The 72,089-nt window shown below is 31.6% G+C and overlaps 2 protein-coding genes and 1 pseudogene across 2 annotated transcripts; all 3 read left to right on the top strand.

Moving 5' to 3' along the window:
• The first annotated feature begins 12,714 nt into the window (after nt 1-12,714).
• LOC149576219 (F-box/kelch-repeat protein At1g80440-like) lies at nt 12,715-13,752 on the top strand (annotated as a pseudogene).
• Nucleotides 13,753-14,023: 271 nt separating this feature from the next.
• On the top strand, nt 14,024-14,584 carry LOC149576218 (F-box/kelch-repeat protein At2g44130-like). The gene has a single exon (XM_089794063.1). It carries the CDS (start codon nt 14,024-14,026, stop codon nt 14,582-14,584), a length of 561 nt encoding a protein of 186 aa, XP_089650189.1.
• A 29,183-nt stretch (nt 14,585-43,767) lies between these two features.
• LOC149576217 (F-box/kelch-repeat protein At1g15670-like) lies at nt 43,768-44,472 on the top strand. Its single transcript, XM_089794062.1, has one exon. The coding sequence runs from the start codon at nt 43,768-43,770 to the stop codon at nt 44,470-44,472; it is 705 nt and encodes a 234-aa protein (XP_089650188.1).
• Nucleotides 44,473-72,089: the final 27,617 nt, after the last annotated feature.

Raw genomic sequence — 72,089 nt, 5'->3', positions numbered from 1 at the left:
TAGTGAGTCGATTAAAAATAATTTGAATATCCAACTATTTTATTTTATATTTAAATTCTAAATTCAAAGTAGAAAAAATCTTCTCTATTATCATTATATTTACTATTTTATGATGTTTGAAGTTCTATATAAGTATTAATTTTAAATATTTAAACTAACATAGATCTCTTAAATAAATCTATCTAAAGAAATTCCCATAGATATCCACTACAAAATAATTATAATTCAATTTATTACATTTAAAATTATTTAGATTTCCTTTATCTCTATTTATTTACTTTTTAACTAGATCTCCTAGATCTCCTTCCCCCCTAATCAGTTTGGTAATATTGTTTAGGTCACTACCACTACTCTTTCTGACCACCACCCTATTTTCACCAGGGTCAATTTTATCAAGGCCCCCTTGCATAATAAGGTCTCCTCTCATAAGTTTATATTGAATTCTAGCCTTCTCAAGGATGAAGATGTGCTTGCAACCATTCAGATCATTAGAGGCATCAATAAAGTTAATCTTCATCATTTATCTAGTATCGATATATGGAACCTTAACTTCCCTGCTTGGAAGTGCTTCCTTCAGACTATTGGCTAGAAGAGGGCAAAAGACTATAGATTTGTTGAGAAGCAGCTGAGCATTGAGGTTTAGAAGGCTGAGAGCAGTATCTAAGAGAACTCCTCAAACTTTGATCTCTTATCTCAAGTCATGGCGGCTAAGGATGTTCTTAGGAAAGATCAACAAGTTAAAATTTGGGGAGCTAAAATTAGATCTAGAGCCCATTGGCTCCAATTTGGGGACCGGGGTTCTAAATGTTTTTTCAATCTTCTTAAACATAAGTGCTAAAAAGAATACATTGATAAGCTCTCTATTGATAATCAAGATATTTTTTATCCTAAGATTATCACTCAAGCTTTTGCCGATTACTATACGACCCTTTTCACCTTTGAGGATTCTAAGGAAGCAGAAGATAACAGGAACAAGTGTAAACCGTTGATTCATTTTAAGTTGAATGTTAATGATGTCTCAATTTTATCTAAATCTATCTCTCTTGAGGAGATTGAGCCTGCTATTAAGGCTCTTAGTAATGAGAAGGCCCTTGGCCTGGATGGGTTTCCTATTGAGTTCTATAAAGCCAACATAAGCTAGATATGTAAAGATCTTCATGACATTTATGTTGAAGCTATCTCCAATGGTACTTTGGGTCCTGAAATTAATAGATGCATTATTAAACTCCTCCCTAAGGTTGGTGATAAGGCTCTCATAAAAAAAATGGAGGCCTATTACTCTTCTCAACGTCTCTTATAAGATTCTCGCCAAAGTCATGGCTCTTAGGTTAGTTGATATTCTCCCTAAATTTGTTTGTGACACCTAGAAAGGCTTCATCAAGGGTAGGTACATCCTTGAGAACCTTATTACAAGCTGTGAAGCCATGGAATGGGCTAAATGTTCTTACCAGGATTCTGCCATGCTTCTTCTTGATTTTGAAAAAGCATATGATAGGATTGAATGGAAGTTCATTATTATGATGCTGGAAGCATTTGGATTCCCTCCATATTTTTGTAGTGTTGTCTAGGCTCTTCTTAAAGATGCCTCAACCTAGATTGAGGTCAATGGTTCCTTGTCGACCCCCTTCCATCTTGATCACTCCATTAGGCAGGGTTTCCCATTAGCCCTTTCCCTCTTCGTCATTTCCTTAGAAGCTCTTTTCTATATTCGAAGGGATAATTCTCTATCCCCTAAGGTTAGAGGTCTATATCTCCCTAATGATGATAATCTTATTAATTGTCAGTTTAAACTTTCTGAAAATAATTTTAAGATCCTTCAAGGAAAGCTTGAATTATTTTTCTCTATTTCTGGTGCTTGCATCTCCCAATCTAAATCCATCTATTTAGATTGGAATGACCAACCTCCTGACTGGTTTTCCCATTATAGTTTCCAATGGGGTGGTCCTAATAAGATTGTTAAGTACCTGGGCATCCCTTTTTCTATTGAACCTACTCTCAAGGACACGTGGTCCTGGATTATGGATAAAATACACAAGAAGCTTAATAAATGACATAATAGAGCCCTCTCTATGGCTAGTAGAATTCAAGCTTGTCAAAAGATTCTATCTTCATATAATTTATATTACTCTTTTGCTTGGTTATTCAATGACTATCAGATTTTGGAAATCCATAAAAACTATTAGACAATTTCTTTGGTCTGATGGTAAAGGTAACAAAAAGTTGCATGCTATTAAATGGGAGTGGTGCCATGTTGACAAGATCCTTGGGGGATTGGGGCTTAAGGACCTCAGAATCCAAGGAATTGCCCTTTCTTGGAGGGTAATAGTCCTTGGAAGGTGCTTATTAGACATAACAATGAAAGACGTTGTCCTAAGAAAGCTAGGTCTTGGAATAATCTCCCTATTTGTGATCTCCTTGTTGGATGTTTCCCTATCATCATCCAAGGCTCTGTGGGGTTCAAATCTATTTGGAAGGCCTTAGACCATGTTAGGGAATTTATCACCAACAAGGACTATTATAGTAAAAAATTTATCCATGGTGAAAGATCCATTTGGTGGAATCTCCACCTTAATGGAAAACCCCTAGCCCTATCCCAAGGATGCTCTGCTAGGTCTTGGGCCAAGAAAGGTTTAAATCAATTTTCTGATCTCTTTGAGCAAGATTGCCTCACTCCGTGGGATGAGATCAAAAGGAAGTATGACATTCTTGATTCGCAAAAGAAAACTCACGATATGATTATTCAAGCCTCTAAGGGTCTGCCTAATATTTTTTTTGTTGATTTTGATAGACATCTTAAATGTAAATGGCTAGATGAAGTTGTTATGGCTAACCTTAAAGCTAAGAATATTTACAGAATTATTGATGAGAATAAAGATATTATTGAGCATGTTAATAATGTTTAGTACTCTTCTTTTGAAGCTAGTGTTTGGAAAATTTATTTTGATTACTTATGGAAATCTCCTATTGAACAAAAAATTAAATGTTTTAAATGACTTATTATGTTGGATAGGCTTCCTGTTAAAAGAGTTCATGATGATTCTAATATATGTAGCCTTTGCAGGCTTCCTGATACTGGTAGACACATTTTATTTGATTGTATTTTTGCTAAAGAGATTTGGAAAATGTTTGGTACTATTTATCCTATTAATATTACTATTATTGACATTGTTACTGGTCATATCTCTAGTCTTCATAAGGATTCAAATCTTTTTTGGAATATGTTGTCCTCTAACATCCTTTGGCAGATCTAGAAATACAGGAACAAGGAGAGGTACCAAGGTAAGCCGAGGGTTCTTACTGAGTGTTTTCATAAACTTACACATTTTTAAATTTTCTTGCAAGTTCAGGCCACTATGTTGATTGAGAAAGACAAGTTGAAGAGATTCTTGGAAGATGGTCACGTCACCTTCCTCGACCATCAGCTGAAACATGGAAAAGAACATTGAATAACCTACATGCTTTTGATTAGGCGTGTAAAAGATGGAATAGGGAGATTAGGAAGAATATTAGTGCTAGAAAAGAGGACCTACTCATATTAATTCAATTTCAAGAGTGCAAAAACATTAATTAGATATTATTAAATTCAAAGATCTATTATTATTATCTAGGGAAACCAAAGTTTGATCGGATACCAATCATAAAGTGGTGGAAGACCAAAGCTCATTTTTCTTCAATCAAATTCTATATTGGGCGTTAATCAATGAGAACACACTTTGTCTGTATAGTAAATGAATAAAGAAATGGATTTTAATAGCTGTTAGAGCCTGTGAATCAAATAAATAAATTAAACATGATCTCCAAGATTCTTTTGATTGCAATATTACTAAGATGAATTAACTTCCAATTTTAGCCTAGGAAATGGCAATTTTAATAGCATAAGGATATGAGATATTAAGATCCAATAACATTGATGGATGGAATACATAATTTCTACATTATTTGGCACTGAAATATGAAAATATAAATTTCATTCTCTAGATTTGGTGACCAAACAATCTCCTGGCTAGTTTTGACCAAGTTAGATTATAATCTTTTATGCCCATTTGGAAGTCTCTCTAACCTTTTTAGTTCTTGATGTTAACAACATCCTATGGAGTAAACCAAATTTTGGGATACATGAGTATCCCTTAAAAATCCATGAAATAAATTTCATTCTTCGACATCTCATGAGGCAAAACAAAACTCTTTCCAACATTGGTTTACAATACTTTACCATTCACATGGTCTGATTGCTATACCCGAGTACATTCATCATAAATTTCAGTCGTGAAATTTTATTTCAAAACCATTTGTATGATTTGTTTCAAATTAGGAATACTAAAACATATCCAAATTTGAGCCAAAAATAATCAATCCATTACACACTATAGCCTCTGCATGTAGACCCATTTTCTTTGTCATAAATCAGAAGTAAAACCAATAACCCTTCCTTGGGCATCTAATAACTTTCTCAAAATGACTCCAAATAAAAAAAGACCAATTTTTAATCAACCCCACATGAGTCTAGTTTTTGTATATATAAGCCATTAAATTTTTCAATTCATAAATTGTTCTACAAGCTCCAATCATTGCCTATAACTTCAAAACAAATCCTTAAAACCCAGTCTTCATTAAAATGAACATAACTAACACATATCTGAATGAAAATGACTCAAAAAAATTGGAAATCAAATCCAGTTCATATATCTTTCCAATGAATACAACTAGAGTTTATGTTTCATCAAAATATGTCCGTACCAAACATTCAAATCTATCTGTAGCTGGGCATCCTCAAATCTGCAAATAACCACCTTTAGAAAAACTAGCATAACTTCTTCAAAACTTAACAAAAATTTTCTAAACCAAAAAGAGAAAGAATATTATTCATCCTAATCTTCAAATTTATAGAAAATACAAGGTTTCTAGGTTTTACATGGTCGTACAAGACCTAGAACCAACACTAAAATAGTTAAAACCAATCAAAATGGCAAGTTCTTGAGAAACCAATTGTTTCAAAAATGATCTATTCTTCTTCTCATTCACCCCTTTCTTTTTGGAATGACCAATACAATGATTTTAAAGTGGTTTTGGTGGTTTAAAACTTTCCAACCACCTCTTTAACCAACCCAAAACATTCTTTTAACCCTTGTACATTTTTCAATGCTTCTTTAAGCACTCCCATTATAATGTAAATGTATTTTTTTTTCTACTTTTTAATACATCACAATGCAAAGTTCAGAATTTTAACCATTTATTCAAAATGGTTATAGGGAAATCTAAATGACTTAAATATTACAATATTATGAAATTCATCATAATGTTTGAAGGGTCAAGATGCTCCTGCATCAGTTCTCCTCCACATTTGGCGCAATTGCTTTAGCTATGCATTAAATCTTCCTATTACGCTCTGGAATTATTTTTATCCCAGCCAAATATTGCCATATTTTCAAGCCTCTACTTAGTTTAGAGGGAGATTCCTGAAAAGATCATGTACATATTCTATTAGTATTATATTCAACACATGTTTAGCCAAATCTAGTATACCTTGATCAATAGCAAAAGACCACAAGAAAGATCCTTTTAAATTAAATCCTAATTATCTCCATGTTCACTAATAACATTTTTTATAATCTAAAAAAGTAAGCAATAGTTTAAAATAAATAAAATTATTAGCTGATAGGCTATTAACGATGGGTATTTCAGCCAAACCTATCCATTTGTTCAAACCTGATACCATTGGTTGTTTACCAAGTTGAAAACTACTTTCAATGAGAAATCAATGTGAATCTCAAATCAATCTTATTGACCAACCATATTTATTATGATATTTCAGATCCTAGATCATTATATTTCTCAATAGATCTTTTAATGATATGTGAGATCTGTATATTGATTTCAACATATCTCTTAAAGATATGTGAGATCTATATATTGATTTCATGTTTTTGACTGCCTGGCTTCTATAAGAAACCTTCATGAATGATGTAAAGTGAACAATGTAAATATTATCCATTTTCAATATCATCTGGAATCTTGAATAGCATTTTTTTTGGGATTCTTGGCCTGACAGTGGATCCCAAGTTATTATTTTGCTCTCAAAGTCCAAACTGTTGGCGTATTGATACCTACAATACCCATCTGGCAGCTAGAGACTTTGGAAACATGAAGCATTTATCTCCAATAGCTATGTTGTATCCTGGGTGTGTGAGAGACATATAGAATCTCATGGAGTGGGTGTATGGATTGAGCCCAAATTATAAGCTAATGGTTGCTACAAAAGGGCATGGCCATTCAATACATGAGCAAGATCAAGTAGAAAATGGTGTGGTGATTGACATGGGATCTGTAAGAGGCATCAATGTGCACAAACATGAGTTGTATGCAGATGTCAGTGGAGGAGAGCTCTGGATCGATGTCTTTCATGCCACTCTAAAGGAAGGTGTGGCTCCAAGGTCCTTCATGGACTATTTGTATTTATCAATTGGAGGAACTCTCTCTAATGCTGGAATAAATAGTCAGGCCTTTTAGCATGGCCCCCAGATCAGCAATGTTCTCTAGCTCAAAGTTGTCACAGGTAATTAATTGATTATTCAGGATTGTGTATCAATGTTTCAAATCATATTCTATGGCTCATCATCAGAATAGTGAATTAGAGAAGAGACATTGAAACCATTATCATCAAGTTGTAGATGGGTGAGATTGATGAGTTTGGCAAGAGAAAGGAGAACAACTCCTTGCAGATGATGGGCACGTAATCAAAGACGGGTGCAAGAATACATAGTGGAGAGGATGCTATCCAACTCATGATTGCTATTGACACCTAACATATTCACTTAGTCAAGGATAAGCTCCCTCAAATCTATCATGTTTCCCATCCACGTCCACATGTCTACCATTCTCATATAGCTTGAGGAAAGATCCAGGTACTAGCAAAGTAGACATTTTCCCCAACTTTTTGAGAATATCTCCACTCAACCTAGCAAATGAAAAGACCATGTAGCACAGACTCTCGAGTCTACCCAATCCACGAGGGATGGAAATCCCTTTAAAGTAATTGAGGCTAAGATCGAGGTGCTCCAGGTGTTGGAGATTGAACAATGTGGAAAGATCATCCCCAATTACATTGCTCAGAGACATACCATTGATGCCTCCATTTATGTAGGGTTTCCTAGTTTTATATTAACTATTTGTTTAAGTTAATAGTTTAACATTCTTTGGAATTGGGTTGTATCAATTTTTTTATATATTCTAATGCATGAATTAGATGCATATAGCCGCCATTCAAAACCAAGTATTGACCCAATATTCTTATGTTAATTTTAACATTTTATACACCATTGATGATTTTGATTTTGTGATGATGCATTTGAGTTTATGATAGATTCTTCAGTTGTCTATTGCAAAATCTTAATTTTTAAGATTTATCCTATATTTTATTGTGAGTTGTTCAACATTTTGTGGTTGTTATTTGGTTAACATATATAGTTTTTAATAATTTTGTTAGGTTATATAAGAGAATATGAGATGTGTGTGATATTAGAGCAAAAAATCACTACCATCACTTTACCTTATCATATCATACAAAAACTGAGATGTGTTGAATCACCTATTCGAAAACCCACATTCTAAAAATGCTCAAGAAGTACAAAGAGAACCATTACAAGCATCATGATAAAAGAATCCAAGAAAATTAATTTAAAAACCTAAGTCCAATCAAAGAATTACCCATTCAAATGCAATGTTATGAATATTGAAGATTATCATGATACCATGAAAGATGTAGCTAATATTAAAAAATCCCAATATTAATTATAATGCAAATTCTTTTTTTTGCATCCCAAATCCATTATGTTCTCATGATTGTAGGAGAGGACTTAGTATTTGAGCACCCTAACTGTGTGCTTGTCAAAATCCTATATGATTTTTTTAATTTTAAATCACTCCTATTTATTTATAGCAGTTTCCTGACAAGTCCTTTGTTGATAGCAAATGCTTCAAGGGTACATCATCAAATATGATGACATATCAACATGCTTTTTGCCAAGGTGTCCAAAAAGACTCCCTTAAAAAATGAGATCCATACTTGTGCATTAAGTCATCTTTTGTTCCATTGATGTTGTATTGCATGATAGGTTGCTTTTCTTTGACTCCCTCAAGGAGATGCAAATTATAGGGTTTGGAGTATGGGACAAAGCAGAGTCCATGTTAGCTCTGGAAAAGAACCAACACAACAATTAAGTGAATGGCATATTGGAAAGATGTGGCAGCGAAGGAGGTGAAGTACTATGTATGCCAAATTGTGTACGTCACCTCCTCAAGGCTTGCCCCAAATGCAAGAGTTGGCTTTCAAATATATATAGCCTAGATAGACTAGTCCATGCAATTTTTTTTCTTAGGAACTCTCACATATTTTATAGCAGTGTTGTAAGATACAACCAAATTTAGATTGTTTCTAATTTGAATGGGAAATTGAATGAAACTTATACGTTATTTTATTGAACTTTGTGCTCTACTATCATTTTCAAGATCGACACATATTGTCTATCAAGCATGTCAGATGTACCTTTTTTGGCTAAAGAAATACGGTGAAATACGAGACCTATACCAGATGCCATGGCCTATCTACTTGATGTCATCCATCATACTATCATCATGCCTACTTGTCACCTAGCGTTCTAGCATACAGTTCACTTGCTCTCACATGGTTATTTTTAACATGTCTTTAATATATTTTTTAACAGTGAATATCTTAATGTCTTATTTATATTATAGTAATTTATTTATTTTAGAATTATATCAAATTCAAATTGATTTAGTATTTGAATTAAATTGTTTAAATAATTTGAGATATAATAATGAAATTTTTTAATTTAGAATTACAAATACCTATTCTGTTTTAAAAATTGTCATAATTATGTATATTTAGTGTTATAATTTGTATTTTGTTTTTTAGTTTGAATGATATCACAAAAATAATTTATGTTTTAAAGAATCATTTTTCTTTTTCTTTTTTCAATTGATTAATATTATATAAGATAATTTTATAAATTAATTTTTTTCATTCTATCTTATAGAAGTCAAAATTGTATAAATCATAAAATAAAATAAATTTTTATTTTTATTATTATATAAATATAAAAGATAAGGTATAATAATTTATATGATTGTACAATTTATTTATTTTCACAATTTCTATAATTATAGAAGTCAAATTAGAATTAAAATTATTTTTATAACTGAGAATACTAAAATTTGGTTTAATTATGTTTGGTTTCTATATTTTTGATTTTTTACAATGGTTTTCTAATATCAATTTCCTAATTTTTAAACATTAAAAAAAAATGAAAACTAAAGAAAACAAAAATGTATTAATGATTAGAAACAAATTCTATATATTTGAAGTAAAATTAAAATAGTAAAAAATTATTGTTGCTTGGTAAATTATTTAGAAAGATAATAAAGAAAATAATAAAAGTGATAAAATGATAAAAGTTACATAGACATCAAATAAATTCACTAAAATATAATTATTGACAACATAATCCAAATGGTTTTGAAGGAGCAATGTATTCAAATTTAATGTAATTTGAAACAAAATTAATGATCATTAATAAATTATGAGTGTCAATCTTTCTTTTTTTTAATAACAAAATAAATCAAGTTTAGTTTATATAATAAAATTGAAATAAAATAATTTTAATGAACATTAAAATAGGTTAACTTAAATTTAATTTAATATATAACATGGTTTTAATCTTATAAGAAATAATTAGTTTTATTTAATCTAAATTAAAAAATATAATTGTCAAACAATATGATTTCAATTTAATTGATGGCACACAATTGTTTTTGAAATTATTTAGATAATTAAGATTAAAAATCTTTGAGTAAATTAATAAAAACAAAAAATAATTTTACATTGCAATTTAACTATCTAATGATATTGTCTCTTTTAATAAATATATATTTAAATAATTAATTTATTTAAATGTTGAGTGGAACGAATCCATTTGTTCAATAATTATTGATGTGACTCCGTAATGTTAATCAATTAAATATGAGTTAATAGTTACTAGCTTGGAATAAAGGCACTAACATTGTACATATGGATGGGATGACCATGCAATTGAAAGTCGCATGTGAATGACAAGGCTGTCGGTCGACTTAAAGACCCTTAGTATGTTGATCAATTGTACAAAATAGATCTAATCATGGATACTTAAACTAAAAAATACTTTCATTTTATTTTTTTATTTTTATATCTTCACATAAATGTCTTAATATATTCATACTTAAATATATTATGCTCATCAAATTTATAGATGTATAATGGTTGTGGAAGACCATCTATTGGTGAATGAATGTGGTTTGGAGGATGTGGATACAACTAAAGAAGTTGCAAAAATGATAATTAAAAAATTGAATGAAAAAAGAGTATAGAAGCTAAAGTGGTAGTTCCAAATTGGACCAAAATGTTCTAGTGAGCTACAAATATCGATTCATTTGGATTTGTGGTGCACTTGACATAGACAAATTCAATTGGAAAATTTATGAGAAAGTAGAATGAGTGAAGTTATTCCTTGAAAAATATGTGAATGTATGGAATCCCCATACTCCATCTAGTAGAAACAACACATGACATCAATCTAAGTTGCAAGAATATCCTTGCTTACTGGAAACAACTTCTATCTTCTCTAGAGATATGTGTGTTTCACTATGAAAAACTAATCAATAATGTCCAACGACACATACAATACAATGCAGACACGTGGTTATGCAAATGAGGTACTATTTTAGATTTTTATTACAAAGCCCCTTGGTCTAAAGCGCTAGCTCATCCTTGGCCTATGATAAGTGTGGAAAAAAATATTGCTACTTTCATTTTCTACATGCATTTCATCTTCCTTGCAACAACTGAACAACTTGAAAAGCCTTTGACATATAATTTAAGAGTAGAAGATCACTATGAGAGGTGGTAGATATTGTGTATACACCGAGTTATAAACCCCCAGAACTGCCAATATATGTGGTTGTCTAGTTTAATAATTACAGTGGGCCACTTTGGGACTAAGAAGATCCAAAAAGTTTACCTATAACACATATAACCTTGGGTAATCATAGGATAATGTCATTATCCATCTCATGGGCACTCACCATACACAATCCAAAGGATTGACACTTCATAAAATAAAAATTGATATTTGTAAACTAGAATGACATGGTTTGACTTTCACACTTGTATCAAGAGTTAAATCACTAGACAACCTTTGTATAGAGCCACCATCCTCCTTTGATCAATATTCAAGAATGAAAAACAATCCATGTAAAATTATGGGAAAAAAGAAAGAATCTTGATTGCAAAAAGTCTCATTATTGTAAGGAGAGGAATGTGTGCTTACTTTGTTAGTTTTTTAATTGGGCACATTTATACATTTCAATATCATCTATCCTTAATGTATAAAGTTGTTGTGTCATATAGGTATGGAGAAAATAAACCTATTGTGGCAATGTGATGTAGTTTACTAATTTATGCATATTTACATATGTCCAGTGTTAGCTATTAATGCCAGTGTTTACCATAGTTCTATTGTATGATGTGTATTATGATGTGGGCATCTATTATGTTTATGTTGAATGAAACTACTTATTAAATAAGTGTTTTGTGGAGAACATGTTTGTAGCATGCTTTGTCTACATAGCTTGAATTTGAAATATGTTAACTGTGACCCGATGAAACTTGGTGATCTTTAATGATAAATTGGAACATCCTTTTAACTTTTCACAAAACCACGCAAAAACTTCCTAAAGATCCTCATGATGAAACTAAAAACAATACAAAACTAAAAGGTGCAAACTTTATGTAATGTCTATGTAGGGACTACCATTCATCCAAATTATTAATTAATAAAAAATAATAGAAAACAATTGTATTATGATTTATTTTTATTTTTAAATTATTGAAAAAAATCTCCAGAACATGCAAAGTTTGACCAAGCAATAAAATAATTCCATGATAATAAGTAAAGGTTTCTTTGTTGTGACAATAGATGAGTACCCTTATCCAAACAAGCAATCACTCTAAAAAGGACTCTTTGGACTTAATATTAATTATAAAGTAACTCATGAACACTGCAATTTTTATCTTAGATTTCTTGTTTTCCTCTTCTACATTTGTTATATGAATTTAAGTATCCTAGATTTAATAATTAAGTGTGTCAAATTGACAATGTTTAATTTTTTTCGCTATTTATATTGCTTTTATAGTGTATTAAATTTGTGACAAAAATATACATGAGCAACCATCTTATATAGACTTTCACCTTTTGTCACTATTGGGATACCCCTTGCTCCTTTGGATGCAAGTGCTAGTAATATCTATTTAGAAAGATAGTAATTTATAACTTATTGATCTTTATTATATTTAATATAAAAACTACCTAATAGAAAATTTAATTTAATTTTTCAACGCAACTGATATTTCTAAAAATAGTGAGATCGATTAAAAATATTCAGAACATCAGACGTATTCTATATTTGGAACAATTTTTTAAAAAGTGAGCAAATATAGAAAAAATCACGAGGTATCAAGGCACTTTTTGCTCGGTATATATATAACATGGCATATGCTGGGAAATCTATTTGTTTGAGACGTTACAGCTATGCTCTTTGTTTCGAATTCACGTGAGCACTGGTAAGATCAAGATTATTTGAGAATCGTTTCAACAGTGTATACAAATGATGGAGTATTTTAGTGTAATTCCAGAAGAGTTGGTAAGGGAAATCTTAATGAGAGTGCCTTTTGCACCTCACGGAAGAGTGAAGGAAGTATGTAAGAGTTGGAAGAGAATGCTGGAAAACTCAGAGTTTTACGAAGACAGGAGGAGTCGTGGGAGGTCCGAAGAGTTGATATGTTTGATTGAGAATGTTCGCATAACTACATTTGACCCCGTTAACCAGTTATGGGGAAGACTGCCTCCCGTCCCTACCCAATTTGAATTCGACACATTCTCCAAGTGTGTTTGTGTGAAGCATAAACTGGTTTTATTAGGGTTAAGATATGAGAGCTGCAGAGTGGGTTCAAAGAGGAAGAGAATATCAAACATGACTGTTTTGGTCTTTGATTTTGTGTCTTTCCAGTGGAGCAAAGGTGCAGATGCGCCCACCACAGAGATCATGTTTGACTTTGCGTGCTGTGCATCTCCTGAGGAAGATGAGATTTATATTGCAGGAGGAAGACAATGTGATTGGAAGAGTACGAGCTAGGCCGCAGTTTACAACGTGGAGAGAGATGAGTGGAAGCTTCTTCCCAACATGCTTCAAAAGGAGTGGCTGTGTTCCTCGGTTTTTATAAAAGGAATGCTGTATGTTGTCAGCTTGTTTGATGAGGACCTTCAGCGGTTCGATCCAGAAAGAGGAGTTTGGTCCACTTTCCCCAACGTCTGGTTTATTCCAGATTGTGTGCATCCCATTGTGGCCGCATTTGGGCGTCTGTATTGCTTCTACTGGGATGCTGTGGCACAATTTGACTCTACACAGAATTTGTGGGCGGAAGTTGATGGGCTTCCTCAGCCGCTTGACAGGGTTGATGCTGCGGTGTTTGGGGATGATGGGATTTGCTTGAGTGGGATTGAATCGGACACCAAAGATAAAGTTTTCTACATGTATTACCCTCCATTGGAAACAGGGGTTAACACAGGGAGATGTGTTTCTGTTGAGATGCCTCAATACTTGTCCCGCAGCAAGATCAAATCTGTGGCCACTTTCATGATTTGATTCTGATGCTGAGAGGGGAAACTATTATTTAGTAATTGAAAGTCTTTTCAATATATTTAGTACTTCTACTTGAATAATTTAAAAAAAAATACTCAAAACATGCGTCTTCTACAGCGTTACATTTCAAAATTAAGAATCAATGTCTATATTTAAAAGCATGCCTATATTTAGAGTCAATCATATTCTACTTCAATATATATAACTTATGAAAAATAATTTAATACGAGTTGCAATTTATTTGAGCAGAGTGTAACAGCAGAATTGGTTGGTAATGGAGTATTTCGAGGTAATTCCAGAAGATTTGGTGAGAAAGATCTTAATGAAAACATCTTGTGAATCTCCCGCTATTCTGAAGATAGTTTGTAAAAATTGGAAGTCCGTGCTAGAAAATCCCAAGTTTTATGAGGAAAGATTGAGCGAGTGTGGGTCTAAGGAGTTGATATGTTTGCTTGGAAATGTAGGTCCTCTGGTAGCTATATACAACCCCATCAACAAATCATGGAAAACACTTCCTCCCGTCCCTACCCAATTTCAATTCTACTCATTTTCCAAATGTATCTGCGTTAAACAGAAACTGGTTTTATTAGGTTCATATGAGCACTACAAGTACACTGCAGGTTTGAAGTGCAAAAGACTGGCGAGAAATTACAGGGCCATTTTGATCTTTGATTTTGTGTCTTGTAAATGGCAGAAAGGTGCACATATATTGCAAAAGGAAGATTTTGCGTGTTGTGCATCTTCTCATGAAGGACTGATTTACGTTGCAGGAGGAAGAATGAATGGTGAAATCACAAGCCGGACTGCAGTTTACAATGTGGAGAGAGATGAGTAGAGGCTTCTTCCTTCAAATTGATTGTTATACTGTGCTTTTTTCCTCAACTACTTTAAATTTGGCTTTGCTATTATCTGAAATTTAATGCACCGAGTTATACTCTAAATTTGGCTTTGCTATTACCTGAAATTTAATGCACCGAGTTATACACTAAATTTGGCTTTGCTATTATCTGAAATTTAATGCACCAAGTTATACTCTAAATTTGACTTTGCTATTACTTAAAATTTAATGCACCAAGTTATACTCTAAATTTGGCTTTTCTATTACCTGAAATTTAATGCACCAAGTTATAATCTTTAAAAGCGGGTGCCGAATCGTAGTATGTATATGTATTGCTTTAATATATTGATTTATGGAACATAAAAGTATGATTGTCACAATCTCTGAATCAAATCATTTCAGTATGTGTCAAATTTTTGTAATTTATGTCTATACTCTTTAATTTTCTTTTCCAGAAGAAAATAGAATTAGAGTTATATAGAGATTGATTTCGGTTTGCCTTTTTTTTTTGAAAGAAATTTCTCCAATAGAGTTGTGAAGTATCTTTCCTCCAAATTCTGCCATTCATTGTTCTTGGTTTTATTTAAATTCTTGTTGAGATTTCATTTTTTTTGGTTTTACTTAAATTGTTGTTTGGATTTTTAAGGATGCTTTGAAATTATGATTATTTGATTTTCATCCAATTTTGCAGTCTATATATGAGAAAAATATTTTAAAAAAGAAAATATATTGTATACTTACCTTCTGTCCCTCTATGTCACTGCTTAAGTGCAATTTTAGCTTAAATTTAGTGGTTTGAGTATCTCCATGCAAATTTTCAATCTCCGGAAAAGATTAATTGAAATCTTGCTATTATTTAGGAATTGAAAATAAGCTCTCGCAAAAATGGGGGATCATTACCTGAAATTCAATGCACCAAGTTATACACTAAATTTGGCTTTGCTATTATTACATGAAATTTAATGCACCAAGTTATACTCTAAATTTGGCTTTGCTATTACCTGAAATTTAATGCACCAAGTTATACACTAAATTTGGCTTTGCTATTACCTGAAATTTAATGCACCAAGTTATACTCTAAATTTGGCTTTGCTATTACCTGAAATTTAATGCACCAAGTTATACACTAAATTTGGCTTTGCTATTACCTGAAATTTAATGCACCAAGTTATACACTAAATTTGGCTTTGCTACTACTTGAAATTTAATGCACCAAGTTATAGTCTAAATTTGGCTTTGCTATTACCTAAAATTTAATGCACCAAGTTATACACTAAATTTGGCTTTGCTATTACCTGAAATTTAATGCACCAAGTTTTACTCTAATTTAATGCACCAAGTTATACTCTAAATTTGGCTTTGCTATTACCTGAAATTTAATGCACGAAGTTATACACTAAATTTGACTTTGCTATTACCTGAAATTTAATGCACCAAGTTATACTCTAAATTTGGCTTTGCTATTACCTGAAATTTAATGCACCAAGTTATACACTAAATTTGGCTTTACTATTACCTGAAATTTAATGCACCAAGTTATACTCTAAATTTGGCTTTGCTATTAGAAATTTAATGCACCAAGTTATACTCTAAATTTGGCTTTGCTATTACCTGAAATTTAATGCACCAAGTTATACACTAAATTTGGCTTTGCTATTACCTGAAATTTAATGCACCAAGTTTTACTCTAAATTTGGCTTTGCTATTACCTGAAATTTAATGCACCAATTTTACTCTAAATTTGGCTTCGCTATTACCTGGAATTTAATGCACCAAGTTATACACTAAATTTGGCTTTGCTATTACCTGAAATTTAATGCACTAAGTTATACTCTAAATTGGGCTTTGCTATTACCTAAAATTTAATGCACCAAGTTATAATCTTTAAAAGTGGCTGCTGAATCATGGTATGTATATGTATTGCTTTAATATATTGATTTGTGGGACATAAAAGTATGATTGTCACATTCTCTGAATCAAATCATTTCAGTATGTGTCAAATTTTTGTAATTTATGTCTATACTCTTTAATTTTCTTTTTTAGAAGAAGATAGAAATAGAGTTATATGGAGATTGATTTCGGTTTTCCTTTCTTTTTTGAAAGAAATTTCTCGGATAGAGTTGTGAAGTATCTTTCCTCCAAATTCTACCATTCATTGTTCTTGGTTTTATTTAAATTCTTGTTGAGATTTCATTTTTTTTTGTTTTACTTAAATTGTTGTTTGGATTTTTAAGGATGCTTTGAAATTATAATTATTTGATTTTCATCCAATTTTGCAGTCTATATATGAGAAAAACATTTTAAAAAGAAAATATATTGTATACTTACCTTATGTCCCTCTATGTCACTACTTAAGTGCAATTTTAGCTTAAATTTAGTGGTTTGAGTATCTCCATGCAAATTTTCAATCTTGGGAAAAGATTAATTGAAATCTTGCAATTATTTAGGAATTGAAAATAAGCTCTAGCAAAAATGGGGGATCATTGTAGAATGGTTATAAATTTAAATTGTTTATAAAATTATGATTTCATCAAACTTAAGTTGTTTTGGGGATATGCAATATTGTTGAGATAGGGTGAATGGGGAGTGAAGTGTCAAGAGTCACAAAATGTTATTTAAATTAAATTATAAAATCTTAAATATACTAGTAATTCAATGATTATAATAAATTGGCCAATGATGGTATGGGGAATGGTCAAACTGTTAGTATTGGAAAAGGAAATGTTCAAATAGATATTAAAGTTAAAGGGAAAGCTCAAATGAATACTTCAAGTTAGGCGCAAGGGCCATCCAATTCTACTGGTCTTGATAAGGATGTTTTATCTGAGCTCGAACTCATGCTAAGGGGCGAGACCATAAGCAAGCTCATCTAGATCAGCAAGTGGACTCAGGGTTCAATTATTTTGAGGTTCTTGATAACGTGGTCATAGAAGAAGGTATTCCTATAGAGGTTCAGTGTGCAGCTACTGGCTTAGAGGGGAGGAGTTCTATTCTAAGTGGCAACCGGGATGTTGTTGCTCAGTAGATGCCAAAGACTTCTATTGGCCCTGAGTATGGTACCCTTGTGGTTTCTCCTGCTCCTCAGGAAAAGGATGTTCTTCTAGTAGACCTGGTTAAAGATGTGTTTGCCTCTGGTAAAGGAAAGAGATCTTCTTTTGGTTTGGGCTTGATGCAAAGACCATTTAAGATAGTCTCTTTTTCTACTCCCTTAAGAGTTGGGCAAAAGTAGGATCAAGAAAAAATAAAACTTACAGGAGATTTACTGGTAGAGTCTAGGGTTGTTATGACCTTGGATAAGAATTTTCCCCACTCTACTCAATGATTATTCTCTCATGGAATGTGAGGGGGTTGAATAGTATCCCCAGACAAAAAGCTATTCACAAGCCAATGGTTGATCATTCGTCGGATATTCTTTGTATCTAGGAGACTAGCTTTCAGTGGACTCCATGTTTAGATGTGCTCCTAAAATTTAGTTTCTAGGGCAATTTCAGTGTGTTGGTGCTTTGGGGAGCTTTTTTGGTCTTGCCATTTGCTGGGATCCTACAAAAGTTATGCCACTTTACTAGATCTCTTGCGTCTCAGCTCTCTCACTAGTTGCATCCTCTCTAGAAACTGGAGAGATGATTCTTGTTACTAATGTGTATGCTCCTATTGATCTCCCTAGTAAGCTCAAGCTCTAGGAACATATTAGGCATGTCAGAAGCTGTCATCCTTTCTTGCCTTGGATTGTGGCTAGATATTTCAACTCTGTACTCAATCTAAAGGAGAAGAGGGGTGGACTGGCTCGCTTGGGTCCTTCTTCTAAGCTTCTTTAACAAAATATTGATCTTTTACATCTCTCTGATGTCAAACCTCTCAATGGGCTCTTTACTTGGAACAATCAAAGGGTTGGAAATGATGCCATCTCAAAACACTTGGATAGGTTCCTTGTTTCTTGCTTTTGGAATTGTGGCTCTTTTTCTCTCTCTTTTGAAATTCTTGATTGGAGAGGTTCTGACCACTAGCCTATTAAGCTCACAACTAGTTATGTTGCTGTCCCCAAGAAGCCTCCCTTTAAAGTTCTTGCTGATGTGGTTTCGAGAATTTTCTCTTCATGACTTAATGGCTCGCTGGTGGAGACAGGGAGGCCTTGCCTATGGCACTACTATGTTTTCCTTCTCTAAAAAACTTCAATATGTTAAAAGGAAGTTGAAGTATTGGAACAAGAATTGTTTTGGTAAACTCCACATTTTGAAGAAGAGGGCTCAAGATTGTCTTGATGTTATTACCAAGTAGATTCAGGATCTGGGTTTTTATGAAGCTCTTGGCATAGCAAAATCCCAAGCTTCCACTAATTTAGCTAAGTGGGATGTTAGAGAAAAAATTTATTGGAAACAAAAGGCTCGAGTTGACTAGCTTCAGGAAGGGGACAAGAACACTGCATTTTTTCATAAATCTATGCAGGCTTAACATAATAGGAGTTACATTTTTCTCTTGTTACTTCTGATGGGACATGTCTATCCTCCTCTCAGGTTGTATCTGGTGAAGATATTTAGTTTTAATCTTCTCTCTTTTCAAATGATCACATATAAACCTCCGCAGCAGAAAATTGTATAGTCCCATTTACAAATAAACAAATTTTAAAGAGGGAAAAACTGTATTGCCTTACCTCTACATTGACAAAACGTTATCCATATTGTGTTTCACATATTGCGTTTCTCCTTTCTTTTCAGACTCATTTTGACCCTCCCGCCTTAAGGTTCAGATTCACCCAGAAATTGATTTTAGATTAATGTTGCGTCGATTTTAGTGTGTGGAAATTATTTGTAATTCTAAATTCTAAATAGAAGTCTAGTCTATCTTTTCTATTATATTTAATTTTGATGGTTGAAGTTGTATTTAAGAATTAATTTTTGATATTCTTATTTTAAAATATCTGTTATGTTTTCTACTTTAGTGTAAAACTTAGTTTTAATTAATCTTGCTTATTCAATTTTTTTATATATATATTTACAATTATAAGTTAAATTAAGTATTTTTATTATTATTTTATAATATATTTGTATCAATCTATTATTTAAAAAATTAGAAATTTGTTTATCTATATATTTTGAAAAATTATTATTTGTAAAAGGTTAAAGTCATAATTTTTAAATTAATTCTAAAATTTAATACATTTCATAAAATCTCAAGTGGTAAGAAAAGCCTATTGTTTTTCTCAAGAATATTCTTCATCAAAAATAATATTAACTAGCATGTGCTGGGATAGAGATGGGATTTAAGAGAAAAATGTAGAATGAACACTAAATAATGTAAATACAAGTTTTTTAAAAATGAAAATAAAAAATAAAAAAGTCGAAGATGAAAGCGTAGATATAAAATTTACAATATTAAAAAAATCTGAATATTGCTTATGTAATATGTTCAATAATTTCAAGATTTTACAATTAAGTTCAATTTATAAAATATGAAAAAACAATCATTTAAAAAAAAAATCCTTCAAAAAATTTATTATGAAAAATTAATAGCAGAAATACAAAAAGAAATATGAAAAAATAATGGACACAACATAAGGAGATCACAAGTATTTTTTTAAAAATAAATAAGAAAAGAAAAACAATAGTTAAAAGTGAATATTTAAAATATAATCTTATGTGAACATATTAGATTATTAATAATTTTTAATTAAAATAAAATAATATATACTAAAATCTTTTAAATAGATTAATAAAGATTATTTATTTAAATTAAATTTATCAAATATGAAAAAATAATCATTTAAAGAACCCCATCAAAAAATATATTATGAAAAATTAATAAGAAAAATATTAAAAAAATATGTCTAACAAATATTCTATTGACTAAATAAATTATAGAAACTTAAAAAAAAAATTAAAGGAAAAAAAAAACTAATAAAAAAATTAAAATAATTTAAAAAATAAAATCAAAATCAATTTTAAAAATTAAAAATTAAATGAATAACATATGAACTAATGTGGACATCCCAACTAATAAATAGAAAAAGAAAAACAATAGTTAAAAGTGGAGATAACAACTAATAACTATAAAACCAAGAGTTAAAAGTGTAGTGAGATAAAAAAATTCGCCGATAAATAATTAGCGGGAAGGATTTGCAATTTACGGGCCAAACAGTCAAATTTTCCAATCAACTAACAACTTTTTTGTCAAAAATTAAATTTTTAGGAACAAAGTTCCCACAAATAGCCTATTGACTAAAATATTAAAAGAGCATTGCCTTGGTATTTAGCAGGTCAATATTTCAAAACTTTAAGTTAAATGAGAAAAGAAAATCAAAGTAACAACTATTTACTCTCTCTCCCAAAATCATAACCTTCTAGAAAAGTTAAGATTGGAGAGTTGGAGTTAATGATTAGCCTTCTCACTCTCTCTCCTTGAACCTATACTTACTCTCTCTCCCCAAACCTTAACTTTTCAAAATTTTAATTTAAGATTTGAATTCCACTCCAAGGTTGTGTCAAAATCCTAACTCAGACTTTTGAGCCCAAACTCCAACTTTCAAATAAAGTTAGAAGATATAATCTAAAAAAAGTTCCTAACAAAGGCTTTGGAAATCATGTACACAGAGATTGAGAGTAGAACTAATACTTTGAATAGATTATGGATGGCTATCAAGGCACAATATGAAGACAACTTACAATCTCAGGCATGAATCAAGATGCATAGTTGGAAAAAGCTTCATAGAAACTCATGGGAGCCATTATATCAACAATACTCTTATAGATGTTCATGCGGGTATTATGAAGATGCATTTGGGAGTTGTAGACCCTTCAAGAAATCCAAAGCAATAAACCAAAATCATCTGATTGAAGATGAATATCTATCTTCGAAAATGTTGCTTTGGCAATAAGCACATAAGAGGAGCTCCAGAAAACATGTACAAGGAATTTCATGTCAAATATTTGACGAAATGATTGTAGATAAATGTAGAGTACATAGAAGATGACAAAGCACCTATTGTTTGACAAATAGTTGAATTGAAATATGATCTAGCGAGGACCATTTTCGATGATGTGGTTTATGTAAAGGAACTCAAGTTGGTAAGTATTATATATGAATACAAATTGAATCACACATGGGATTTGGAAGAATTTATAAGGTTTGTGGACTATTCGAATACATTCACATTCCAACAAAGGGCTCAGTAATTGGGAATGTGCATAGAAAACATAGAGTCATTTGCACATTCTAAGAGATTTGATTGCATACAGTCAAAAGGTCAAGTTCAATGATGAAATAAGATATACATGTTAGAATATTTAATGTTTTTCTAGTTGTCCCATGAGCCTTCAGTGTACCCACCTACCATGTTTGATAGTTTGCAGCTCCAACATACATCACATTTAATACTAGTAGGTGAGTTTGAAATTTGAAAATGAGGGGGAAAATCTGTGAGAAGGAAAATGAAAAAAGGAGGGAATGTTCTTTCATTCCATAAGACAGATCCTAGACATTTTGAAGAAAAGAGATGAGTTCAACAGAAATAGAAAGAGTTAGTGTGTAGTAGCAACATGTGGGATTGACTTTATGAGTTTTGTGAAAGTAATGTTTTCTCATGTATGAGAAGTGATTGCTCCATGCTTATTGTATATATCCATACGCTATTGTAAATTTGTTTTAAGTATTTAGATATTTTGTTCTTCTAGAGTTTGTAGTTCATTCTCTAGATTTTTATTAGTTTGATTTAGTTAATTGAAAGAAAGCATGCATACTTGTCAATCTCAAATCTATTGTGCTTTTATCTTGTATCCATTGACACATTCTGATGTACATGTTAGTAGTTTTTGGAAAAATAAAGGAGAAACCATTAAGCATTTTCTGGACTATTGTTGTTTCCCTTTGCAACACTTAGCTTGTGTTTGAGCCAAGTAAATCGGCTCCCATTGACCAAGGAACTTGATCTCTATCTCTATTGAGTTCTTAGTCTACCAAGATCCCTTTGGTGATTGAGTAACTCAGTCCTTTGTTGTTGAGCAACTAAACAATGCTCTATCTCAACACCTTACCTTCCCAATTAACTTGATTGCTCCAACAAGTTTTGTGAAATTTTGATTTTTTTACATGGCATTAGAGCCATTAGGTCCCACATCCTTGTGAGTTTGGGCATTTTTCTAGGTGTTGAAGTTTGTTGTGTAGGAGACATGGTTGGAGATGTAGGAAAGACTTGGTAGGAACCACCATCCTTTAATGGACAAAATTATGAAACTTGGGCAAAGAAGATGAGAACTATTATGGTTGCAATTGACTTGTGCAAGTTTGAGGTAAATGGGTTCAATGATGTAATTGACCCAACATTATATACTGCCCTCACCAACCATCAAAAGACTTAGTTGAAGGAGTCAAGAAGAAGGGATGCAAAATCTTTAAGCTTTATTGAGATAGCCATGATAGAAACAATTTTTCCTAAGATAGCAACAACTAATTATTCAAATGAAGCATGGGTTATCCTTAAGAAGAATTTCAAAGAGATTGATAAAGTTCATGTAGTAAAGCTACATATTATTAGAAGGGAGTTTGAGAACCTTCAAATGAAGGATAATGAGTCTATTGTAGACTTTAGCTTAAGGATTTCTAGTTTGATAAACCAGTTGAAATCAAATGGAGAAGATTATGAGGAGCAGAGAATAGTTGAAAAGATATTGAGAAGTCTGGCTCCAAAATATGATAATCTTGTGATGACGATTGAAGAGGCAAAGGACCTCACTAATTTGAAAATGGATGAGTTTATGGGCACACTTCAAACCCATGAGCATTGGATTAATAGATCAACAACATCTTCCCAAGAGAAAGACTTCAAAGGTCAGCCCAATAAAAGAGGCGGGGGGAGAGGAAGAAATGGCTCTGGTAGAGGCTCTACAGGAAGAGGTCATGGAAACTCCAAACAATGTAATGTTGGAGGAGAAAGCTCAAGATGAGTTGACAATAAAGAGGGAGCAAGCAAATATCAAAATAACTCTAGAGGAGGTAAGAATAACTACAACTCTTACAAGAGTAATATAGAATGTTATTATTGCCATAAATTTGGGCATTATGCAAGTGAATGCTAGAAAAAAAGGCAATCAATCTAGAGAAAATTTAAATATGGCTGATGTGAATGTGGGTGAAGTAAAATAATGTAGTGCAAGGTAGGAGAATACCTAAAGGAGATGTCCTAGCCCCTAGCTAATAACCACATAGCAAAAATACAACACAAGATACACAATGTGATACCAAATGAAACTCTTTTATTTATAAATATAACTAAGTACATGTAATGTGTCAAGTTGTAAGGCCTTCCCGGTTACAACCAAATACAAAGCAAGTAATAGTTCTGTAAGATCCCACAAGATCCCAGCCAAACCCTAGCTAGTCTAGTTCCACACTCTGGTAGAAACCCCTAAGGAAGATCTAAACTGGTACTTGCAAGCCCACCAAGCAATCTCCTTGTATCCCAAGCCTTAGCTACTAGCCCTTCTCAAATTTTGCTCCTCTATCACCTCCTATTCTCCAAGATGGATGAATAATCAATAAAGACTTCACATACCTCTACTTATCTTCCATATATACCAAAGAATGTTAGCAAAAAGAATACACCAAAAGATATAAGTATCCTGCTTAAGCCCCTGAATTTAACCAAAGATGATTTCCATAATGTTCACAAGACCACGAATAGAGAAACCAAACATTAACCAAATCTCTATGATGTCCCCAATTTTAATGTAATAATCAATTAATTAATTGGTTCCTGAAGTTAAATTAAATAATAAGGACCTTTAATTGATTAATAAATATGGGACCCAAATTAAAACAATTAATGAAATATTTGATATTGTTGGCATGTACTTGTAAAATTATAGATTCATCTTGGAGACCTTTATAAGGAGATGGATGGCATTGTCATCATCATGGCTTGGATTTGATTTTGTTTTGTATTTCTAGAGAGTAGAGGTTGAAGGTAGTTTGTGCACAGTTTAAGAAGTGGAAGATCCTCCCTATTCTTCCCTCATAGTTTCATTTGTTTGATATCACCCTATTCTGCCATGAGATGTATTTCTCAAATATCTCACTATGTGCTAGATTTGCTAATCATTTTCAAGTGACGATTGCTCTATATTTGTTCAATCTTGTCTAAATGCCTATGTAACCATAACTGTTGTGATTTGCAAATGTTACTTGCATTTGGAATTCCATTTTCTTTACGTGTCTAGATTCATGAATTGATATTAGGCATTTCATATCTATATGTTATATGCATAATATTATTGTTCTCTCTTTGTACACCTAGCAATGCAAACCCTCCATACTCCTCCCTCCATTCATTGTACTACCTCCCTCCGTAATCCTCCATCCATTCCTCATGCTACTCCCTCTATACTCCTCCCTCTATCTTCCGTGCTACCTCCCTCCATACTCCTCCCTCCATCTGTCATACTACCTCCCTCCATCTATAATACTACCTCCCTCCATAATCCTCCATCCATCTGTTGTACTACTCACTCTGTACTCCTCCCTCCATCTTTTGTACTACGTCCATCCATACTCCTCTCTCCATTTATTGTACTACCCCCCTTCATACTCTTCCATCCATCTATCATACTACCTCCCTCCTTACTCCTCCCTCCATCCATCATACTACCTCCCTCTATACTCCTTCCTCCATCCACCGTATGCCAACACGCCAACCTCCCACCTGGATTAAAATGAGGAGCCCTCATGTCCTTCAATGTAGGTGCATAAGCATGTTGTAGGTCTGAATGGTGGGTTTTAAGTTGCATTGTATCATTTCATCATAGAGTTTAGCAACTTCATTTGGTTTATATAGATCTGTCATGACATTGATTAGAGTATTGTACATCTGGCTCTCATGAGGAATCCCAAATTTGTACCGTTCCATCAAAAAAAGAAAATTGCACTGGTTTTAGTTTCATCTCTCTGCTAGTTGCATAATATTTGATGGCAAATGTATCTATTTTGACAAAACATTATCCATGTTCTTCAGTTTTTCCTCACACATAGTAATTTTATTTTGAAGAACTCTTCCAGGAGTGAAAATTTTGCATATTGCATTTCCCATTTTGCTTCCTACTCTTTTTAACTTAATGTTATTTTAGGTTTGTATACATTTTTGTTTTTGAAAATTATCTTTAAATTCTAAATTCAAAGTAGAAGAGATCTTCTCCATTATTATTATATTTATTTTGTGATGTTTGAAGTTCTATTTAAGAATTAATTTTTATATTATTTTAATGAGATATTATTAAATTGAAAGATCTATTATTATGTTTTGAACTTGTCTCATAATCATTTCTTCCACTTAATCAAACAAAGTTTAGCTAAAAAGCTAATTGTATCTTTAGTAATTGTAATAATTAATTAATTAATCACACACACACACACACACACACACACACACACACACACACACACACACACACACACACACACACACACACACACACACACACACACACACACACACACACACACACACACACACACACACACATACATACATATATAAAATTTGATTTGATTCTTTTATTGTATTTCACTAGATATTTTTATCAATTTGTTATTTTTTTAAATTAAAGAATCTACTTGTTTGATCAATTTTTAAAATATAATTTTTTTTTGGATCAATAAGAGGCTAAAGCCAAGACTAACGAGTAGATTCAAACTCAAGACCTCTTTTGATAAGAGGCTCACAATTTACCGTCTTTTGCCTATTTTTTAAATATAATTTTATTATATCTATTTTTTTAATAATTTATAACTTATTGATCTTTATTATATTTAATATAAAAACAATATTAATATAATAAAAGTAGTAAAAAATATAATTTATTTTTTCAATGCAACTGATATTTCTAAAAATAGTGAGATCGATTAAAAATAATCAGAACATCGGACGTATTCTATATTTGGAACTATTTTATAAAAAGTGAGTAAATATAGGAAAAAATAGTATATATGAAGACACTTTCTGCTGGGTATAGACAACACAACATATGCTGGGAAATATATTTGTTTGAGACGTTACAACTATATCAAGATTACAGCTATATCAACTTTGTTTTGAATTCATGTGAGCACTGGTAAGATTTGGCAAGCATCAGAATTATTTAAGAATTTCTTAAGTGGGCAAAAACATTAAAGTGTTGTTCATGTATTACCCTCCGTTGGAAACAAGGGTGAACACAGGGAGATGCATTTCTGTTGAGATGCCTCAATACTTGTCCCACAACATTATCGAACCTATGGCCACTATTACTATTTGATTGCTATTCTTTTTCCTTCTTCCTTCAAATCGACTATTATATTCTTTTTTCTTCCTCAACTACACTAAATTTAGCATTTCTTTTGTCTGAAAATTGATGCACCAAGTCTTCCTCTTTTAAAGTAGGTGCTAAATCTGAGTACGTAGATGTACTACTTTAATATGTTGATTTGTGGGACATAAAAGTATGATTGTCACAATGTCTAAATTAAATCATTTTAATATATGTAAATGTTTTACTATTTTTAATTTTCTTTCTTAGAAGAAGATAGAAACAGAGACATATGGAGTTTGATTTTGGTTTGCCTTTGTTTTTTGAAAGAAATTTCTTTGATAGAGTTTTGAAGTATTTTTCCTCCAAATTCTGCCATTCATTTTTCTTCGTTTTATTTAAATTTTTGTTGGGATTTTTCAAATTATAATTATTTGAGATTCATCCAATTTTGCAGTTCGTATTATGAGACAAACATTCTTAAAAAGAAAATATATTGTATTCTTACCCATGTCCCTATATGAGACTGCTTAATTGCAATTTCAACTTAAATTTTAGTGGTTTGAGCATCCCCATGCAAACTTTTAATCTTGGAAAAAGGATATTTAATATTTGAAAATAAGTTGTGACAAAAATGCGTCATTGTAGAATGCCTAAAACTTAAATTGCTTATAAATTTAAACTGTTTATAAAATTATGGTTTCATAAAACTTAAATTGTTTTGAAGTGGTTAGTTTGCTTCATAATGTGCGTAGCTGTGGGGATATGCAATATAATTGAACTAAAGTGAAGGGGAGAAGCATCAAAAAATCATATTTAAATTAAATTATAGAATCTTAAATATATTAGTATTTCAATGTTTACAAATAAATAAAATTTTAAAATCAAACTGATTTATATAAATATTTTTCTACTAGATTTAAATTGAGGAATATGATGATCTACACACAACTTCAAACCAATTACTAATTATTTTTGCTATTTTTGCCTCTCTCTTTTAATTTTAATTTTTTTAGAAGAAGATAGAAATAGAGTTATATGGAGTTTGATTTTGACTCATGTTCCTTTTTTGAAAGAAATTTCTTTGATAGAATTTTGGAGTAATTGTTTCATTCATTTTTGTTGATTTTATTTACATTGTTGTTGGGATTTTTGAAGGCAATGTCTCCATTGATGAAGGCAATGGAAAAGCTGTTGGAACTATACATTCAAAGATTCTAGAAATTTAGAATAAGATCATATATAAGGCTATGCAACAAAAAATTGTATAGTGCTGCAAAAAACTTCAAAAAATTCACAAATTATCGAAGCAGCCGAGTGACATGTAGTGTCAAGTTGCTCGGCAAGGTAGAGTGCCAAGTCACAGGCAAAATCAAGTTACTTGGCACCACTTATCACTCAACTGCTTCAACAATCTATGGATTTTTTGATGTTCTTTACATGGTATCTGAGCTATAAGGCTCCACATCCTTGTGAGTTTGGGCATAGTTTCTGGGTGTTTGACATTGTTGTGTAGGAGACATGACTGGAGATGCCAAAAAGACTTGGCATCATCCACTATCTTTTAATGGACAGAATTATGACACTTGGGCAAAGAAGATGAGAACCATTATGGTCGCACATGACTTGTGGTAGTTTGTGATAAATGGGTTAAATAATTTAACCAACCCACCACAATATGTTGCCCTCACCAACCATCAAAAAACTCAATTAAAGGAGTCAAGAAGAAGGGATGCAAAAGATTTAAGCTTGATTGAGGCAACCAAGATAGAAACAAATTTTCCTAAGATAACAACAACTAATTATTAAAAGGAAGCATAGGATATCCTTGAGACAAATTTCAAAGGGATTGATAAAGTTTGTGTAGTGAAGTTACAAATGATTCGAAGGGAGTTTGAGAACCTTCAAATGAAGGATAATGAGTCTATTACAGATTTTAGCTCAAGGAGCTCTAGTTTCATAAACCACTTGAAATCAAATGGAGAAGATTATGAGGAGTGGAGAAAAGTGGAGAAGATATTGAGGAGTCTGCCTCCAAAGTATGATAATCTTGTGATGACCATTGAAGAGGAAAAGGACCTCACTATTTTGATAATGAATGACTTGATGGGTAGTCTTGAAACCCATAAGCACTGGATTGACAAATCAACATCTTCCCAAGAGTAAGCTTTCAATGCTCAATCAAATTCAAGAGACAACAGGAGAGGAAAAAATGGCTCTGGTAGAAGCTCTAGAGGCAAAGGTTGCAAAAATTTTGGAGAAAGAAATTGTGGAGGAGAAAGCTTAGGGTGGGAAGACAATCAAGAGTGAGTAAGCAACTCTCAAAATAACTCTAGAGGAGGTAAGAAGAACTAAAACTCTAACAAGAGTAATTTAGAATATTATTATTGCCATAAATTTTGGCATAATACAAGTGAATGCTGAAAAAAGCAAGGTGATTAGTCGAGGCAGAATGCAAATGTGGTTGATGTGAATGTGGGTGAAGCAAACAATCCCACAACCTTCATCGTGTGCAACATTGGTGAAGAAGGAAGCCTTGAGGTATGGTATTTGGACAACGATTATGGACAACGGTTACAACAACCACTTGAGGTATGGCATTTTATGACATTCATAGATAGTTTTAGCCATAGGACATGGGCAATATTTTATTAAAAGAAAATCTAAAGCATTTGATAAATTTGTTGAATTTAAGGCCTAGGTTGTAAAGGAATATGGACATTATGTAAAAGTCCTAAAGTCAGATAGAGGGGTGGGGGAGTATAGCTCCAATTCTTTTGTAAGTTTTTGTAGGAAGAAATGATATCAAGAAGGAGCTTACAACCAATTTTACACCATAGCAAAATGGAGTAGCTAAGAGGAAGAATAGGACCATTATTGAGATGAAAAGGAGCTTGAGGAAAGAAAAGGGAATCCAAACTAAATATTGAAATTCAGCTAATATTTTTCAAGTTATAACTGGTCAAAGTCAAAGTTATTAGAAATTGACAATTTTTTTCTCCCATCAAACATTTTCCATCAAAACTACATTTTTTTTAAAACAAATTACATATTCTTGAAGAAGACTCTCTCCTCTAGTGTAGCATTAAAAATAATAATTTTTGAACATGATTTACTATTTTTTTCTTATTTTTGAATAGACATCTTCCTGAATCTTAAAATATATACTTGTAATATTTTCAAATTATAACATATTATCCATAATCAAAATTTTAAAAAAAATGATGTGATCATAATTGCGACTCCGAGACCTACAAAAGTATATTTTTTAGTTTTAAAAAAGAACTTCAATTTAGTAGGTTATATTGACCTTCAAAGTGAGGTGTTTAAAGAAGTTATTATTTTTTCTTGTGTGGCTGCCACCTAGGATAACACACAGACAGTTACAACTGGAACCATTTTGGCCATAATTATTTCAGCAGTACCGGTTCTAGCCAAAACCCCTATCGGTCGATCAAGCCACAAGTGGTTAATGTCATTATTTGATATAAAATAAAGTTTATTTTTCTTTAATATATATATATATATATATATATATATATATATATATATATATATATATATATATATATATATATATAGTGAAAATTGGAAGAGGATTTTTGAAAGACAACTAATTTTGAAGCAATTTTCAGTAACTATTCTGTAGATTTAATCAGGATTGCAAAGGATTGAATATTTTTAAGGTCTTTTTTCCCGTCTACTTATTTTTATTTTTATGTATTCTATATTGAAGCATTTGTTGATATTTAGTGAAATCTAAATTTATTTATTTTTGTTTCTATAGATTAAAGTATTCAATGTGCAGTAAATGAAAAAGATCAAGGAAATATGATATAATAAGAGATGACAAAATGAAAGGTCAAACAAAACATAATCAAAACCAACCTACTAAAATTCCTGAACAAGATGAGATTCATGAAAAAAATGAAAGTAATGAAGAGGAAGAAATTGGCAGTTCTACTGATAGAGACAAATTAGAAGGCATAAAAAATTTGATGGATTTGGATGAGGAACTACTTTTTCACCAAATTTCATCTAAAGATATGATAAATGATAACACTATCAGAAAGCATCGTCAGAACATGTGGGATGAATATTTCAAGGATAAAAGTATATTTGGACAAGCAAAATTATTTGTCAAGTTATTTAGGAGAAAAGATATGAGACTTGTTTTGGAGTTGTTGGGTGTTGATAATAGGAAAAGCCATGTGCATAATATTAATAAAACAATAGTTGAAAACTTGCAAAAATTTTATAACAAAATTGACAACACAACTTAAGGAGGTGATTTGAGTAATGCACGTAAAGCATTGATGACTACTATATCTAGTAGAAAATTGACACATAGAAAATATGTACATAAAATTTCTAATGTACTCCATATAGCTAGAAGAACTATCTAGAGATACATCAAGAGGAAAAATATGCTAGTTGATAACATTGAGAATAACTGGGTGAATATTTGTAGAGTTCTTTGAAAAGATAGAATTTTTGAAGATGTAAAAAGACAAGTTATTAAATTTTGGACCACACATTCTCATGTTTCTTCCAACAAGTGTGATACTATAAAAATTAAAGATCAAGAGATAGGGGCCAAAATTGAACATCCAAAACATTTCATAGATATAACTCAAAGTGAATTATTTCAAACATTCAAACAAGAATTTTCAAATGTCAAAATATGTTAGAGAATGTTTGAGAGTTTGCTTCCTTCCTTTGTATGGATAAATAAGATGCGTGAAACTTGTTGTTGTCAAAATCATGTTGAAATTGGTCTACACTTACAATCATTTTAAAAAGTTATGGTAGTATTTGATCCTAATTTGGTCATCCCTAGTAGTACAACACAATTTGTGAGGTCCATATTATGTGATAAATTAGAAGATTCAGATGAATTCAAAGTGCAATGCATCAAAAATCAGTGTGAAGATTATGGAGATTTATGCAATTTTTTTGAAATTATGCAAGTTGAGAATATTAATGAATCCACACCAATTTCATGGATGAGATATGAATATGATACATACCAAAATATGATAGGAGACGAATCCAAAAAAAAATATATTGAAGGAGACTGAATTTCATTATGATGAGTTCATGACCAAGTTCCGTCAATTGATATATCCACATATCCAACATTGTCATGGTGTACAATGGCAAGCTAAATAGTTTTGTGATTCCAAATTTTTTTTCCACCCGGTTGTATTATTTTAGTTGTAGATTTTTCTAAGAATTATACAATTGCAGCTCAAACAAAGCTTCAAGGGCAATATTATCATTCTAAACAAGTTGCAATATTTGTGCAAGTGACCTATAAACATGCACAATTTGAGGTGGATCAGATAGAAAGGTTGGATGAAAATGAATGCATCATCATCAAAGAGGTTCATTTCTATATTAGTGATGATAGAGTTCATGATAGGAGTTATGTGGCTCATTGTTTTGCAATGTTCTCTGAAGATCTTAGAAATTGTGGAATAAATGTTTTAGAGCACTAAATTTGGTCTAATGGATGTGCAAGTTAGTATACATGAACTTACACATTTATTTAACTTTATTTTAACTTATATTTATTTGGACATTTCTATTTAATTTGATATATGTACGTAGATAGTTGTAGATACCTATAATGTTTCATGTTCATAGGACAATTCAAATCTGCAAAAGCATTTAATTGGTTAGCAATGCAACATGCTAGAACCAATGTTAGGTTTTTATGGAATTTCTTTGAAAGTGGACATGAAAAAGGGGAGCATGATGGAGTAGGAGCATGTATTAAACGTGTGCTTCGACAACATGAACTTTTAGGTAAATATATACATTTTTTATGTGCATGTTTAGTACTAGTAACATATATTTTAAATTTTTTATATATCCATATTGTATGTACATACAGGGAATAGGACAAAGAGTGCAAATCAAATTGTCGAATGGTGCAAAGTTCATTTTGCTACTTGAGATATTGAATACAATAAGCATTAATTTTGGGAGGTGAAAGGTGAACTAAGTTATATTTATTTTTAATGTATTTTTCAAATCAAGTTGAGTTTTTAACTAAATATTAATTTTGAAATATGAAAATTATTTTTTGTATTTGTAACAGATATAAATTGATCTAATCCTTAAAATTGTCAAACAATTCCTAGTATTAGAAGTTTACATCAAGTGGTGACTACAGGAAACCAAAAACCTCCAGTAATTAAAGTAAGAGAGAAAACATGCTTTTGTGATTACTGCATTAAGGACAATCTAGTGAGTGCATGTGAAAATATTGTGAATGGATATGTTTCACATTGGGATTTGAAGGAGACAGTTAGAAAGCATCCTTTTGAAGATATTGACATTAGCATTGACATTCATAATCCTGTATATTTAGCTGATTATGAGTACATTTTTGATTTAGTTATGGCAGGTTTGTGTGCATATATACATATATAAAAATTAATATACATGTATATTCATTTTAAAATTAATTTATATTTATCTATATTTTTATATACATGTAGGAGATTTTTTTCACTTCAAGCCTTACCAGATAATGTGGAAAATGTGGACTATTATCTTTTAAGATGCACAAAAGCAAAACACAATTTGCTATAAGGAACTATAGATGTTGATGAATAGTCATATCCAATTGGATCAGTAGTTATTGAAGGAACATATTATCAACAAACAAGGGGAACTGGTAGTGGTATTGAATTTATTGAATACAAGCCTAGAGGAAAGGTTTTACATTACAATAATGATTTTATAGCAACCAAATTACAATTTGAAGCAATACAAAGAAGAGGATGTCGTGGAAATCAAAAGTGGAAATTGCCTATTGAAGAACATGAGAAACTTCTAGAGATAATAAAAAATAGAGAGGATCCTAACAATACATTGTTTGTGGAGTTCTAGTTTACCGATGTACTTATCGTGGAGCTCTAGTTTAGCTATGTCTATATAGATCTTATACTTTCTATTTAATGTCGATAGGATATTTGTTTTACAAATTTGTATACATTGGATCATTTATCTTGGATATGCAAAATTAGACATGTTTTGTTATTTTTATTTAAATTTGACATGGATATCTCATTTAAAACCACCTCTTAGGATCTCCCCTTAAGACAATCTCTTAGGACTTGCCCTTAAGACCACCTATTAGAACATCCCCTTAGTACCACCTTTTACCTAACCTCTCCTTAAGACAACCCCTTTAGTATTTGTATGTATTTATATGTACATTTTTTATGTTTTCTTACATATGATTGTTAATGTTGTTATGTATTTATGTACATATAATCTTTATATGTTCTTATATGATACATTCTTTATGTTTTTATATATTAACTTTTATTAATTAAATATTTTAACATGCATTCTTTAGGTCATACTCTTTATATGCTCTTACATGTATATGTTATATTCTATGTTACATATTACATGTTATATTTTATTAACTAAATGTTGTTAATTATAGTTAATTAAGACATGTCATTAAATATAGTTAATTATACTTAGATTAAGGCATGTCATTAAATATAGTTAATTAAACTTAAATTAAGGCATTAAAAATAGTAACATATACATAAACATGAATATTGAAAACATATACATGTATTAACTTTTATTAATTAAATGTTGTAACATGCATTCTTTAGGTGATAGTCTTTATATGTTCTTATGTACATGTATATGTTATATTCTTACCTATGCATTAATCTAGACATTCTTATAACATATTAATTTTAGGATCTCCCCTTAAGACATGTCATTAAATATAGTTAATTATATACTTAGATTTTAAGGCATTAAAAAAAATAACATATACATTTAAACATGATTATTGAAAACATACATGTCTACGTTTAACATGAACATATTTACATACATCTATGAAATAAAATATACATTAATCTACATTCTTATGTATAATTTAGGGTCTCCCCTTAAGACATGTCATTAAATATAGTTAATTACACTTAGATTAAGGCATTAAGATGAATAACTATGTAACATGTAAACTTGATTATTGAAAACATGAATATAAAGCATTAAGTTGAATAACATATACAAAAACACGAATAACACGTACATAAACATAAAAGATTAAGACATTAAAAGAGCAATAAGATACATGTGTATATTAAAAGATCAATACATACATGTACATATATCTAGAGAATAATCTACCCATATCAAATGTATAAAAATAAATCATGTATCAAATGTCTCGAAATAACATATATAAAACATCAAAATCTCCATATAAACATGTATCTAGAAATAACATATAAAACATCAAAGTGTCCATCTAAACATGTATCTAAAAATAACATATAAAACATCAAAGTGTCCATATAAACATGTATCTAAAAATAACATATAAAACATCAAAGTGTCCATATAAAATGTATGTATCTAGAAATAATATTTAAAAAATCAAAGTGTCCATATAAACATGTACCCAGACATAACATGTGTGTAATAAAATAAAAGGCCATGATGATAATCAGCTACATCCCCCTCCTGATCCTCGTTGTCCCCAAAAGGGTTTATCAGTTGTGTCTGAACCCTGTGTCAAATGATAGTGGACCATTTAATTATGTAAAGACAAATTATATCAAGATACATGTATATAAATCAAATATATATATTTAAATTGTAACATACCTGGGACTCACAACATGTAGGATCTGTCGTTGTTTGTAGATCAGCAAAATGTAACATACTATCACTCAAACACACACACACACACACACACACAAATTTAAACATATAGACATATTATTTACCATAGTTAAAATAAATTTAAACATATAGAAATATTTGTTGTAGCATCATGTAATGCTCTATCGATCTGACTGATATCTGAATCATGCAATGAAAAAACACTATCATTGTCCAAGTCAATAGTGCGGCCTTGATTTGAAAGCATGGAGGTAAATAGACTAGGTTGTCTAGTAGTGGCATCTTGAGTAGGGGGATTCTATAGGGTCCTGAGTAGTTGGGGCTGGTGCTATAGCTTGGGCCTGTGTAGTAGTAGGAGCAGTAGAAGGTGTAGGAATGTCCTCCTGCCTCTGTGAATCCTCTGGGACTATTGTACATGACAAAATATGACTAATCTAAGAGCTCATGTCACAAAGTAGAATCCCTGTGACTGTAGATAATTCTCGATATGCATCTAAAATATTAGATGCTAAATATAATCCCAAATGCCACAATGCATCAACCTCTAAGACTGCAAAAACCTCTAGTGGAGAAGGTATGTCTGCTACTCCATAATCATCATCAATAGGTGTGCTAGATGATGGAACTGTGGGAGCGGTACCTCGAGACCATAGCATATATCTACCACACCAATTAGAAGAAATCTCATGTAACTATGTGGTGGCAGTGGCAATGCTCGAATAAATCTGTGTCTTGATTGTGTCATCAGGAACACTCTAACCTATAATAGCCATCTATGGACCTCTCATCATAACCAAAAGGTTTGGACTCACCATTGCCCATTTTTTAATGAGCACAGAAGTGTCTGTGGGTCTAAATCTGGGTAAATGTACAAACCTATGTCACCTTTTATAAAGAATCGTGATATCAGAATGTGACAGTTCAACATTAATAACAAAAAAAATGGTATTTGTTTTTAAAATATGAAGATGATGTAAACTAATGAAATGTGTAGAATTGGATGAATTTTATGCCTATAATTTTTATAAATTTTTTGAGTAAGAATTTATTTATTTTATTTTATTTTGAACTCCCTTTTTTAATTTTAAAGAATATTGGGTGTAGTTCCTGTCAAACAAGTATATGCAAATCATCTTTTTTTGTTCTGATTTGAAAATATCTTATAGATGACATGCATAGCTAGTGAACAAAAAAAGAAATAATTATTTTTGATGTATATTTTCTTTGTTATAAGTACTCAAGTTCGACCTTATCAAAATCTAATAGTTTTTTCCTCCCATCAAAACTCCGCTATCAAATCTATACCTTCTTGAGAAAAAATTACATATTCATGAAGCAGATTCTCTCTTCTAGAGATAAATATATATTTTTAATTTCATCGATATGATTTACTATTTTTTTTCTTTTTTGAGGGAGGATCTTCTGAAATGTTGAAATATTGACTTATAATATTTTGAGATTATAACATATTATAACTAATCAAAAAAATAAAAAATTTATATAATGATGATATTGAATCTGAGATCTACAAAAGGGTATTTTTAGTTTTTGAAAAAAATTGAGTTTTGATAGAGAAATGAGATTTGACCAAAACAGGTTTTGGTATCATAAATGGTGACATAGATCTGTGCTTTCACCTATCTGTCTAAAAGTCTCCCCTGACCCTGCCCAACATGCCCTAGATAATCTATATAGTCAACATCGTAGTGTAAATGAAATTTTGCAAACAATTGTTTGTAGAAATATAGAGGGAACTCATCCTTCTGTGGCCATCTATGATGAGTGGCCAACCAATGAGGATACATGAATGGTGCGACGAGTTGATCGATACACTTTGTTGCAGAGTAGCTTCTAACTCTACAATGATCTGTATAAGATGGAAACATGGTTTTCACCATGCCAGTGGAAACCTTAGTGTCAATCTATATATACTTTATAGTGCCAGTGACACTATGAGATAGAGAAGAATAAAATGTCTCAATGCTCATATCATCAAAAGGGTTGTATGATTCAATGGTCTGAATCATATGAAACAACTCCTCTCGCATCACTATGATCTTCTCCCTATTAGGGAGGGTGGTAGAAGAGGAAAGCAAGGTGTCCAAAATCTGTATAGCACGAGATAATATCACAACTATATCTTTGAATAACTGTTGTCTATCCTAAGTAGAGGAGGTCGATCTGCATGTTGTACCTGACTTAACACTTTGACCCCCTCCACGGACACTAGCATCCCCCTGAGGATGTAGGACCACGATCCCCAGAACTAGATGCCATAATGTATATATGTATATAAATATGAGGATATAAATGTGAAGCTACAAGAGTGGTAAATATCCAGAGATCTGCACACGCATATATATACAAATATAAACATACAAGTGTATAAATTAAAATAATTAAAAGTTAAATTTAATTTGAAACACACGTACATATAAATATATAACATTAAATGTATGGTGTTATTCAATCATGTAACATGTATGTATTTTTAAACAAATTATCTTAGATACCATATCTAATGTACATTGTAACGTGCTCATGCAAATGTGAAAAATAAATATTTGTACATGTACATGTATATGCAATAAAAAATAAATAAATTTTTTGATTAAATTATAACTAAGTGTACACATGTATATGTAATAAAAAAATAAAATTCTTGACTAAATTCTATATTTTGATGTAAATGCTTTGATGATTATGGGGAGTGTAGATGAGAGTTAGGACATAGAGATAGAAAAATTACTAAACTTAAACAAATAAACTACATGATGAAATGATCTAAGTAAGCCAATAATACATGGATTAAGTATAAGTTATTAGGGAGTGTGTTAGTTAGTATTGTAGTTATTACTTAATCAAAGCTATATTTGTTACTAGATAAGTAAATGAGTTTAGTTAGAAAATGTTAGTTTAGAATTTAGAACTCATGACTTAATTTAGTAGTTTGAATTAGAGTTAAGAATGTTAATAAAGTAAATGGGATATAGTATTATTAAGGTTGATAGTAAGTAAGTGGTCAGGGTGATGGAATTAAAAATAAATAAATAAATAGCTAGTAAACATATCAATACCTATTAGAATCTATAACAAACATAATGACCTAGTAGGACTCCATAGGTCCCCTTAACATATACATGGATAAAAATACCTAGAAATGTATCATAAGAGGTCCTTATTTGTCATTTGGTAATTTAAGAATCAATATTACCTAATAAGACCTATTATATCCTAATAATACATATTAAGACTTATTAGAACCTACAAAAAATATTATGACCTATTAGGACTCCTATGTCCCCTTAAGAGACACATGTATGGATAATGTACTTAAAAATGTATCATAAGTGATCTTAATGTGTTGTTTGGTAATGTAAGACTCATTATTACCTAACAATACCTATTATGTGCTAGTAAACATATCAATACCTATTAGAACCTATAATAGACATAATGACCTAGTAGGACTCCCTAGGTCCCCTTAACATATATATAAATAAAAATACCTAGAAATGTATCATAAGAGGTCCTTATGTGTCATTTGGTAATGTAAGAATAATTATTACCTAATAAGATCTATTATATTCTAATAATACATATTAAGACTTATTAGAACCTACAAAATATATTATGACCTATTAGGACTCCTATGTCCCCTTAAGACACACATGTATGGATAACATAACTAAAAATGTATTGTAAGTGATCTTAATGTGTTTTTTGGTAATGTAACACTCATTATTACCTAACAATACCTATTATGTGCTAGTAAACATATCAATACCTATTAGAACCTATAACAGACATAATGACCTGGTAGGACTCCCTAGGTCTCCTTAACATATATATAGATAAAAATACCTAGAAATGTATCATAAGAGGTCCTTATGTGTCATTTGGTAATGTAAGAATCAATATTACCTAATAAGACCTATTATATCCTAATAATACATATTAAGACTTATTAGAACCTACAAAAATTATTATGACCTATTAGGACTCCTATGTCCCCTTAAGACACATATGTATGGATAACATACCTAAAAATATATTATAAGTGATCTTAATGTGTTGTTTGGTAATGTAAGACTCATTATTATCTAACAATACTTATTATGTGCTAGTAAACATATCAATACCTATTAGAACTTATAATAGACATAATGACCTAGTAGGACTCCCTAGGTCCCCTTCAAATATATAAGGATAAAAATACCTATAAATATATCATAAGAGGTCCTTATGTGTCATTTGGTAATGTAAGAATCATTATTACCTAATAAATGGCTCATAGCAATAAGTTCAAAAATTTCTTAATTAGTGCAAACATAATGGGACAATGGGTTTAAAAAGTAGCAAATCCAAATGACCACACAAGAACACCATAAGAAACTTGTGTAGGTAGCTTCAACTCTATTTAACTTTATAATTAGATCTATGACTAAATTGCATGAGTAGATTAGAATATTAAGTCCTTAAACACTTTGTAAGTGATATGTCATGTAGACTACACTAAATTGAATCCTCAAGACCTCTATTATGACTTATGTAAGTGGTTTATTAGAAAGGAATCCTTAGAGTTCTTTTGAGTGATTTGTTTGAGCAACGTTACTCCATACACTAATCACTATTATTTCAATGTCCTTATAGTTAGGTAACATTTAAAAGATCATTTTTTTAATATCCCCTTTTGAATATTACATTACGATCTCACCTTATAGATTATTACATTGTCTATTGGGCACATATCTTACCTTATTTTGTATTCTTCATTGATTTGTGTTCTTGAAGTTGGTTGATTCTCCATAGTTTTATCTTTATCAACCTATTATGTTTAGGGCATGTGTGTGTGTGTGTGCGCATGCGCGCATGTGTGCATGTGTCTATCTTGTTATATGCTTTATTATTTAAGCATAATACTATTAAGCATAAATATATAGGTAAATGACTTTATTCAAAGGCATCATTGTATTCCTTCCACACTTGTCTTCCTTGTTCTCTAACTCATATTAGTAAAAGTTTTTGGGATATTGTTACTATGATTTAAATTGTAAATAAAAATAGATTCTTTTTAATTGAGTCAATTTTACCTCAAAATATTTATTGTTCTACTAATATGGTGCCTGATTAATTATATTAATCTTACACTATAAGATCAAACTAGTTGTTAAAATGAACATCATGAATATCTAAGTGTGGTTCATTTGATTAGTTAAGTGCCTATGTTATGGTTAGAATGTGGTATAGGTTATGATTGTAGTTGATATAAGGTTATGTTAGAAGGTGTATTTAATGTCAAAATTAATTTTAACATAAGAGATTACTGTTTCACCTAGATCCATCAGGTTATGTTAAAAACTGGACAATGTGCCCTAAAGTTTTTCTACATTTTTAACTAATTTTTTTCTACATTTTTACCTAATGCTTTTCTATATTTTTTAACTAATATTTTAAAAAATTTTACCTAATGTTTTTCTACACTTTTAATTGATATTTTTCTATGTTTTTACCTAATGTTTGACTACATTCTTACTTATGTTTTAAATAATTTACTAACAAATTAATTTAAGTACCATTCTAAAATAATTTAAAACAATTTAATTTCTAACAAGCTAATTAATTAAAAAAATTAAATATATTAAAAAATTAACAATTCTAAATATTTCACTCATAAAATAGGTAAAAAATAATTAATTTAAGTACCATTAACATTTACTAATAAAAAAACACATTAAAAATTTAAGAAAGTGGAAAAAAAAAACCCACTAACCTATTATAGCCAAAACACCTAGATCACTCTCCAAGAACTTAGGAGCCATGACAATGAAAATGATAGCTGCAAAAGGTTTTTTTGGCACTTTTATAAAACTAGGGTATTTCAGCCATAACCATTTCAGCCGGAACACTTCTAACCAAAACAGTACACGTCACGTCAACGTGGAAATCTGCCACATATGTATGGTTGGAACCATTTCAGTCGAAACTGTTCCAGCTGAAATACCTATCTATATCACCAAAGGTGACACAGGTTTGTGCTTCCACGTGTGTATCTGTTCTTATGGCAATAATGGAAGTTCTTAATTTGATACACACGCTTATTGATTTAATATCTACAATTTTTGACTTAATATCCATTTTTTTCAAAACATTGCACCAATTATTACATGACTTTAAAGTTGCTAGTAAAATGATGACTAGCCATAATTGAATGAAATGTTCCCTTAGTTATAAAAGCAACTAGGAATGTGATACCACATTAGCTATGTAAATACCAATATTCTCTTTGTAGGCACTAGCTAATGTCTAGACAAAATGCACCAAAGACAAAAAAAAAAAGTCAAACATGATTCTTTTTCAAATTCACGAAAACACAACCAAATTTTCTCAAAACTTATGTTGTTTTCAATCACAAAATATACAGATCAGATGCTAAAAATTTTGAAAAAAAAGTTGTGTTTTCATTTCTTTGAAATTTAGTTAATGGTGCAATTTGTAGGGAGGATAGCCGCATCCCTTTTTGCATGACTATTGATCTAACTTTTTATTTAGATTTTTTTGACATCTTAGTAAAAACAAATGCTAATACAACATGATAATATGGATATGAAATTTCCACATAGAATTGTGAGTCCTCCCCTAATGCTGAAAGAAGGGGAAAGAGTTTGCAATAATATGTGTATTAAATTTTTAGTAGAAAGTTCTATGTCATTGACCTAACTGGAAATTTTCTTGTAACCCATCTCCTTTGGTTGGAGAAGGCTAAGCAAAATTGGATCTTGTTGGAGACATGGAGTAAGCCTCCATTCACAATATCCCAACTGAAACAACTACATTGACCCATAGCTATGCTTGCCAGATTTAGAATCTAGGTTTCCCAAACTCACCATTAGACCAGAAGTGACATGTCCTATGTTGGCTTTCTTAGTTTTTCTTAACAATTTATGAGAGAACTTAACAAACACATCTCTAACATCCAACTTCCCTATTTGTCTCGTTTATTTTGTAATTTTCTCAAAGATATTAGGCCTACCTTCTTGTGAAAAATCAGCGAGGAATTTATCATAATTGAAATGAGGAGCCCTCATGTCCTTCAATGTAGGTGCATAAACATGTTGTAGGTGTGAATGATGGGTTTTAAGTCGCATTGTGTCATCTCATCATAGATTTTAGCAACTTCATTCGATTTATATAGATATGCCATGACTTTGATTAGAGCATTGTACGTCTGGCCATCATGAGGAATCCCAAATTTGTATAGTTCCATCAAAAGAAATATATGCACCACTTTTAATTTCATCTCTCTACTAGCTACAAAGGATTTGATGCCAAATATATATGTTTTGAGAAAAAGTTATCCATGTTTTTTAACTTTTGCTCACACATTGAAATTTCATGTTGAAGAACTCTTCCAGTAGTGAAAATTTCACATATTGCATTTCCCATTTCACTTCCTACTCCTTTTAACTTAATGTTATTTTAGGTAAAGTTTGCATACATTTGTGTTTGTGGAAATTATCTTTGAAATTCAAAGTAGAAAAAATCTTCTCCACTATTATTATATTTATTTTGTGATGTTTGAAGTTCTATTTAAGAATTAATTTTAAATTATTTTATGAAATATTATTAAATTTGTCTAATCTCCTAAACATTTCTTTCACTTAATCAAACAAAGTTTAGGTTAAAAACTAATTTTAACTTTAGCATTTGTAATATATACACACATACACATACATACATACATACATGCATACATATATATATATTAATTTGATTTGATTCTTTTATTGTATTTCACTAGATATTTTATCAATTTATTATTTTTTTCATAATTATAAATTATTGATCTTTATTATATTTAATATAAAAACAATCTTAATATAATAAAAGTTGTAAAAAATATAATATAAATTTTCAACGCAACTGATATTTCTAAAAATAGTGAGATCGATTAAAAATAAGAAGTATTCTATATTTAGAACTATTTTATAAAAAGTGAGTAAATATAGAAAAAATTAGTATATATGAAGACACTTTCCGCTGGGTATAGACAACACAACATATGCTGGGAAATATATTTGTTTCGAATTCATGTGAGCACTGGTAAGATCAAGATTATTTGAGAATCGTTTCAGTAGTGTATACAAATGATGGAGTGTTTTAGTGTAATTCCAGAAGAGTTGGTAAGGGAAATCTTAATGAGAGTGTCTTTTGCATCTCATGGAAGAGTGAAGGATGCAGCGTAAGAGTTGGAAGAGAATGTTGGAAAACTCAGAGTTTTATGAAGACAGGAGGAGTCGTGAGAGGTCCAAAGAGTTGATATGTTTCATTGAGAATGTTCGCATAACTACATTTGACCCAGTCAACCAGTTGTGGGGAAGACTGCCTCCCATCCCTGCCAAATTTAAACTCTACTCATTATCCAAGTGTGTTTGTGTGAAGCATAAACTAGTTTTACTAGGGTTAAGATTATATGAGAGCTACAGAGTGGGTTTTACTAGGGTGAAGAGGAAGAGAATATCAAACATGACTGTTTTGGTCTTTGATTTTGTGTCTTTCCAGTGGAGCAAAGGTGCAGATGCACCCACCACAGAGATCATGTTTGACTTTGCGTGTTGTGCATCTCCCGAGGGAGATGAGATTTATATCGCAAGAGGAAGAGAATGTGATTGGAAGAGTGCGAGCCAGGCCGCAGTTTACAATGTGGAGAGAGATGAGTGGAAGCTTCTTCCCAGCATGCTTCAAACGGAGTGGCTCTGTTCCTCGCTTTTTATACAAGGAATGCTCTATGTTGTCAGCTTGTTTGATGAGGAGCTTCAGCGGTTCGATCCAGAAAGAGGAGTTTGGTCCACTTTGCCCAACGTCTGGTTTGTTGAAGATTGTGAGCATCCCATTATGTGTTGGGTGATGCAACGCACTCCCCTGCCTACAGGTGTTTAATTATGTGGTGTTCCATGTTCACTAAAAGTCATGGCTTTTGGTGCAATGGCAAATGGGCCCCACAATTGGTATCAGAGCCTAGTTTTGGCCTGGTCATGGGTTCAAATCTCGTCGATGCCTTCCCGACCCATGTAAGCACTTGGTATGCGTGTTGAGGGGGAGATTGTTGGGTGATGCGATGCGCTCTCCGGCAATTATGTGGTGTTTCATGTTCACTAACAGTCATGGCTTTTGGTGCAACGGCAAATGGGCCCTACAATTGGTATTAGAGCCTAGTTTTGGCCTGGTCATCGGTTCAAATCTCCCCGGTGCCTTCCCGACCCACGTAAGCACCTCGTATGCACTTCGAGGGGGAGATTGTTGGGTGATGCAATGTGCTCCCCTGCCCATAGGTGGTTAAGTATGTGGTGTTCCATGTTCACTAACAGTCATGGCTTTTGGTGCAACAACAAATGGGCCCTACAATTGGTATCAGAGCCTAGTTTTGGCCTGGTCATGGGTTCAAATCTCCCCGGTGCCTTCCCGACCCACATAAGCACTTGGTATGTGCATCGAGGGGGAGATTGTTGGGTGATGCGACGCACTCCCCTGCCCATAGGTGGTTAATTATGTGGTGTTCCATGTTCACTAATAGTCATGGCTTTTGGTGCAACGACAAATGGGCCCTACATTGTGGCCGCATTTGGGCGTCTGTATTGCTTCCAGAGGGATGCTGTGACTGAATATGACTCTGCACAAAATTTGTGGGAGAAAGTTGATGCTCTTCCTCGGCCTCTTGATAGTGTTGATGTAGCTGTGTTTGGGGAAGATGGGATTTTCTTGAGTGGGATTGAATCAGACTCAAACGAGAAAGTGTTGTACATGTATTACCCTCCGGTGGAAACAGGGGATGTCAACATAGGGAGATGTTTTTCTATTCAGATGCCCTAATACATGTCCCATAGTAAGATTGAATCTATGGCCACTATGACTATTTGATTGGCTTAATTGTTTTTTCTTCCTTCAAATTGATTGTTATACTGTGCTTTTTCCTCAACTACACTAAATTTGGCTTTGCTATTGCCTGAAATTTAATGCACCAAGTTATCCTCTTTGAATGTGGGTGCTGAATCCTAGTACATATATGTATTGCTTCAATATAGTGATTTGTGGGACACAAGAGTATGATTGTCACAATCTCTGAATCAAATCATTTCAATATGCAATTCTTGTCTATACTCTTTAATATTCTTTTTCAGAAGAAGATAGAAATAGAGTTATATGGATATTGATTTTGGTTCACCTTTCTTTCTTGGAAGAAATTTCTTTGATAGAGTTTTGAAGTATTTTTCCTGCAAATTCTGCCATTCATTGTTCTTGGTTTTGTTTAAATTCTTGTTGGGATTTCATTTTTCTTTGTTTTAATTAAATTGTTGTTTGAATTTTAAAGGATGCTTTGAAATTATAATTATTTGATTTTCATCCAATTTTGCAGTCCACATATGAGAAAAATATTTTTAAAAAGAAAATATATTGTATACTTATCTTATGTCCCTATATGTCACTGCTTAAGTGCAATTTTAACTTAAATTTTAGTGGTTTGAGTATCTCCATGCAAACTTTTAATCTTGGGAAAAGATTAATTGGAATGTTACTATTATTTAAAAATTGAAAATAAGCTCTAGCAAATGGGGGATCATTGTAGAATGATTATAAATTTAAATTGTTTATAAAATTATGATTTCATCAAGCTTAAATTGTTGTGGAGATATGCAACATTGTTGAACTAGGGTGAAGGGGAGTGAAATGTCAAGAGTCACCAAATGATAGTTAAATTAAATTATAAAATCTTAAATATATTAATATTTTAGTGATTATAAAAAATAAAATTTTAAAATTTAATTGATTTATATAAATATATTTTAGTAGATTTCAATGAAGAATATAATGAACAACAACATAACTTCAAACCAATTATCAATTAATTTTGCTATTCTTGTATGTACCTTTTGATTTTGATTTTTTTAGAAGATGATAGAAAGAAATAGAGTTATATATGGAGATTGATTTTGATTCATCTTCCTTTTTTGAAAGAAATTTCTTTGATAGAATTTTGAAGTAACTGTTCCATAATCCATTCATTTTCTTGGTTGCAAATACTATTGTATTAAGTTGTATTCTATTAACTAATGTAGTTCAAACAATCAAATTGCTTTATTATTAGATGACTCAAAAGTTCATGAGTATAATTCTTTATTTTTGTAATTTTAAAATTGTAATTTCTCGAATTTCATTGGTTCAAATGAATATGTGTTATAAGACCTATTTTCACGGAATAGAAAATTTTCTTTTTAAAACAAGGTTCACTTTTGTTTTGAGTTAGAACAAAAATTTCTAACTTTTATGACGTTCTCTAACTATAGAAATTATTTGTAACCTTGAATTCAAATACTTGTCTATATTAAAAACTGAAAACAAGTACTAAGGGCTTGTTTGGCAATAGGAATACAAGCAGAATAAGCATATGTAAATTCTTAAAATTTTGAATTCTTCGTTTGAATGCACAAAAGCAGAATTGGAATACGAAGTAAAATAGGAATACATATTCCAATTTTGGCCCAAAAATGGGGTTTTGCAATTCCACCCAAATAGGTGTTATTGGAATACATATTCCTATTCCACTTTTATTTATTTTAGAAAACATAAATTTTGGGGTTCGTGAATTCCCCATCAAATATTGGCTGAACCAAACAAAGAATATGAATACATAGCCCCATTTTCTATTCTAGAATAAGTATTCTAGAATAGCTATTCCTATTCCCCTATTCCTATTCTCGCAGTGAAATGGACCCTGAGTTATTGTTCCAACATTTTAAGACAATGTTTCCATTGATGAAGGCAATGGAAAAACTACTGGAACTATACATTCAAAGATTATACAAATTTAGAATATGATCACAAATAAACCCGTTCAGCAGAAAATTGTATAGTCCGAGTTATAGATAAACAAATTTTGAAGAGGGGAAAACTATATTGCCTTACCTCTACATTGACAAAAAGTCATCTATATTCTTTAGTAGTTTTTCCCCACACATAGAAATTGTTTGTCTAGACAAAAAGACATGCTGACCAACTCTACCAGTAGTGAATTTGCATATTGCGTTTCTCCTTTCTTTTCAGATTCATTTTGAGATTCACCCAAAAATTGTTTTTAGGTTGATGTTGCATCTAGGCCTGGAATTTGATGATCATCCTTGCCTATCACATGAATTTTTTATGATGGTTGGGTCATTTTAGTGCCTTTCATTTTGTTTTCAAAAAAAAATATTGATTGTCAAATTTTTTATTTATGAACAATTTAATAAATTATTTTTAAATTTAAATAATTTTCACTATAATTTGCAACATATTAGGAATAGACTTTATCTTATTTTCTATTGCATTAATTCATCTTGCTTGAGCATCTTTGTGTATCCATGATTTTTCATGAGTAATCAAAGGATCACATTGAAAATTACTACATCCATCCCCTAGACCCCATGGTCGTAGCATCCTATACTTCTCACAATAATTACATTTCATTACTATGTTACCGTCATTAAGAAAATGATTTCTAGCCATTCCATTCAAAATTTTCTTTTAACTTGAACTTTTTCCTTGCCTTGATTATAAATTGTTGATCTATCTTCAATCTTATCATTAAAACTATACCCTTCCCCAAATTGATTTTCTTGTTCATTTAAATCCTCTGCTGAAGAAGACCCAAAAAATTCTTTGAAAGTTTCTTTCAAGTTTTTTTTTGTGAGATTGTTCATTCTGATTTAGTAATGAAATACTAGAAGATTCTGAATCTTTTTTCTAGGCCACCTATAATTTCTCCAGTAGTGGCTTGTTTCCTTCTCTTTGAAGACATTTTTTTATGTACTTGCAAAAATAAATATAAAATTAGTAACTATGTATGAACATTATTGTGTACAGATATTGAAAAACTACACAAAAATTATATTGTGTGATTCGACTTGATGAAAAAGAAAAGTTTTTTTTTAAAACTACATCAAATTTACCTTATGTGATTCAATCTATGAATAAGAATATTGAAGCTACCATAAATCAGATATACAATTGTTCGACAAAAAATAATATTTTTGGTATATGACTGTTTTATATAGATATCTCATATTTACAGCAAGTTTCTAATTTTTTTTCATTTAAAAAAAAAAATTCTAAAAAAAATAATTAAAAATAAGTGCAAATCAGACATATATTAAAAAATCATAGATATTTCCAAATTAATATAAGAAAATTTTAAAACAAAAGATTTAACTTATAAGATTAAAAATATAAAATCATAAAGCTTAAAAGTATTAAAGAAGCTTGGCAATTTTCTTATATATATCATTTTAAAATGTTAAATCAATATAAATATTAAGAAGTTTCTAAAATCACATGCTTTGTTAAAAGATTCTAAAATAATAATAATTACAAATTACAATGAATTAAGGTAAAAATATATAAATAGAGATTGAAGGAAGGAGCGAAAAAGTAGAGCCAATTTTTTTATTGTGAATTAGTGAATTACCCTTGTTCTCATTTTTTCGGCACCGGGTCTAGCTAAGGTGGTGACCTCTGATGTTGCTAGCGCATCAGATGGAGGATAGCGAACCTCCTCCATGCATCGAAGTTTTATGGCTGAGGTAAAGGATGCCAAGCATGTTGCAGGTAAGGTAAACTCATCGCCAATTAATGGCTCCTCCTCTCTGAATGGTAATGTTCGTCCTAAATTTTTTTCTAAGGTTGTGGCTCATTTCTCTACCATTAACAATAAGGCCAAGTTTGAATTTGCAAGCACTGTCAACAATGAAGCATCTAAAACTGGTAAGTTCCCTTCGGTTCCCTTGTCACCCTTTGCTATTGTTCCGAATCTAGAAATGCTAGAAGAATTTGTTAAGGAAAAGAATAGATTGAGAGATACAGCTATATTTTTTTTGGCTATTGAACTTGACAAATTTCCACCAAGAAATTTTATGGATGACTAGTTTCATCAATATTTGAATAATAAACTAAGGTTACACATTTCTTTTTGTAGGAAATTACAGAAGGGCTTGTATGTGATTTTCTTTATGAATCATGATGCTAAAAAAGAGGTACTTAAAAAACAATTCTGGAATGTAGGTTCCACTTCTTTTAGGGCTCTTGCTTGGTCACCTGAGGCCATCCATGATGAATTTCTTGCACTTTCAGTGCCAGGGTGGATACTGGTTAAAAACATTCCCCCATTTCTGTGGCATTTTTTGCCACAATTGCTTGAACCTATTGGTAAAGTTGTCCGGATGGACGAAACTGTGAGACTTGTCCCGCATATGGACACCCAGATTCTTATCTCTATCTTGCCTGGTAAGGATATCCCTGCCGATATTTCCATTAATATCCTTAATGAAACTTATATTTTCCCTTTAGAGATTCTGGGGGGTTTGTATGCATGTTTTCTCTATCGAAGAGAAGGGCACCTCCGTAAGGATTGTCCTATTATCAAGAAAAAACCTAACCCTTCTACTAATAATGTGGTTATTCCCCCAGCCACCTGCAACCTACCATAGGAGAATGTCTTCAGTCGCACCCCCCCTCCTTCTTCTTCACCACCGTCTCCTCCTACCAACACCCCTAATGACTCAATTAAAATTGTGTCTAAACCTCACTCTGCTATTATCACTCATCCTAGGAAAGCTATTGGGGAAATGACTCCTGCATCATTTTCCTCCCAAGCTCCTTCTAATGAAGGTCTTCAGGTGCCCCCTATTAATGACTTGGCCATTAATTTCAATTCAGATGATGGTTTCACTATCATTCAAGACAAGAAAAAGTGAAAAAAAGGGAATGGTAACTCTATGCCAAAGTCTTTCTACCCTACTATCAGTACTCCTCAACAATCTAGCTTGTTATCTGCTCCTATTTTGACCAATACCAGTACCAACTACATAAATCAGTATGATGGTTTGATGGAAAAACCCCACACAAGGGATTCATCTCAGATAATCCCTCCAAAAGTCTTCCAAGATATTAGGGATGATTATAATTTTGAGATCGTCTTGGCTGCCCTTATGCCCACTAACGCTCATATTGGGCCTTCCATGGATGGATTCTATAGCAGAGATTGATGACGATGTTAATATGGTCCCTTCTGCTACCAGATGTAGAGGTAGCCCCCCTGGTTTGAAGAACAAACCATTTGTGCCTAAAACAAGGGAGTGCTCAAATAAATTCTCAGATCTAACTAATCAAGAGGGAATTGCATGTTTCACCCCTCACTCTGTTTCTCAATGAATTATTTATCTTGGAATATGAGGGGTTTAGAGTCCCCTGATAGAAAGTTTTTTATCAAGCGGTTGTTAGATTCTCTCCATTCTATTGATTTTTTTATGATGCAAGAAGTCAAGGCTGTGCAATTCACTTTGGATTCCAATCTCAACTTTATATGGAGGGATGCTATCAAGTTTTATACTAACCATGAGAGAGGTAGAGGTGGTGTGTCTTTGCTTATTAACTACAAGTGGGGTAACTATATCACCAATCAGGGATGTCCTCCATGTTAGAGAGCTGTGTGGGTGACTCTGCAGCATGATAATAAACCCTTTGGAATTTGTGCTATTTATGCTTCAAATGACCCTAAGGAAAGAATCGAGCTTTGGAAATGGCTTTTAAGCCTCCCTAATATGCCTTGGCTTTTCAAAGGTGATTTCAACATGGTTGAATCCCAGGATGACAAGTCGGGGGGCTCTCCTTTTCATTGGAAAGATAATGAGAAATTTTTTTGGTATAAACTTATAAATTCTAAGAATCTTTTTGATCCTATTGTCGGGAATAGGAGTTCCAATCCTGGGTTATGGCACACCTAGTGTAATTTTCAGCAGGGCAATGCCAGGATTTACTCCAACCTTGACTGTTTCTATGCCAATAGGTTTTCTTTCTCTTTCCCCCCTCACAGTGATGGGAATATTATCTGTGTCATTTCTACTACTCTTTCTGATCATCACCCTATTTTGACTAAAGTCAATTTTAACAGTAGCCCCCTTCAGCACAAGTCTACCAGCAATAAGTTCATTTTAAACACCAGCCTCCTCTTGGATGAGGATGTTCTTGCTGCTGTGCAGATTATTAGAGGTATTAATAAACTTAATCTTTAGCACATGTCCCATCTAGATAGATGGAACACTAACTTGTCTACCTGGAGGGTTTTTCTACAAACCATTGGTTAGAAAAAGTCTAAGGACTACAGGTTTGTTGAAAAACAATTATCTTCTGATCTAAAAATTGCTGAGAACAACATTTAAAATAATCCCTCTAATATGGATTTTCTCTCCAGGTTATAGTTGCTAAGGATGCTCTTAGGAAGCATCAGTAGGTTAGGATTCGAGGAGCCAAGATCAGATCTAGAGCCCACTGGCTTCAATATGGGGATAGGGGATCTAAATTTTTCTTTAACCTTCCTAAACATAAGCATATTAAAGAGTCTGTTGATAGACTTTACATTGATAATCATGATATTACTGATCCTGAGGTTACTATTTAGGCTTTTGCCAACTATTATAAGGGTTTTTTTTACCTCTGAAGACTCCTCTGAGGCTGAGTCTATAAGAGATAAATGCACAATTCCTCATTCCTAAAAAGTTAGACTCAGAAGATATTGCTATCATTGCTAAAGATATCTCTATTGAGGAGATTGAGGGAGCTATCAAGGTTCTCAATCATGATAAAGCTCCGAGCCCTGATGGTTTCCTAGTTGAGTTCTATAAATCCAATATCAGTTGGATATGTAAGGATCTCAAGGACCTTTATTCTGAAGCTTTGACTAAGGGTTCCTTGGGTTAGCATGTTAATAAAGGTATTATTAAGCTCCTCCATAAAGATGGTGATAAGACCTTCATTAAGAATTGGAGGCCAATTACCCTTCTTAATGTTTCTTATAAGATTATGGCTAAAATCATGGCTCTTAGGTTGGTCAATATTCTTCCTAAGTTTATTAATTCCACCCAAACTAGTTTCATCAAGGGTAGGTACATTCTGGAGAATCTCATAACTAGGTGGGAAGCCATGGATTGGTCTAAATGCTCACATCAAAGCTTTGCCATGCTTCTTCTTGACTTTGAGAAGGCATATGACAGGGTTGAGTGGAGATTTCTTCTCATGATGTTAGATGCCTTTGGATTCCATCCCTTCTTTTGTAAAATTGTGCATATGCTTCTTAACGATGCCTCTACTCAGGCTGAAGTCAATGGTGTTCTCTCTGCTCCTTTTTCTCTTGGTAGATCCATTAGACAGGGGTGCCCTCTGGCACCTTCTCTTTTTGTGATTTTCTTAGAGGCTCTCTTCTATATCCTCAGAGATAATTCCATTTCTCCTGAGGTCAGAGGTATTTACCTACCTAATAATGAAGAGCTCATCAGTTGTCAATTTGTGGATGATACTGCGCTATTCTTTGAGCTATCAAAAAGTAACTTTAATGCTTTTCTAGATAAACTTAGTCTCTTCTGTACTATATTTGGGGCTAAGATCTCCCAAGCTAAATGTATTTACTTAGGGTGGGAGGAGAAACCTTTGGATTGGCTTTCCCAATTCAGCTTTCAATGGGGTGTTCCCAATAAGATCACTAGATATCTTGGGATCCCCTTTTTGGTGGAGCCTACCCTCAAAGACATGTGGCCTTGGTTTAAAGAGAATATTGATAAGAAGCTTGGAAAATGGCATAACAGGGCCCTTTCTCTGGTAGGCAGAATTCAGGTTTGCCAAAAAATGTTGTCCTCTTACACCATTTATTACTCTTCCACCTGGTTATTTAATAACTATCAGATTGCTGAAATTCATAAGTCCATTAGACACTTTCTTTGGTCTGATGGCAAAGGAAATAACAAAATTCATTCTGTTAAGTGGGCTTGGTGCAACATTGACAAAACCCTTGAGGGGCTTGGGCTTAAGGATTTAAGAACTCAGGGCATAGACCTGTCTACCAAATGGATTTTTCAGTCCATGGAGGGTGATTCTCCTTGGAAAGTGCTAGTTAGAAACAACATTGCAAGGGGTGTTCCTAAGAAAGCTAAATCCTAGACTAACCTCCCCTTTTGTGATCTCCTACTTGGCAACTTTCCTGTTATGGTCCAAGGCTCTATGGTTTTCAGGTCTATCTGGAGGGCTTGGGATCATGTTAGGAAATTCATTACTCACAAGGAGTTTCACTCTAGTGATCAACTCCATGGTGAAAGGTCCATTTGGTGGAATCTTCACCTAAATGGTAAAACTTTGGCCCTTACCCAAGGGTGTTCTACCAAACTTTGGGCTAAGAAAGGTATTAAGCAATTCATGGACCTTTATGAGCAAAATCATATTCTGCCTTGGAATGAGCTTAAGAATAAACGTGGTATCCCGGAATCTCATAGAAGAACTTATAACATGATTCTGCAAGCTGCTTTCGTCTTCTTGTTATTTGCAATGTTGATTCTCACAGGTACTTGAAGTGTAAATGGCTTGATGGTGTTGTCACTAACATTCTTAAGGCCAAGAACATTTATAAAATTCTTGCTTGTAACATTGATATTATTGATCATGTCAATACTGTTTGGTACTCTTCTTTTGATACTGATGATTGGAAAAATTATTTTGAAATTTTATGGAAGAATTCTGTTGAACCTAAAATTAGATGCTTCAGATGGTTAGCCTTGTTGGATTGGCTACCTATTAAGAGAGATTTTTCTAATTCTGATACTTGTATTTTTTGTAGAGTTCCTGAATCTGGTAGGCATATCCTTCTTGACTGTATTTTTGCTAAAGAATTATGGAATATGTTTGGCATTGTCTATCCTATTGATGTTACTATTCTTGATATTATTTTTGGGCATATTGATGGTTTTTCTAAAGATACTAATTTATTTTGGAACATTTTGTCATCTAACAATCTTTGGTAGATTTGGAAATGTAGGAGCGAGGAAAGGTACCAACGTAAGCAAAGGGGTCTTACTGAGTTTTTTCAAAAACTCACTTATTTTAAAATCTACTTGCAGGTGCAAGTTACCATGTTGATTGAGCGGGAGAAATTGAGAAGGTTCCTGCATGATGGGTACCAATGGCATAAAACTTTGGATGACTTGCAAGTTTTTGCGCATGCTTGTAATAGGCTGACCAGGGAGACCAAAGAGAAAGGGCATGCCAGAAAAGAGAAATTATTCATGCTGATGCAAATTCAAGAGCACAAAAGAATTGTTTGGATGGAGGGTCCCTTAGGTTGGATAGCGTGGGTGGATATGCCCTATGATGTTCTTGGCTAGACTATTCCTCTTCTCTTCTATTGTTTTTCTGACTTGATGTAAAATGGTCTCTGATTCTCTATGGTGAGGCTTGGCCTCCTTGTTTTCTCTTGTGGTGTCCTTTTTGTAACTCTTATATCTAATAGAAAAAATATATATAAATACAAATATATAATGAATAATATAAAATATGTTAACAATTACATCATAATATAATTTATTAGTAAGTTGAGTTTCTAAATTTGATATATTTTAGATTCTAAATTACTACTACTAATATAGACACACACACACACACACACACACACACACACACACACACACACACACACACACACACACACACACACACACACACACACACACACTTTAATATAATGTTATATCTATATTATCAAGAGAAGTACTATATTATCCCTATAAGAAATTTTGATAGTTTATTAAGAAATTTAATTGTCAAAAATTTTTAGCCCATCAATGTGTACCGTCTTTATAAAAAATAGCCTATCATATACAGTTAAAATGTAGAAAAATGGCCAATACAGCCACCAATTTCTAGGACTGGTTGCATCAATTTTAGTTTATGGAAATTATTGTAATTCTAAATTCAAAATAAAAGCCAGTCTATCTTCTCTATTATATTTAATTTTGATGGTTGGAGTTGTATTTAAGAATTAATTTTAAATTAATTTTTGATATTATTATTTTAAAATATCTTTTATGTTTTCTACTTTAGTTTAAACTTAGTTTTAATTAAGATCTATTAGATTTCCACAATCCATGAGAATGAGATATGCTTTTTGGATTTGATTGTGTAGAGTTTTTTATCATCAACGTTTCGGATCATACTACATCATCCATCATCAGTATGATCCGAAACATTGATGATAAAAAACTCTACATAATCAAATCCAGAAAGCATATCTCATTAATTTTAATTACTTTTGTTTATTTATATTTTTTATATTTTTACAATTTTAAATTAAATATAATATTTTTATTATTATTTTATAATATATTTGTACCAATTTATTATTTTAAAAATTAGAAATTTGTTTATCTATATATTCTAAAAAAAATATTATTTGTAAAAGGTTAAAGTCATAATTTTTAAATTAATTCTAAAATTTAATACATTTCATAAACTTGTAAGTGGTAGAAAAAGCTATTTTTACCCAAGAATATTATTCGTAGAAAATAATTTTTGCAATCACATGCTTTTATACATGCAACAAGTGGCCGATAGTTGATAGGAGATGATATTTAGGAGAAAAATGTAGAATGAACATTAAATAATGTAAATAAAATTTTTTTTAAACTGAAAATAAAAAATAAAAACCTTGAAGATTAAAACATAGATTCACAATTTACAATATTTAAAAATTTGAATATTAGTTGAGAAATATGTTAATAATTTTAAAATTTTACAATTAAATTAAATTTATCAAATATGAAAAAATAATCATTTTAAAAAACCCATCAAAAAGTCTATTATGAAAAATCAATAAGAGAAATTGAAAAAATAATATGAAAAATAATGATGTCTCTAACAAATATTCTATTGACTAAATAAATTATACTAGCAGTCGCATGCTTTTGTACATGCAACAGGTGCACCTATAAGAGATGAGATTTAAGCAAAAAATGTAGAATGAACATTAAATAATGTAAATATAAGTTTTTTTAAAAATCAAAATAAAAAAATTTAAAATTTGAAGATTAAAACATAGATATAAAATTTACAGTATTTAGGAAATTTGAATGTTGCTTAAAAAATGTGTTCAATAATTTCAATATTTTACAGTTAAATTCAATTTATCAAATATGAAAAAAAAAATCATTTAAAAAAAAACCTCATCAAAAAAATTTATTAAAAAAATTTAATAAGAGAAACAAAAAATAATAATATGAAAAATAGTGACATCGCTAACAAATATTCTATTGACTAAATGAATTATAGAAAATAAAAAAATTATATTTAAAGAAAAAATTAAACTAATAATTTAAAATAATTTAAAGTAATTTCAAAACTATAACCTAAATCAATTTAAAAAATTAAAAGTTTAATAAATAGAGATCACAACATAATCTAATATGGAGATAAATAATAATTATTTTTTAAATAAATAAGAAAAGAAAAACAATATTAGAAGTAGATATTTAAATTATGATCTTATGTGAACAAATTAGATTATTAATAATTTTTAATTTAAATAACATAATATTTCCTAAAATATTTTAAATAGATTAATAAATATTATTTATTTAAATTAAATTTATCAAATATGAAAAAAATCATCAAAAACTCAATTATGAAAAAGTTAATAACAGAAATACAAAAAAAAAGTCTAAAAAATATTCTATTGACTAAATATGTTATACAAACTAAAAAATAATATTTAAAGATAAAATTAAACTAATATAAAAAAATAAATTCAAATAATTTAAAAAACTAAAATCTAAATCAATTTTAAAAATCAAAAGTTAATTGAATAGATCACAACATGAGCAAGATCACAACTAATAAATTGAAAAAGGAAGACAATAGTTAAAAGTGGAGATAGCAACTAATAAATATCAAAATAAGAGTTAAAAGTGGAGCGACATAAAAACTAGCTGGTAATTGATTAACAAGAAGGATTTTCAAATTTCTAGCCAAACTCCTACAAATTTTTTGTCAAAATTTTAATTTTCGAGAACAAAGTTCCCAAAAATAGCCTATTAGCTAAAAAATTTGAAAAACAATATTGAAAGAAAAAACTAAAATAATTTAAAAACTAGAACTTAGATCAATTAAAAAAATCAAAAGTTAAATAAATCAATATACAACATAAGCTAAAATGTGGAGATCACAAGTAATTATTTTAAAAAATAAATAAGAAAAGAAAAACAATAGTTAAAAGTGGATATTTAAAATATAATCTTACGTGAACAAATTAAATTATTAATAATTTTCAATTAAAATAACATAATATTTACTAAAATCTTTTAAATAGATTAATAAATATTATTTATTTAAATTAAATTTATTAAATATTAAAAAATAATCATTTAAAAAACCCCATCAAAAAATTGTTTATGAAAAATTAATAAGAGAAATACAAAAAAATAATATATCTAACAAATATTCTATTGATTAAATAAATTATAGAAACTAAAAAATATATTTAAAGAAAAAATAAACAAATATAAACATAAATTAAAAACTAAAATCTAAATCAATTTTTTTTGTTTTTTTAAAGAATAAAAATCACAACATATGAACTAGTGTGGAGATCCCAACTGATATATAGGAAAAGAAAAACAATAGTTAAAAGTGGACATAATAGCTAATAACTATAAAAACAAGAGCTAAAAGTCGAGTGAGATAAAAAAAAAAAAAGCCTGGCCGGTAAATAATTAGTGTGAAGGATTTGCAATTTACTAGCCAATTAGTCAACTTTTTCATCAAAAATTAAATTTCTGGGACCAAAATTCCCACAAATAGCCTATCAACTAAAATATTAAAAGAGTGTTGCCTTGGTATTTAACGAACCAATATTTCAAAACTTTAAGTTAAATGGGAAAATAAAATCAAAGTAACAACTTCTTACTCTCTCTCCCAAAATCATAACCTTCTAGAAACTCTAAGGTTGGAGAGTTGGAGTTAGTGGTCAGCCTTCTCACCCTCTCTCCTCAAACCTATACTTACTCTCTCTCCCCAAACCTTACCTTTTCAAAGTTTTGAGTTGAGATTTAAATTCCAACCCAAGGTTTTGTCAAAATCCCAACTTAGACTTTGGAGCCCAAACTCCAACTTTCAAATAAAGTTAGAATATATAATCTAAAAATATGTTCTTTGAAATGTCCCTTTTCTGATTTTTCATGATATTTCACACCTCTAATCAGATTTTCAAAATCAAACAACTGATATCACAAAGATCCTCCAAATTTCTCAAGAAACCCCAAATCGGGTATGTTGAAAATAGTGCTAAAAGCTTCACAACTTCACAAATTATTAATGAATCTGAAAATGGAAATTTTTATAGAACTTTCAGCAACATAACAGCCTACAAATTGACATTTCCAGATCCGTATAGCCTTTACACAATAGCTCGAAAATGTAGGACCAAAACTATGCTCATCGGGCTCCCGAAATAGCACAAAATATGCCCGAAAACACCACAAGAACACTAATAATCTATCTCAGAAGTTAAATCACGTCCCAATATATATATTCAGATCTATTTTAACAGCTTAAAGTATAAAATACAGCAGCAACCAAAACTGATATGAAATACTCAACCGGAAACACCAAACTCTTACAAAAATACACCCGGAAACTCACAAATCTGTACTGTTCAGCACAAAGGCAAACTCTGTATGAGCATGCACATGGAATGGCTTCAAACTCCCGTCCTTAGCCTTCTTGGAAACCTACAAACTCCCATTCTTAGGTCTCCCTGGAAACCTGCAAACTCCCGTTCTTGGGTCTCCTTCTCCACAGGTTTGGCAGCCTCTGAAGAATAACAAAGAATGAGCGAAAATCAAGTCTGGAATCCCCTCCAAAATGCCTCCAAACCTCTTTAAAAAGGGCATAACTGTAACTCACGTCCAAGAGAGGTTAATGAAACATATTTTAATAATAATTATCATTTATTAGTCCAACGGTTTCCAAAGATTAACTCCCTTTTTCTGAAACTTCACTTTCTTGGGCCTGCCTGTCTTAACAAAGATTATTATTTTTTTAATTATTTGAAAAGGGGACATGACATTCTTGACAGAGGCTTTGCAAATCATGTATAGAGAGATCAAAAGTAGAACTAACACTTTGAATAGATTATGGATGGCTATCAAGGGACAATATGAAGACAACTTTCAATCTCAGGCATGAATCAATATGCACAGTTGGAAAAAGCTTCATAAAAACTCATGGGAGCCATTATATAACCAATACTCATATAGATGTCCACACGGGTGTTATGAAGATGCATTTGGTAGTTGTAAACCCTCTGAGAAATCCAAAACAATAACTCAAAATCATCTAATTGGAGATGAATATCTATCTTCGAAATTGTTCCTTTGGCAATGAACACATAAGAGGAGCCCTAGAAAACTTGTACATGGAATTTCATGTCAAATATTTGACACAATGATTGTAGATAAATGTAGAGTACATAGAAGATGACAAAGCACCTACTGCTTGACAAATAGTTGCATTGCAATATGATCTAGAGAGGACCATTTCCAATGATGTGATTTGTGCAAAGGAACTAAAGTTGGTAAGTATTATATATGAATACAAATTGAAACACAAGTGGGATGTGGAAGCATTTCTATGGTCTGTGGACTATTCAAATACATTCAAATTCCAACAAAGGGATCAATTATTAGGAACATGAGTAGAAAACATAGAGTCATTTGCATATTCTAAGAGACTTGATTGCACACACTCAAAATGTCAATGTCACTGATGAAATAAGATGTATATGTTAGAATATTTAATGTTTTTCTAGTTGTTCCATGAACCTTTTGTGTACCCACTACCAAGTTTGATGGTTTACAACTCCAACAGACATAACATTTAATACATGTAAGTGAGTTCAAATTTTGAAAATGAGGGGGAAAATCTATGAGAAGGAAAATGACAAAAGGAGGGATGTTCTTTCATTCCATAAGACAGGTCCTAGACATTTTGAAGAAAAGAGATGAGTTCAACAAAAGTAGAAAGAGTTAGTGTGTAGTAGCAACATGTGGGATTGCCTTTCTGAGTTTTGTGAAAGTAATATTTTGTCATGTATGATAAGTGATTGCTCCATGCTTATTGTATGCAACCATAGATTGTTGTAAGTTTTTTTTTAGTATTTAGATATTTTGTTCTTCTAGAGTTTGTAGTTCATTCTCTAGATTTGTATTAGTTTGATTTAGTTAATTGTAAGCAAGCAAGCATGCTTGTCAATCTCAAATCTATTGTGTTTTGATCTTGTATCAATTGACACATTCTGATGTGCATGTTAGTATTTTTTCAAAAAATAAAGGAGAAACCATTAGCTTTGTTTACGCATTTTCTAGAACATTGTTGTTTCTCTTTGCAACACTCAGCTTGTGTTTGAGCCAAGTAATTGATCATTGTTCATAGTGAACTGTCTTAGGTTATGGAACTCATCTACTCTATGTTGCTTCCATTCCTCTGGCAGGAGTTGCTCACAGAAGTTTTCCAAGAATAACTCCCATGTGACACTGTTCATGTCTATGCCAAACTTATTCTCTTCAATAGTCCACCAAGTGGCTCCAAATTTTTCCAAGTTGGTAATAGCAAACCTTGCTTTGACATTACTATCAAAGTCCTGAATGGAAAAAACCCTGTTAAGAGCACTAAGCCACTGCTCGGCTACATAACCTAAACCATGCTCACTAAAGTGCTTGACCTTGGATCTCTAAAGGTCCTTCATTTGAGTAGATACAATGGATCTTTGTCGATCCCTCCAAGGGCTCCTAGACCTAGGTCTATGCTCATGTCCTACTTGATGTGTTCCATCCTAATCATGAACTAAAGGTAGCTGATCAATGATGGTTTTCATCATTTGTATCAAGTCAACCTCCTCAAAGTTGGCCTACCGCTCACCATGGTTCTCTTCTTGATAATCACTAACATGCCCATCCCTAGTCCATTCCTAAATAGGGCCTTTGTGGACAGATTCATGAATATTGATGTCTCTAACTTGTTCACAAACTCTACCATAGCCTAAGCTATGGCCTCTAATGGAAGATCTCATCCCAGATGCCATCCTACAATAATATCCAAGATACAAGATGCTATAACAACCATAAAAAATGCTACTATAAACCATAGATAAAAGACACATGTTTTGAAAATAGTATGAGTTTGATTTTCAATTTTGTCTAATTTTAGGTTTGAGTATAATTCAGTTTTGAAGTCTAAATGTTGAAGTTTGAAAGTATACAACTAAAGTCTAAGTTCTATTTCAGTTCAACTAGTTCAATTTTCAATTTGAAATAGATATACATAACAGTTTAAAGTTTTCATTTTTGTTCAGGTAGTTAACAACTAGTGGCAATCCAATATACCTAGAGCTCCCAATAACTCAAGCTCTAATACCAGATATAACACCCGACCAAGGGATCAAAAAGAATTAACCTAAAGTTTTACTAAGTTTGCCAAATAGTTTCATTGAAATATGATCTAGAGAGGACCATTGCCAATGATGTGATTTTTGCAAAGGAACTAAAGTTGGTAAGTATTATATATGAATACAAATTGAAACACAAGTGGGATGTGGAAGCATTTCAATGTTTTGTGTACTATCCAAATACATTCACATTCCAAAAAAGGGTTCAATTATTAGGAACATGTGCAAGAAACATAGAGTCATTTGCATATTCTAAGAGACTTGATTGCACACACTCGAAAGGTCAATATCAATGATGAAATAAGATGTATATGTTAGAATATTTAATGTTTTCCTAATTGTCCCATGAGCCTTTTGCATACCCACTACCAAGTTTGATGGTTTGCAACTCCAATAGACATAACATTTAATACAAGTAGGTGAGTTCAAAATTTGAAAATAAGGGGGAAAATTCATGAGAAGGAAAATAAAAAAAGGAGGGATTGTTCTTTCATTCGATAAGATAGATCCTAGACATTTTGAAGAAAAGAGATGAATTCAATAGAAGTAGAAAGAGTTAGTGTGTAGTAGCAACATGTGGGATTGCCTTTCTAAGTTTTGTGAAAGTAATATTTTGTCATGTATGATAAAAGATTGCTCCATGCTTATTGTATGTAGCCATACATTGTTGTAAGTTTGTTTTAAGTATTTAGGTATTTTATTCTTCTAGAGTTTGTAGTTCATTCTCTAGATCTGTATTAGTTTGATTCAGTTAATTGTAAGCAAGCAAGCATGCTTTTCAATCTCAAATCTATTGTGTTTTTATCTTGTATCCATTGACACATTCTGATGTGCATGTTAGTATTTTTTCACAAAATAAAGGACAAACCCTTAACTTTGTTTATGCATTTTCTAGAACATTGTTGTTTCTCTTTGCAACACTCAACTTGTGTTTGAGCCAAGTAATTGATCATTGTTCATAGTGAATTGTCTCAGGATATGGATTTCATCTGCTCTATGCTGCTTCCATTCCTCTGGTAGGAATTGCTCATAGAAGTTTTCCAAGAATAACTCCCATGTGACACTGTTCATGTCTATGCCCAACTTCTTCTCTTTGATAGTCCACCAAGTGGCTCCAAAGCTTTCCAAGTTGGTAATAGCAAACCTTGCTTTGACATTACTATCAAAGTCCTAAATGGAAAAAACCCTATCAAGAGCAATAAGCCATTTCTTGGCTACATAACTTGAACCATGCCCGTTAAAGTGCTTGACCTTGGATCTCTGAAGGTGCTTCATTTGAGTAGATACAATGGATCTTTGTCGATCCCTCCAAGGGCTCCTAGACCTAGGTCTATGGTCATGTCCTGCTTGATGTGCTCCATCCTAATCATGAACAAGAGGTAGGTGATCAATGATGGTTTTCAAAATTTGTCTCAGGTCAACCTCCTCAAAGTTGGCCTACTGTTTACCATGGTTCTCTTCCTGATAATCATTAACATGCCCATCCCTAGTCCCTTCCTAAATAGGGCTTTTGTGGATAGATTCATGAACATTGATGTCTCTACCTTTTCCACAACCTCTACCATAGCCTAGGCTATGGCCTCTAACAGAAGATCTCATCCCCGATGAGATCCTACAATAGTATCTAAGATACAAGATGCTATAAAAACCATAAAACATGCTACTATAAAGCATAGATAAAAGACATATTTTTAGGTTTGAGTATAATTCAGTTTTGAAGTCTAAATGTTGAAGTTTGAAAGTATACAACTAAAGTCTAATTTCTATTTCAGTTCAACTAGTTCAAGTTTCAGTTTGAAATAGATATACATAACAGTTTAAAGTTTTCATTTTTGTTCAAGTAGTTAACAACTAGTGGCAATCCAATATAACCAAAGCTCCCAATGTAGAACTTGAGCTCTGATACTAGATATAATGCCCTGCCAAGGGATCAAAAGGAATTAACCTAAAATTTTACTAAGTTTGCCAAACATTTTTTGTTTTGAACAAAAAAGAATAACTTACACATCAAATATAAAGTAGTGGAAGCAATTGCATACAATCATCTATAAGCACACATAACAGGTTATATTCCCTAAAGATCCCAAGATGTTGAGTCACATTTAAATTTAATTAATAGTAAGTCTAAAAAATACTACATCCACATGAAAGAACAATTTAAAAGTCCAAAATCCATTTAAATAATATACATTTGTTCCAAATGCCACTTGGCAATAAAATTTGAAATGCTTAATCATCCACTGTACATGTCATAGGGTATGAAAGGCTAAAAGAATATACATTTATAAAATTAGAATTACATCATCTCTTTCAGGTCCATGATACAAAGTATAATCCAATAAATAAAACCATCCATCATAAAGATACAACCATCCATCACAATACACAAAAATAGAATGAAAGGAAATATAGACATGGCAACTCTAGCCATGATAGCAATGGACAAATCTCAATGGTAAGAGTAAAAAAAACTACCACCGGACCGCATGGAACCTAAATGGTCCACTCCCATTACGCTGAGGAGATAGTCTCAAATGTCAAAAGTAATCTCTAAGTCCAAGAATTCCTAAAAGTAATCTAACTCAAAGGTTCCAAAATACATCGACATCTAGACCCAAAGGCAAATATAGACACATAGGAAATCTATACTACTAGTGGGCGAGTGTCATCACATGAATCAATGCTAAGGTTACTTGGCGAGTCTCTTAATCCTTTGCTGCCCTAGTGACCCTATGTGGCACTAGTATCCTTTCGTACGGACAAGGCATACTAATGAGTCAACTCTAAGGTTACTCGACTAATATTTTAATCCTTTGGTGCCTTCGTGACTTTTTGTGGTACCAATATCTTATTAATTTATTTTAACCCATTTAATGAAATGTTATCACTTATTAAACTACTTACAATTAGTTACCCTAGTAGCCACTTTGGGCCTTGACCCCCATTGCAAGCCACTTCCCAACTTAAAATACAAATTACTTACCCTAGAATCATAAAAGCATAAATCAAAGAATCATATAAAATCACCTCAGTCATATACAAGTGACTGGAAAGCATCAAAAGATAATTCACAATAACACATCAATTCTCTACAAGCAACTGGAAAGCATCCCAAAAATACTGATTGAAGACTCAAAATGGTTAAGTATTTCATAACAATCACCTCAGCTTCACACAAGAACACTAGAAAGCAATAACAAACAATAAATACAAACATATCATAGAGTATACCAACACATTACCAAAGTCGAGTTAAAAAAGATCAAGATAAAATCACCATAATATCACACTCACAGAACTCTCAAGTCTCTGGTAACATCATTAGACTGGTCAAGCTAGGACAAACCTTGAAACCCCAAAACATAGACAACATACAGATAACAAAGTATAGGTTTCATAGTTTGGTTTAATTTTGAAAAAGCATAATGATGAGTTAAATGTAAGGTTTTAGTTTTCATTTCAAAGTACGTTTCAAGTAAAAGATTCTTAGTTTACCCTGCATGTTAACTCATTCATCTCTTCGAATAAAATATAAAATTACCCCCATTATATTTTAAATCAATTTTCTAAAATAATCAAGGATAATTATTTATTTATTTAAATTATTAAAATAAATCCATTAATTTAAAATATTTTTCAATCTTATTAAAAATTAGGATTATTAATAATTAAATAAATCTTCATTTCTATTAAATAATCTTTCAATATTAAATAAATAAATTAAATTAAATTTGATTAGATTAATTAATACAAATAAAATAATTATTAAAAATGTAAATAGTTAATAATCTTAATTTTTAAAATGAATTATTTAAAATAAAATATTAAAAAAACATAATTTAATAAATTAAATATTATATATTTTTAATATACTAATTATAAAAATAAATTAAATTAAACTAAATTAAATTATATTTAAAAATTATTAAATTTTTTATTTATAATCATTTTAAAAGCATTTATTTAAAGGCCTGTCGACCTTGGGATGTTGTGACAGCCCGACTGTCATGGCAGTAGGCATACCTGTTGCTCACAGTAGTAGACCTGTGGTGCAGCCATAAAAAGGCAGCCGACAACCCATGATCACTACTGCGGGGTAAGGTAGGAGGGAGGTGGGGGTGTCATGACCCCGCCTCCCATTTTATATATTAATAATTTATTTTTTGAAATTGTATTTTATTTTTTAAAAAATTCTATTATGTTTAAAATTATATAAAATTTAATTCAATCAATAAATCCTCCCAATTAAAATTTTATAACTTTTTTTTGTTAAAACAATCCTAGCAAATCTCTGATAGGGAAAATATGGCCAACCGGTCAAATTTTTTTCTATTAAAATTTTTGATTTCAATACAAAACCCTTCCCTATTTAATTTTCACTTTTGAATCTATCGAAGGAGAGTTATTTGATATATTAATCTTCTGTATACAAAGGAATCAACATGCATGCTAGAATTTCACCATATTGAAACACTTGTCATAGAGAATCATCTAGAAAGCCATTTGCAAATACGAAGAAGACAGAAATAAACTATGCAAATAATCACAAGAATCGACCTGGACTTTGATGCTAATCGCTACGCCCAAAAAGATTGTGAGAGAAATTTCTCCTCTCAAAACCTTCTCTCTTCCAAAATTATTTCTTCTTCCAAAATGAACCCTCAAATTTTGATATGGAGTTCTCTCCTAAAATCAAGGCACTAATTGTGCGATCACTCAAGAAAACTCTCTGCTCACCATGCTTTAACTCTTTATTAACTTTTCTTTAACTTTTCCATGCACGTTTATAAATTATAAAATAACTTTATTTAATTTCACTTGACCCCTCTTTTTAATTAATTTATTAAATTTTAATCTCATGCACACATCATGCAATCTTAAAACTTTTAATAAATTAATATCTTTCTCACTTCTTAATGTATTTCAAACCTTTAATTGATAAAATATTTATTAAATTAAATAATAATAGTATTTAGCATTTATTTTAAAAATGAACTCTAAATATACTATTATTAATTTAAATAAATATTATCGCATTCTTAATTTAAGCTTATAACTTTTATCTTTAAATTTAATTCTTTTTAGATAATTAATTCTCCAAATTAATTAAACATAATTAAATATTAAAAATATCATAATAATTTTTTATTAAATTAAATTGGTAATTTAATCTTTTATTTAGACTTAATTAATAAAAAAATCACCAAAGACTCATAAAGCAAAATACAAAAACCCATCATAGCAAAACACATACAAAATCATACTAAAGGGCTAGAATCACAAATTAACATCATTCGACACATTTAGAAGGTAATCAACTCAGATACTTGTCCTAACTTTCTAGGACAAATGGCTTAAACATTTACGATTTGGACTCGACAATTTATCTCCCCTCTCTTGCCATTTAGATAATGTGATAAGGTACGCTCATCCTGGTGATTCAAGGAAGTCGATTCCCAATACCTGCAATTGTTAGAAAGGTTAATCTTTCCTTGGATATATTAATTGGGATATTCCAAGGGTCCCTAAATGTAGTTTTTCCTCTTGTACACATGTGGAGGACATGTCATTGTTTGTCCTTTATTCCACATGTAAGGACACCTCTTGTTTATTTCTTTATTTAGTTTATCCTCCTTAAGAGGATTGTGACACTTTTCACACACCTATTATGAATGTGGCATTCATAGAAATGGGAGTTACAAATGCAACTCCTCTCTCATCTCTATATAAGAGATGCTCCTCCTTTCTACAACACACTCTTAGCACTTGATGTTATTGTATTGAGCTACTTTTGCTCCAACACTCTCTCTCTCTCTCTCTTCTCTACGCATTTTCCTTCATTCATAATACTCACAAGGGGTTTTCTTTGCTTTCCCCTTATAAATCCTTGTCTCCATTGTTGAACCATCTTGGTGTATTTTCTTGGATTTTGCTTATCTTATGGTAACATTGTTTCACACTTAACTTACTTGGATTGCTTCTCGTTCCTTGCTCAATATTATCATTTCTTACATGGTATCAGAGCTTGGCTATTTAATCTTTGTTTTAAGTTTTGTGTTGAAGGTTTCCATTCATTGGAGCACACCTTATTTGGAGACGTTATTGAGAGAAGAAGTTTGTGTTGTGATTTGAGTTCTTTTTAAGAAATCTTGTGTATGCAAGTTTTATTTTTTTTACTAACCCTCTTTGGAAGGCTTGCCGCCAAAGGGTTTTCTTGTAAAGTTTCATATTTTTTTTACTAACCCTCTTTGGAAGGCTTGCCACCAAAGGGTTTTCTTGTAAAGTTTCATATTTTTTTTACTAACCCTCTTTGGAAGGCTTGCCGCCAAAGGGTTTTCTTGTTAAATTTCAATTTTTTTCTTGTTTTGGAAGGCATGCCGCCAAAACAAGAAGTATTACATGAGTAAAGTTTTCAATAACTCTCTCATTTTTATACTCCTTTTTAAATTTTTTTTTTTTTACCTACTCTTTAAAAACTTTTAATATATTCTTCTATATTTATTTGTTGTATGCTATTGAAAATTTCAACCATACAACATAGATGATTTTTATAGGATTTTAATCCTTATAAATCTATTAATTTTTTTTTACATTTCATTTTATTTAAACCCACATTCATTCTTTACATTGCATTTGTTTGGGTGGCCGCACCACCCGTGCGCCACCCGTGCACCGCCGCACGCCGCCGTGCACCGCCGCGCGACACTAGAGCGCCGCCGCACACTACCACATGACACCAGTGCGCTGTCGCGAGTTGTTAGCACCATCGCACGTTGCCGCCTGCATTCACCACTGCCGCACACACATAAAACATAGGCTCGAGCGAGATCTGCAACTTCGCCGAAGCCCTCATCACTACCGCGCGGTATAAGTGACACCCCACGCAAAATACCATAAACCCTGTAGTAACTCCGTTCCATCGCTTCCGCTGCCCCCTTCAAACCCGGCATAAACCCTTCGGCGCAGCCTGCGTCCAGGCCACGCGGCAACTGCCGCCTGCGCAGTCGCATCCCTATCCTCTTTGCATTTTTTTAAAAAACTCTGTAACCCTGCCTTTTCCACCGACCAGGGCCAACCAACTCCTCCGCCCTTTGGCCACGCGGTAGCCACCGCTTGCGCTCCGCTCCCCTTTTCTCAACCATTTTAAATTTCCAATTCTTTGCCCGCCTTTTTCACTTTTTCAAATCTTGTTTTATTTCTTAAAACAAAACCATTGAAAACAAATATAAATTTTAATTTTATAAATTTTAAAACAAATAAAAATAAAAATTTTATTAATTTTTTCTTTCAAATCCATAATTCAAACAAAAAAAAAAAAAACAAAAGATATATTCTTAATTTTATATATTAAAAAAAAAACAATTTTTTTCTCAATTAATTTGATTTTCAAATTAAGGTTTTTTTTTTTTAAAAAAAAGAGAGAAATTTTTTTTATCATGTCAACCTTAATTCCAGAAATAAAACTTAATTATTCTAATTATCATTCTTGGAAAACTCATATCTCATTTATTTTTCGTTTTAAACACCTCTTCGAAATAGCCACTGACCCTTCTCTTGAACCCGGTTCAGCGGCTACTCAAGACGAGAAAGATACTTGGAAAGCTAAAAATGAAGAAGCTTTAGGGTTCATTGGTATTTCCATTATTCCAGATTTATATGTCTTAATTGCTCACTGTTCTAAAGCTCATGATGCATGGTCCATCTTGAAAACCAAGTATGACAGTGGCGATGAATACCGCAAAATACAATTGTAGGATCAACTTGAAGATCTCAGGTATGCAGATTTTAAAAGTATGGATGAATTTCTCTTAAAAGCCAAATTATGGCCTTAGGTGTTCAATTAGAAGACATTCATTTAATTCATCTTATTCTTAAAAAATGTCTTCCTAGACAGTTTCAACAGTTTATAAGTAATATTCATGCTCAGCTTGCTATTCCTACTTTAACTTCTCAGTTCACTTATGTTATTTTTCAAACTTTATTAAGACAGGAAGAAGCTAAGCTAATTCAGTTTGGTACCCTTAAATCAACTGAACATGCATTTGTGTCTAGAAATTCAAATAATAATTTTCGTTCCACTAATAATAATAATAATCACAAACAATATAATACTAATTCAAATAATTCCAACAATAAATTTCATGCAAAATATAATAATAATACCAATCATCCTAATAATACTCGTAATACTAATAATCAAAGGAATCATTCCAATTCCATACTCATTGTTCTTACTGTGGCAAAGATGGTCACATTGTCAATAACTGTTTTAAAAAGCAAAATGATAAAAAACCTATGAATAATAGTAACAATTTTCAAAACTCAAACCATAAAACAAGTAACTCTACTAGTTTTAATTCTCGTCATGCTTTTACTTGTAGTTTTAATCTTTGTAGACCTTTAGAATGGATTGTTGACAGTGGTGCATCACAACATGTCACTTCTCATAAAGAAATTTTTGATTCTTTACAACCTGATATTGCTAACATTCCTATTCAGTTAGCTAATAATCAGACTTGTAAAGTTGAAGGATTAGGTGATGTTACTATTCCTAATGGTAAATTGCATAATGTATTATATGTACCTGACTTGAAAACTAATCTGCTTTCTGTTTCACAGTTATGTCAGGACTATAAAGTTGAATTCTACAAAGATACATGTTATATCATAGATCCTCAAACTCTCAAAGTGATTGCTCATGCTAAAATGGATAATTAAAATTTGTTTAAATTCCATGAATTTGCTAGTTCATGATATTCTTTACATACTTCTATTGATTTCAATATATGGCATGAAAGACTTGGCCATTTAAATTTTGATTATATTACTTTCATGCAAAAGTATAATATGGTTGATGGCTTACCTCACATTATTCCTTCCAAGATTGCCTGTACAGGTTGTATGAGTGGTAAGATGCATAGGGAGCCCTTTCCAAGTGGAAAATCATGGCAGGCAACTCATAAGTTGCATCTTGTCCATAGTGATCTTTTGGGTTCCATGGAGAATACCTCCATCCAAGGTTCTCGGTATGCACTTACCTTTGTTGATGATTTTTCTAGATGAACTTGGATCTATTTTTTGCATAGCAAGGATCAAGGTCTTGATATATTTATTGAATTTCAGTTATATGTTGAAAGGCAATCTGGGTTTAAACTTAAAATTCTTAGAACTGATAATGGGAAGGAATATGTGAATAATGCTTTTCATTCTTATTTGAAATCATGTGGAATTAAACACGAACTTACTATTCCTTATACACCACAACAAAATGGTGTGGCGAAAAGAAAGCATCGGACCATTGTTGAAATGGCTAGAAGCATGTTGCATGCTAAGAATCTGCATTATAAATTTTGGGCTGAAGCCATGTTTTGTGCAACTTATATTCTTAATTAGACTCCTACCAAAGCTCTCAAGGCTATCACTCCAGAAGAGGCTTGGTTTGGTAGGAAACCTAATTTACATCATTTATGGATATTTGGTTCTATTTCTTATGTTCATACTCCTAAACAGAAAAGGCATAAATTAGATGCTAAGTCATCTCCTTATATGTTTGTTGGGTATGATGAAAACACTAAGGGTTATCGTGTTTATGATTCCACTACTAACAAAGTTCAAGTTGCTAGAGATGTTTGTATTTCAGAAAATGGAGTTCATGAATGCTCTACTACACATGATGAAGAATTCAGTGGCACTAAAATTGTGCTGGTGGAGGACCAACCTCCTTCTCATAACCCTACTCTTTCTCTTCATCCTTCAAATCAAGTACCACCGATTATTTCTGCTCCTATAACTCATGATACTCAAGTAGATACTAATGATACTTTTATTACTAATGATTATTCCTCTAGTGATAATTCCATCACAACTAAACGTAAACCTAAATGGGCTCAAAACTTAATCAATGAAGCTGATGATTATATTTCTAGATCTGGTGGAATTAAACATAGAAGGATTAATTATTGTAATTATGCTTTGATGACTACTATTATGAATTCTAACGATCCTAAGTCTTTTGATCAAGCTAACTCTCACCCTCATTGGCAGAAAGCCATGCAAGAGGAATATGATTCTTTACTTGCTAATCAAACTTGGGACTTAGTCAAATTACCTCATGGCAAGAATCTAGTTTCATGTAAATGGTTATACAAAAAAAAATTGAATACTAATAATGAAATTAGTAAATTCAAGGCTAGACTAGTTGCTAGAGGTTTTTCCA

The sequence above is a fragment of the Cupressus sempervirens genome, chromosome 1, assembly GCF_028749045.1.
Source record: "Cupressus sempervirens isolate cs-2001-9-10 chromosome 1, ASM2874904v1, whole genome shotgun sequence".
In the NCBI taxonomy this organism is placed as follows: domain Eukaryota; kingdom Viridiplantae; phylum Streptophyta; class Pinopsida; order Cupressales; family Cupressaceae; genus Cupressus; species Cupressus sempervirens.
Note: the sequence above shows the minus strand (reverse complement) of the source record. Positions and strands in the feature narration are given on the sequence as shown.

What these genes read in the sequence shown, in the direction of transcription:
- LOC149576218 (XM_089794063.1), top strand. Translation starts at nt 14,024, where the DNA reads ATGGAGTATTTCGAGGTAATTCCAGAAGATTTGGTGAGAAAGATCTTA.
- LOC149576217 (XM_089794062.1), top strand. Translation starts at nt 43,768, where the DNA reads ATGCAGCGTAAGAGTTGGAAGAGAATGTTGGAAAACTCAGAGTTTTAT.